The sequence below is a fragment of the Chionomys nivalis genome, chromosome 25, assembly GCF_950005125.1.
Source record: "Chionomys nivalis chromosome 25, mChiNiv1.1, whole genome shotgun sequence".
In the NCBI taxonomy this organism is placed as follows: domain Eukaryota; kingdom Metazoa; phylum Chordata; class Mammalia; order Rodentia; family Cricetidae; genus Chionomys; species Chionomys nivalis.
In genome coordinates this window covers 25,887,514-25,959,602 of record NC_080110.1, presented here as the reverse complement: position 1 = coordinate 25,959,602, position 72,089 = coordinate 25,887,514, and the positions used below count along the sequence as shown (strand labels likewise).

General features: G+C 39.7%; 1 protein-coding gene across 1 annotated transcript; it reads right to left on the bottom strand.

Annotated features, from left to right (window-relative positions):
- Positions 1-27,311: 27,311 nt before the first annotated feature.
- On the bottom strand, positions 27,312-58,156 carry Tspan8 (tetraspanin 8). Its single transcript, XM_057758034.1, has 8 exons — positions 57,764-58,156; positions 48,190-48,252; positions 42,340-42,477; positions 40,873-40,947; positions 40,632-40,739; positions 33,669-33,803; positions 31,189-31,272; positions 27,312-27,593 (listed from the first exon to the last, which is right to left on the bottom strand). The coding sequence occupies exons 1-8, from the start codon at positions 57,821-57,823 to the stop codon at positions 27,540-27,542; spliced, it is 717 nt and encodes a 238-aa protein (XP_057614017.1). The 5' UTR covers positions 57,824-58,156; the 3' UTR covers positions 27,312-27,539.
- Positions 58,157-72,089: the final 13,933 nt, after the last annotated feature.

Here is a 72,089-nt window from a genome sequence, read left to right as displayed (position 1 = left end):
ATGCTCTATTAATATACTATATTTAATGTAACTGCCATATGTTGCATTTTCTGGAATAGTCTTATCTGGGGTCAAGGGACAAAATTCCGCATACTCACATGCAGCCATACACAGATACACAGATACACACAAAGACATATGCACACACATATTGTAGTGGAAATTAAGAAGAGTGACATTCTCTCAGTGGCATTCCTCTCCTGGTCTGGCATACCCCTGAGTCTTAAGTTCTTACAGTTCTTCAGATAACAAAGTGACACTTGTTTTCCTAACTACAGAGGAAAAAACATGAAGAGGACAAAAGCTGTCTCCAGTGACCTAAAGTGAGACGACATGGGAACACCTGCAGAATGAAAAAAGAAACCAGGTAAATTCAGTGATGGATGAACACCAACCCACATCTATCTCGGTTTCAAGTTAGGTATTTATTCAATGGAGGTAGACGTGCTTCAAACCTGCGAGCTGCACAGCTCAGCTGAAAACATTTCCCTTGAGTGTTTTTCTCAAAGGCTGTGCTCTCGGTCTCTTCATTTCCGCTTCTTCAGTTTAATTCCTTGCCTTTGCTTCTCTGTATCAAATCTGGAATGTGAAATCTAAGAGTCATTCAAATACAAAACATACAGTATGGCATTTATCAATAGTCCTATCCATATAAAATAATATTCCATTTTTCCCAGTCATTTTTTTATATACAGTCATTAAACCTTTTGATCATGTCACAGGATTGGGAAGCTTATAAACTAAAAAAATTTTCTGTTGTCTTCAAAGAATAATTTTTAGGTAGTGGGGAGGTAAAATACTACCATCTTGTACATAATGATGATTTCTGTCAACAAAATTTCCAGTGTTTTATTTATCTGTTTCCAATACTTCAATTATATATATAATGAATATTTCACAATTTGGAATATATTCCCACAGGCGCAATAGTGCCACAAATGTCATGGGAGTAACCAATCATCTTCTGAATGGATTAAAGATCTGCTCGACAAGGATGGAATCTGTACCTAACACAGTTATAGGGACCAAGAACCTATGACTAAACAACTGATAGGTCCTTGGGGAGAATGGACTACTATTATTGTGTTCATATGACATTGTATTAAACTGACTCCTAGTGACTTCTCTTTATACCCATAGATGAGTATATCCCACAAACATTATCAAAGCAACTTTGTCTTATGTTGCAGATGACAATTAACTCAAAGACAAATGCCAACATTGAGAAATAAGTGACTGTAAAATACTGAGCCCTAAATGGGGCATATATATCATAATCATCCTTTCAAGACTTAGAGATTATTGTCAAAGAGAGGTAGGAAGAGGGTAAGAACTATAAGCTGTGGATGACCACAAGGAATCAGTATTTTCTGGATACAATAGAGCAGTTGTACACATGAACTCATAGAGGTAGTGCAGGACAATTGTCTATATTTTGTCAATTATGTTTTAAATAAACACTGATTGGCCAGTAGCCAGGCAGGAAGTATAGGTGGGACAACCAGGCAGGAAGTAGGGGTGGGTCAATGAGAACAGGAGAATTCTGGGAAAAGGGAAGCTCCCTCTTCAGTCCTGTCTAGACACAGAAGAAGCAAGATGTGACTACACCACTGAAAAAGGTACTAAGCCATGTACCACAGATAAGAATAATGGGCTAATATAAGTTATAAGAGTTAATTAGAAGCCTGATCCAATCAGTTTATGATTAATGTAGACCTCTGTGTGATTTCTTTGGGACTTAATGACTGTGGGAACCAGGCAGGACAGAAACCTCAGTCAACATAGAGGTTCTGACATCGTGCACACAACTATACAAGGTCAAGCCAAACATACTCCCAGCATGGAGCAGGGAGGTATTCATGAGGTTCTACACATCACTGAGGAGGTATTAATAATTGAAAGCCCTGGGAGAAAGAGTTTATTTTCTTCAATGGTCTGATTGCTGATCAGTCTAATACATGGCATTGCACTGATACACACTTGAGAGACTACAGACAACATTAATGAGATGTTATAGATTTTTTTAAATATGAGAACACAGAGTTGAGTAGATACAGGATGAGGGATGAATAAATATGGAAAGAGCTGGGGAAGGAAGGTGAAAATACAATACATAAAATCTCAATGAATTAATAAAGTATTTTTTAAAAAAATGCATGACTTGCCTTTTTCACAAAGGACAGAAAACATGAAATCAACTGAGACTCAATTTGCCACCCATGATATATAAAGAGTTCCCTTCAGTAAATTTTTCACCTACAATCTATAAAGTTCTCCTCAGTAAATGTGTCACCCAAGATATATAAAGAGTTCTCTCCAGTCAATCTATTACTCTTGATATATAAAGAGTTCTCTTCAGTAAGTCTGGAAGAAGTTAACTGTTTTGTCCTCAAAGAGAAATGAGGAAATAGACATAGTGAAGCCAGACAGTCCTAAATAAAGTTGTTGTTCAAAGTCTAAATATAAGAAGAAAAGCAAAGACAGAGTGAACCAATGATTCACACCCATTCAGAGTCAACAGAAGACTTAAAAAGTTGCAAGACACTCGAAAAATGAATCTTATGCTTGCCAATTCCTAGTGCCAGTCTGCGAAATGCATCAGGAAGATATCTTTATTCAGGCACGCCTTGAAACTAGCATCAGAATCTGAATTAACAAGAAAGAAAAGAGGAGAAAACCAAGACAGTCTCTAAAACATCTAAAGCAAAGGGTCTAATTTCAGAGATTGTCTCAAAGGAGATTATTAAAGCGTGTCAGTCCTCAACCTTGCTAATGCTGCAACCCTTTAATACAGTCTCTCTGGTTGTGGTGACCCCCAATGATAAAATTTTTCTGTCGCTGCTTCATAGCTGCAATTTTTCTGCTGTCATGAATCATAAGGAAAACATCTGATATGCAGGATATTTTCTTACATGTGACCTCCAAAGGGGTTGTGACCTACGGGTTGAGCCTCTGTTTTAGATCCTCCTCCAAGACTATTTACTTAGAAGTCTAATAGTTACATTTAGTTTACTGACACACAATAAATTTGGAAAAAAACAAAACAAAAAAAATGAAATAGACTGTTAATCACAGATAACTGATAGAAGCCATTCATTGCTAATGCCTGCCATTGGTGGTTAGAGGCAGTTATGGCTCAAATATGTCTTAGTTTAGTTTTATTATATAAAAACACATCATGTGGAGAGCAAGAACATTACATAATTTGAAGTTGTGGATACATTGTCAAGTTAAACAAAACCAGAGTACAGTTAGAATGGTCCTTTGAATTAAAACTTAGTATTGTTGTAGAAGATTTAAAAATAAGTCATTATGTATTGTTAAAGTAGTTTTGAGATAGGACTCTGGGACCTGTTCTGTCTCAGAAGTTCTGTAAGCTTGAAAGTGCTGTGATTCACTCTAGAAATACTTACTTGAGGGAAATAAATGACAGATACTAGCCTCAGAGAGGAGATCAAAACAGAAACCAGAATCCCACAGATCTGCAGGAACCTTACAGTCATGGTAGTGGAAAGGACGTTCAAGAGAACTTAGGAGTCTGAAGTAGAATGTTCTGTGGTTTGAATGTGGCTTACAAAGTTTCTTGGTTTCCAACTTAAGCTACGAAGCAACCATGGTGAGAGATGACTGTTTAGGAGGTGCTTAGTCATGAGATCTCTGACCTTGTGAGTATTAATGTTGTCATAGGACTGAGTTCATTATTGCAAGAGTGACTTATAAACTCCCCTCTCTCTTTCTCTCCCCTTCTCTCCATCCCTCTGTCTCGCTTGTTTGCTTCCTTTCTTGTACTAGGATGTACACACAAGAATGTCCATACAAATCTTCCTCCCCCAGGCATCTCAGCCTCTCCAGTTGTAGGAAAAAAGGCTCTGTCCTGCATGAACTACCCACACCAAGTATTCTTTTATAGCAACATGAAGCAGACTAAGAGATGAACTTTGCCACATAAAAATACATAGAGAATAAAAGACCACAGAGGGACTCACTGCATTATATTTGGTATCTTCTCCTAGTAGGGTCCCTTGTTTGGGCCTCCTGAGTTCCTTGCTGTTCTTTAATAAGCAGCATGTTTTCACATTGGGTCTTCCACATTCTAAGCTTCTAGTGCCTAAAATGTAGTTCTCCTTGGTATTCATATGGACAACCCCTCATGTACCTAAGTCTTTCTTAAGGAATAATCTTGCTTAGGAAGATACTGAACCAGGGGATTTTAAATCACAACCTTCCTTCCCTGGCTCTCTCTTTCTTGCTACCCTATATAATTTTTGCATATCCCTTAATACTTTCTAAATTCTAATATATTTATATGCCATTTTTATTGTTATTTGTTATAATTACATTGTTTCAGAATTCTTCCATTAGAATCGTTCTGCTATTGTAGAACGTTCAATATGTTCACATCTAAGGCCATATGAGAATGTCTAGCAAATAGTAGGTGCTTCATAAACATTGGTGATTTTGTAAGATTAGCCAATAAACAGATCCGTGGAAGAAGCAGAATTTATGAGTAGACCATGCAAGTATTACAGACCATGAGAAGAGAAAAGTACTAGCAAGGGTAAGGGTGTGAATTACAGCTGACACAATCTTCCTTAAAAGAAAGAGCTGAGATCTATTTTTAAAAAATAGACATTTAAAGACAAATTACTAAATTAACCTTATTTCATTAACTTATTTCATTAAATTCATTAACTTGTACCATCCATGGGATGTTCAAGTCACTGGTTTAAATATATATATATATATAATGTATATATATATAATGTATATAATATTTATGTATATAATAAAAGTGTTCTGGAAAGCAGAAAATTATCTAAGTGAATGAAGATACTTCCAGCTCATTTAAAAACCTGAGTTCTATTCCTAGAATTCAGATGGTAGAAGGACAGAACTAATCCCTGAAAATTATCCTCTGATCTCCAGAGATGTACTAAGGCACTTGAATGCATGCACTCATACATGTGAATAAAAACTAAGTAAATAAATATTTTTAAAAACTTAAAAATAATGTCTGGGACTATTGCCTCATAACAATGTAATTTTAGAAGACATGTTTCTGATACTCCCTCTAAATCTATTATTTGCTTTGTGAAATCCAGAACACATCATTTAAGATCATGTCTAGCAAAGGTATTTAAATTTCTGGAATCTTGAGAGTAGGTTTTTGTCATATGAGAGTTTACCTTATCTACAATACCTGGACCCAGGACAATAAAGCAGTGTTGATACAGAATCACGGGCATAATTCTACAATGAATCATAGTAGAAATGGCTCCTCTTAACTTGGAAAGGGCCAAGTCTGGCAACAGAAATGAGCATCAACACTGAAAAGGGATTCACAATCAAGCTGACTAAAATCAGGGAGACCAAGCATATACTTCACATAAAAGAAGACATGAAGTCCATGGACCCAAAATGAGAGACGGAAAAACATCACTTCTTGAAAGCTCAACACTGAAGTCTAGAGGTAAAAACTACACTCATCCATGGTTATAAACACATATTTAAAATGTAGTTTGAGATTTTGTTGGCTTAGTAAAGTGGTGCTTGTAAATTTTCTTGAATATCCATAATTATTCCTGGAGAGTTGACTAGTGCTGTTATTCCCCTACCAGGTATTATTGCCTTCTTGCTAAGTGGGTCTTGAGTTCAGCTAGAGAGCTGCCAAGGTATGTGTGCCAATACTAAACCTTTAGGGTTATTGTGCCATATTGTTGTTGTGATTCATGGGTATCACAGCTGAATAGGACAGTTGGCTGCTTCCCTCCTTTAGAAATTTATATGGCAACTTCTGGTACCATAAAAGCTAGGCCTCAGAAAGGAGCTCTCAAGTCAGTTCCAGTTGTTCAGGGGTCTGTGGACCCTGCAGATGTGGTAATTTTAGAAGAATAGCTAAGCTCACAGTTCCAGAAGTTGAGAATTTATTGGTAGGGAAGTCCCTCTGTCTATGCTTTGCTTTTATCAGTTAATGAATAAAGCTGTTTCACCAAGTGCCTTAGCAGAATAGGGCAAGGTGGGAGTTTCAAACAGATAAAGGAGAAAAGAGTAGGTGCAGTGAGGAAGATACCATGGAGTCACCAGAAGGGAAAGATGCAAGCTGCTAGCCAGAGCCTTGCTGGTAGGCCTCAAGCCTCATAGTAAAATATAAAATAATAGAAATTGGTTAATTTAAGATATACGAGTGAACTAGAAATATGCATAACCAAATAAGTCAAGCAGTATTGTAATTAATATAATTTCTGTGTGATTATTTTGGTTCTAAGCAGTTGAGAATGAATGAGTGGTCTCCCCCAAAAAATTGGCACCCATCATGGGGCTGACTAAATCCACATAAAGCCTGAGAAAGCTTGGAAAGGAATCCTAGACACAAAAGAACAGAGTTAAGCATGGCTCCTTGGTAGCAGCATTTTCTCATTGGGCTCCATTTACTAGAAGCAAGCAGAGGCATAATTCCTTTAAGAGAAGTCTTCCTGATTCAGCAGTAGCAAAAAAATGTGCAGTTTCAGAATGAAAGCTTTCTGAGCCATGCTGCCAGCACAAACTTTGGCTTTTTCAGGAGGCCAAGCATTTAAATGGGGTTAGTGAGCAGAGTGCTACAACTTGCTTAATGGCAACATTGACCCACTGTGTTCCTGAAAATGGGGCTTTGAGCATGACTCACACTGAACAGACCTCTGCCATGTTGATCTAGGCAGAGACAAAAGGCAAAGCAGCCTTAGTGTTAGTAGCATCACTAGCATTTTAAGATACGCTCCTAGACAGAAAAGGATTTCAGATACACAACAGGACAGATTCAGACATAAAAGACCTCTAAATGAGGCACAGTGTGTTTAAAAAAATGTACATAGGCTTGGGAGAGAGAAGAAAAAGAGTAAAGAGACAATAAATGTAATATAAAAAAGTACAGACAGTAATAGATTAAAGAAGTAAAGATAATAAAATAAATATTAAACTTGTATAAAAAGTAATAGAGTAAGAAAAATAAGCCACTAAAGATGGAATATACACAAAGAGTCTGGATGATGTATATTTTTGTGTTCTCTTTGAATTTTTTGGCTGTGAAGGAGACAAATGGCAGAGAGACATTTCATTGTACAGGCTGTTAAGCTAAATCAACATATCTACTTTAAAGTTATCTTGTCTTCAAAATTTGTGTCAAAGATTTGTTGCTTTGGAAAAGGGTGGTTTTTCTTCTTTTCTACAGAAGATAAAAACCTATGGATTTCTTCCAGAAATTGATGGGTCAAGAACCCCTGAAAGGTCACCATGAATCACCAAGCAAAAGGCAGGAAGTGGTTTGAAGAGAACTATGTCCAAATTCCATAAATGATTGTTTATAAATGTTTGTTATATATAAAGGGGGATATGATATAGAGATGGATACTTTGTATTGGTATGGACCTTGGTATATTGATACAAATTTAAGATCAATATATTTATAATACATATATTTCTGTTCTTGAATAAGGTATTGTGTTTGTGCATCTCATTTAAAAATAGGTTAATAGATAATCATCTAAAATAGTCAAACTTCTAGTCATGTTAGGTTTTCTAAATACATAGAGATATATTTTAGTTAGATAGGTATTCTTCAAATCTTTCAGAGACCTTCAGAATACGGCATTTAAAATGTTTTAAGAACTTAGGACTTTTCATGACATGAGACACATCTGCTTATGGCATCACCAATTACTTCAAAAAGATGATAGTCATCAAAAAGCCTCCTCGTGGAGTTTGTTAGTCATTTGGGCAAGAAACTGTTCTTGCCTGGACTGCTTGATGTTATGTTGTATGAACTTGACATGCAAGACCCATAGAAAAATGACTGCTGAAGTTACCTTTAAAAAGTGAGATAGTCCTTCAGGGTCCCTACTTCATGAAAGGCCAAACATTCTTCAGGACACAGAAGAAAGTGACTGATAAACTGCCAATATAGGTGAAACTGTATTTGAAATTTCTTGTTTCATTGAAAAGTCTGCCAGATACTATGGGCCTGTGGGCTGAAGATTGGATGCTCGAATGTTACACAGCATTATGTGTTTGTGTGGCTTTAGCTTGTTGCAGCTGTTTTTATAATAGGCCTGCATCATGCTGAAAATAAACCTCATGGTTTTCAGACATATAAATTTCCGAACTCCAAATAGGCAAAATCAAAGTAATCAACTTCTTTTTTTCTTCAACTTGACCACTTCACAGGGAAGGAACTTATAAATCTAGTCCAAATAAATCTGTTCCATATCAGCTCAGAATAATTACCCAAGTCCAGCTCGAACCCCATCCAACAGACCCCAATTCACCAATTCTTTTATCTCTGTGTTGTTTACATAAATCTTATCTTAATCATCACTCAGAGTTTGGCTTGGGAGCTGCAAAAAAAAAAAATAACAACTTTAAAAGAACAAATACATGTTAAACTCACTTTTACTAGTTGCGTATTGAAAACCACAACTAGATGGCATTATTTTCTGCTTGTGTATTAAGAATCAAATCATATGCAAAAGCCTTCCTATTTTCCCTTTTCCGAGATCATTTTCCTGAAGATAGTCAAAGCTACTGCCTATCTCAGATATAACCGAAAGAGTTGATCTTGCACCCGCAGACCACCATCTATGGGGAGGATTTAAAATTTTATTATTCTTACATGTGTGTCTGTGTGCATACGTGTATGTAGAGTGCATACATATGTGCATGTGTGTTTGCTTGTGTATATATACACGTGTGAATATCATGGAGATTTCCAAAGTTTACCATCAGGTTCTTCCTTGTTCGTACTCTACTTCATGGAAGCAGGCCCTCTTGCTGAACCCACAGTTGCCTGAGTTCAGCCAGGCTGTCCTACCGTGTTGCCCCAGAGTACTCTGTCTCTGCCCCTCCAGTGCTGGGATTAAAGGGGGAGCATCACTCCTATCCAGTTTTTGTGTAGTTTCTGGGGATCTGAACTGCAGTCCTCAGACTGGTGTGGCAAAAGCTTTAGCCCATGAGTCATCTTCATAACCTCTTGAGGAGTTCTGAATGCATGTGAATTAACAAGTTTGAGGAGGCCTATTCCCAATCTGAGAAAGATGCAACTGGAATTCAAATTTTTTCAGGTTTTTTTGACAGGTAGTGGGTTCATGAGTTGAGTAGAACATAACACCCCCAACAAAGCCTGAGGAAGTAACCCATCAGATACATGATTATAGTTCCAGAGAAACATGCATATTCACCACTAGAGAGAGAGAAATATAAAGCTTATCAAAAGCTCCTATTGATCCAGGACAAGTTTTTCCTTCAAATAAACTATGCGGAAACAATCATCTTCAAGAGCTTTTTGGATTTTGGAGTTATGGTTAACGCATAATGGCCCTAGAGAGAACTAGTTCTCAAGTCTAAGAAGGAAACAGGGAAGGAAGTCTACTTCATTGAATACAACACCATCAAGAAGAGAAGCTGTTTCTCCATTGCCAACAGTTAAAAAAAAAACTCTTCTGAGACTTGATGGGCTCTAATTGAGACGTCAACATCCCATCTTCAAAAGGACTTTCCTGGTCCACCAGCACATGGATGTGCTTCCTCTGTAGGCTGCACAGTAATTTATTGCTTCCAAATTGCAACTATTTTCTTTTATAATGTTCACAGATTTAGATGACAATCATACGACAGAAATGACAGCCCATCTGGCACCAATTAACCCACTTTCAAACTAAGGACAATGCAACCCAAAACCTTTATCTCCAGGCCTTAAACAGCTCACACAGACCCATTAGGAAATTTATTGTCGTCTTTAAAAGACTTGTCTTTTTTCATTCAGTGTACCCCTCTACAAAACCCAGCCGAGTACCTGGCGACCATCTGGTCTCTGCACACACATACCAGGCCAAAAGTTCCAGATTTTTCTCTTCGGAATTTCCTTTGTAAGGACGAATCCGATTAGGTGAAAACCAGTTCTGGAAGAGTTACACGTTATTATTTTGAACACAAATGACATTTTCTTTAATAAGTGTTCCCAGACTAAATAAGCTTTGAACTTCAGATCTGCCTGAGTGCCCGGCTTTGTTTGCAGTGGTCACATAGCCAACATGACGATACCTTTGGCCGTGACCCAGGTATTTTTAATCAGCAAAGCACAGTGTACAAAACAGACTCAAACGGCCCTTGTACCCTGTGTTTTAAATATCTGGGAATCACTTTGGTGTTTACTAACACAAAAGAAACAAAATTCAATAAGGTTTTTCTGTTGCCCTAACTGCCAGTACCCAACAAAAAAGTCCCGAACGGAAGAGTGACTTTTTGAGAAGCCATCAGTGGTATTCTAGGGACAGCTCATGATTCTGAGGCCTGTGAGGTGCCATGTCTCTTTGGATAGTGAATTCACAATTGTCTTATCCTCTAAGTTACAGCATCTCAACCGTGTTTGCACTTCAGAAACAGCCAAGGGGAGGCCAGGGCAATGTCACTGTAGCCAAAACTAAAACAGTAACTCCACAGATGTGTTTCAAGTGCTTATACCTTGAAGCTCGCTACATGATTTCCAATGTGCAGGCAGGTTTGCTAACAGTTATTCCGAGACAGTCACTTCATCATTTAACACTGAGTACAAAGGACGTACTTGGATTTCTCTGCCAGATAATCAGAAAAAAATAGCCGGAGTGGCTGGAAAACAAGTATTAAGGTCATACAGACTAGGAGTGAGTCCCACGTGCAGAATTGTAAAGAACTTTGGATTATTTATTTACTTGCTTATTGATATATTGGGATCAAACACGGGGCCTTATATCCGTGAAGCAAGTACTCTACCACTGAGAAGTATGTCCAGCCCCTCTTCAGATTTTACTACAATTAAAATGGAAAGTCATGGGGTAAGGGTTCAATTAGGCGTGCCATAATCTGATTTTACAAGGACGTTTTTGCTGCTCTTGAGAGAATTAAATGAACACAATGGATATCACAGACCAGAAGTTTGGGATACGACAGTGGAAACTATTGGAAACTTGTTCTACCACCGCCCTTGTCTGGGATCAAGGCTGTGATGTACTTGATGATTGAAAAAGTCAGGATTCCTCAAGGCCTTGCTTGGTTGTATTTCTCAAGTATCAGACAATTGACTGACGCCCTGATGTTTGGAAGGGATGTGTCTATTTTCCTCTGACTCTGGAGTCCAGCTATTTTCAAAGCCTGGTACACATTCCTCAATTTAATCAGGCATGAACTGACTGCTTCCTACCTGAGACAGTCACTTAAAAATGCAATAAAAAGAATCTAGGCAGATCTCTTCTCAGACAAGACACACATGACTGTGTAGACATACTTACTGCTCTGTGCTGTCAAAGGGGTGGTAATATCCACAGGCAGAGAAAAAACTGTGGTCTCTAGCACAAGTCTTGTCGAGGTGATAACTAAAATAATACCTTATGTTTTCATCCTAAATTGTAAAGCAAGCATTTTTCCTGAAGTTTAGATTCATGTGCGAGTCCTAAGGCTATAGGATAAGCTGTTATGGATGAGCTAATGGCCTCACGGGGTGCTGTATTGGTAGCCAGAACTCAGCTGAGAGTGAGAAATAGCAGACACATAGCAGGGGAGAAGCAAGAAGAACAAAATAAGACAGCATACACCCTGCTTTGCCTGCACCTTCTATTTTCTATTGCACGATTTTCCACCATAAAGGCTGCTCTGAAAAGCGCCACTAGACATGGTGCAATCAAAGCCACGAGTGTGAGAGAACAGTTTCTAGGCACAACCAGACAGAATGCATGCAGTGTAGCGTTTGAGAGAGAGCAATCTCTGTGGAGCGACCAGACAGAATGCATGCAGTGCAGCATTTGAGAGAGAGCAGTCTCTGTGGAGCGACCAGACAGAATGCATGCAGTGCAGCATTTGAGAGACAGCAGTCTCTGTGGAGCGACCAGACAGAATGCATGCAGTGAAGCATTTGAGAGAGAACAGTCTCTGAGGAGTGACCAGACAGAATGCATGCAGTGCAGCATTTGAGAGAGAACAGACTCTGAGGAGTGACCAGACAGAATGCAGGCAGTGCATATGAGAGACAACAGTCTCAGCAGTATGACCAGACAAAATGCAGATAGTGCAACATTTGCTTTCGGCTTCTCTTTATTTGGATCAACCAATTCATTAACTTTAGCTAAATTTACTTAAACAAAACTTTCTATAACATAACACTACTAAACTACAGGTGCAATATCAATTTAATCATTATAATTAGGAAATACAATAGCTGCTAAGCTCCCTTTTCTGCGGAAAATTTTGTTCCTGTGATGTTTTTTTGCCAGAACAGCTTTTAGTGAAGCAACTAATTTCCTATTGCAAAGAAAGGAAAAATGAAAAATCATTTGGGTTGAGGCAAACCCTGTTACAAAATTCTATTAAATTCCATCATTTTTTTTTCAGAAAATTTATACACTCTCCTCCACTGACATTATTGTTAACTAATTTACTTGTGTTTAAAACAATAACCCGCCGGGCAGTGGTGGCGCACGCCTTTAATCCCAGCACCCGGGAGGCAGAGGCAGGCGGATCTCTGTGAGTTCGAGACCAGCCTGGTCTACAAGAGCTAGTTCCAGGACAGGCTCCAAAACCACAGAGAAACCCTGTCTCGAAAAACAAAACAAAAAAAACAAACAAACAAACAAAAAAATAAAACAATAACCCTAGCCACTAAATTATTCAATAACGATTCACTGTGTACCTATGTTGTGCTCTGGGATTTATAGTGAGTGACACTGCCTTTGCTTATTTCCAGTTGTTCAGCTGTGTCAGCCGGCCTTAATTTCTGTCCTTTCCCCTCATCCCATGATGCTTGTCAATGCCCAGAATTATGCACTTATTTGAGTATAGTTGATTTTCTCTATGAGATTCAAAGAGAAACTGACTTGCCAGGAGGTGGTGGCACATGTCTTTAATCCCAGCACTCAGGAGGCAGAAGCAGGCGGATCCCTGTGAGTTCGAGGCCAGCCTGGTCTACAGAGTAGTTCCAGGACAGGAACCAAAAAGCTACAGAGAAACCCTGTCTCGAAAATCAAAAGAGAGAGCGAGAGCGAGAGCGAGAGCGAGAGCGAGAGAGAGAGAGAGAGAGAGAGAGAGAGAGAGAGAGAGGGAAACTGACTTATGTAATGCCCCTCCTTCAGCACCGAACGGTGCCAGCCTCATCTACTGCCCTACACAAACTGGTGCCCAAATTGGTGAGTAAATACACCCAAGGCTACGGAAGACATACACATTTAAAAGTTCAATTAGGCATTAGTTTTGTTTCATCTGATGTTTTTATTTGTTCCTTCTCTGAATAAATTTGTCAAACTGACGTACAATGTGGGAATGTCCTTATTTCATGCTTGAATATTCCATGTATGAAAATTAACCTTCGGTTAAATTTTTTAAGATCCAAATACTTTAAGAATTTTTATTTTAAAGATGTGAAGTGGCCTTTTAAGCTTATTTCTAGGAACCAGTCGGCAGATTTCTGATTCAAAATAGACAAACATAAAAATATGCTTATTATATTTTTACTATATATATATTAATATGGTTTCCAACAAAACTGTCAGTTCAGTTAACCAAATTTATCTGCATTTTTTGCTGGAATAAACATTTGGGGGGAAATTTAAAATCAAGCACACTGTAACTCATTCTAAGAGGGGATTTTAAAAATCTAATGATACCTTGTTCACTGTGAAAAGGAAGCCTGTCACCTGTCTTCCAGTCTTCAAGAAAGATGCTTTTTCATCAACCTTGTTATTAAAGCAACACTTGCTGCTGTCCACATAGTTACAATTGTCAACCTTTCACAAGGTCTAAAGCATCTGAACCTGTCCTGTCTTATGTGAAGAAACTCAGCTCTAACTTGTTGATGGGAGCAAAGTGGCTCATTTCATCAAGAAGCCAGAATTTTGACGTACAAGGCAGAAGCTACACCGAAGAAAATAGCATGTTTTCGCCCTTGAAGTTCCATCTTCCGTTGGGAATCCTGCCTTTCCTTTTTAGCACTGACTGAGAAATGACGCCCTGCTTTCAGCCAATCACAGAAGTAGACACAGAGTCCCGCCCCTAATCGAGAAGCTATTTATAATTTATACCTGATGCCTACAGGGTTTAAACGGTCAGAAGGATTCTCTTTGTACTCTGCCGGGAAGTCAGTCCTGGACAGGGAGGATGGTCAGGGGCTTGGAACCCAAAGAGTTACTAACTCATTTTCTCCGTCTCATGCCTTATACTGAGCTTCTCTGACAAGGACCAGGAAGTGTTTATTTCTATCATTTAAAACAAACGGCCTGTGTCCTAGCCACTCAGCTCTGCCACTGGGCAAAAGCAGCGCAAGAGGATTGATTCATAAGTGTAAGTGTGCCAATTCATGGTGGAGTGTTCCAATAAGACTTTCCACATGGACACTGAAATGTGAATTTCATACAATGTCATGTGTCACAAACAGTAGTTTTTCTTTGTTCTTTGAACAGTCATGTAAAACATAGCATTTTACCTCACAGGTCACATAAGGACAGGATGACGCTGGGCCAGATCCAAACAACAGACCACTTAGACTACAACTCCTTCTCCATAATTCCTACGAAAATCAACTGTGCTCCCACGTGCATCAGAGACAAGCGTGTGTTATGCACCGATTCTGCACTCATGGCCTGTTGCTCTCCCTTTGCCAACTTTTAATCAAATTATAATTTTTAAAACCACAATCCCACTTGTTTGTACATTTGGAAATGGAGTTAAATATTCACTTTATTATGACATATAAATTAAAAATTAAAGTAATTAAAATTTTATGTATTTTTACAAATAAATTCAAAATGTAGTCTATTGCGATTATAAAACCAAGGTTTCAGCCATTCTTTTACTCATAATCGAATTCATCATGTTTTATTATAATAAACAAGATGTTCTTAAAATCTAATTACAGTTGCCTGTGCAGGGACTATGCATGTTTTTATATTTATCTGCCGTGTCTATTAGTCATCATGTTACGCTTTTTCTTCTGAGTAAGAAGGTATGAGACTAATGTGGTTTAACAATATGGAAAAGGCTTCCTTCCCCCAAATACATTCCTCTACCCTACTACGGTGCAAGAAATAGAAATCCTTTTGTTTAAATCTTGTCTCAATTACTTTCCTATTGCCATGACTAAACACCATGACTAAGGCAACTTATTGAAAAAAAATGTTTAATTTAGGGTTCTTGGTTCAGGTCCAGTGTGTCCATAGAAAAGTCCATAAGAACCACGACAGAGCATGGCAGCAGGTAGACAGGCATGTTACTGGAACAGTAGTTGAGAGCCTATATGTACAACCAAGAGAGAGAGAGAGCTAACTGGGAATGGCATGGACTTTCGAAACCTCAAAGACCATCCTCAGGGACACACCTCCTCCAGCAAGGCCACACCTCCTTATCCTTCCCAAATAGTTAGGGAGCAAGTATTCAAATATGTGAGCCTATGGTGGCATTCTCATTCAAACAACTACGGATCTCAACTAACCAAGTATTCATTTCTCTTTCTAGGGCTCTCTGCTTCACTTTTCTATCCTTGGTTAAAAAAAAATAGTAATCAACTGAAAGCAAAAAGACTCCCAAGAGCCCAGGTAGTTTGGATGCTCACCTTAATAGACCTGGATGGAGGTGGGTGGTCCTTGGACCTCCCACAGGGCAGAGAAACCTGCTTACTCTTTGGGCTGAGGAGGAAGGAAGACTTGATTGGGGGAGGGGGAGGGAATGGGAGGTGGTGGCTGGGAAGAGGCAGAAATCTTTAATAATTAAATTAATTAATTAATAAAAAAAATCAGCAAGAAAAAAAAATAAATTAGAAAGGAGCCAGGATGGATCTCACCTGTGTGCTTTGAGAACTTTAGTTTTACCCAGCTAACTTTAAAGATTAATTTCTAATTTATAAAAAAAAATGGGCTGCACTTAAAAATAATAAGAATTATTTTGGTGCACAGAAAAAAAAAAAAAAAAAAAAGACTCCCAAGATGGAGACACTATTTAGGGTTCAGCTGTGCATCTCCAGGGTAGGAAGTCTGTGGGGGTGGGGAAGCAGTGAGGCAGAGGGCATCAGGAACATAGTCCTGAAAGGGAAGATAAGACACACAAAGGAAAGACATTTCTGAGTACGCTTGCAATGATTTCCTTGTGTGAGTCTCAGCACGATGTTTCAATTCTTAACAATATTAGCCTTCCTTTCATCTGACGCCACCCATTGATAAGATTACTAAGGGACTAGATGGAGTTACTTGTATTTCCTGAGCCTTTTATCCCCTTTCAAAGAGTCAAGTTTCTGCACAATGGTAATAAATGAACCGTGGTGGGGCAGTTTGTGGAAAGTTTTAGCTGACCTGTAGCCTAGCTTTATAAATAATTCTAGACAGTCATAAAGTCACTATGCTCGAAAGATAAAGTCACTCACTATGCTCATGGAGGTAGCATGTAAACTCTGTGTAGGAAACAGAGCAAGAACATGATACCCACAAAGAAAGCTCTCCTTTAAGATTAGACCTTCTGAGTCTAACTTAAATGCACAATTTTACTTATTTATTTATTTATTTATTGGTTCACTTCCAAAGAAAACCTTCTATATTATACATAGCTGTCATTGTGTTGTGTTCTTATTCACCCCTATTCTCCCTTTCCTTCCTGTTCGTCTCCCCTATCAAAAACCACTTCCTCTGTCTTCATAACTCTTGTTTCTCATTACCCTCCCTTGTTCCCACTCCTCTCTCCCTTTAGGCTTCTCCTTCCCAACTCATAGTTAGTCACCTTTCTGTTTCCATGCCTCATGTGTGTGTGTGTGTGTTAGGCACATCGTTTCATGTATAAATTTTCATATATTAGAATAATTTTACAACTATAAAGTTGAGAAAGCAATTATTTTATACACTTAAAAAGAAAGAAAAATTCCTTAGTGTTACAGGACTTTTAGATTTATCTTTCGTTAGGGCAATGGAGAGAAAGCATAAGAAAGAAATAAGGTCAGAAATCACATGATTAATGAAAATCAGGAGGACAAACTGCAAAGAAGGAAAAGATAAAGACCGCAGCACCAGAGTGGCTGAAGACTACTTTGGTGTGTGTTAGCCAAACGGAGCAGTAAAAGCTATGGGACACTAAAGCAGATCAAGCATTTCTGCCCCAACCTCTGCCCCTGGTTTCCAGTGAGATGGCCTCTCTTGTGTCTGTATTCTATTCATGTACTTCAAAAACCATTATTGACAGCTCCTGCACCTAAGAATTGTAGGACATTGAGTTGGGATGGAAAGACTGTAAGAGGCAAGGGTTTGGGGGATTTGCTTTAAGAGTGTGTTCCCTATAATGTGTAGTAGTGTACGAGAGCTGCCTACTTTTCACAACAGCTCAGAAGCCTTCGATCATTATTTCCCCTTCTTCCAACAACAGTTATATATTCAAATTTATGAAATCAGCTTCCGTAAGTATCAGTTTTCTAATTTGGCTAATTTCACTTAACTTAGGTTTTTACAGTGCTTATCTTAAAAACATAATCACTTCCCTCATAGTCCCATTTTCTACTTAGTGGTTTTTTTTTTCTAATAGTGTGTCATCAGTATTTTGTAAAGATATATTTGTCCTTATATTATATTATATTATATTATATTATATATGGCATATATATGACATAAGATTGTATGTATCGTGTCTTTTAACTTCTTAATGTATGCTTTATTCTTTTTCACTTATTGTCCTCATGTTCTTGGGCTTCTTTATGTCTGCAGATTGTTGTTCAACCATCATTTGACACTTCTGAGTTCAGTTTTAGCAAGAGTATGGGAATATTTTCCTTCTGTGAACATCTTCGTGTATTTCAGTCATGGCTATTCTCCATGAGTAGTATTAGCTGAGAACAAATTCTCACATTAACGTTGAGATTTTTATGCTTTCAAGATATTCTGATGATAAAAGTTTCAAACAAGAGCATTCCTTTCTGAGTGCAATCCCAAAATCTCAAGGGAGGTTTTATGCTTTTACACACACACACACACACACACACGTACATATATACATATGTATATATTTCTTTGTGTGTGGGTGTACCTGATGTCAAAGTCAGAAAACTACTTATATTTGTCACTTCTCCCTTTTCTAACATGTGGATTCTAGTGATTAAACTTAGGCCACCAAGTCCCCAAGCCCAGTAATAAATGACTTTACCTGTTGAACCATCTCACTGACCTTTTCTGCTGTATATCTAGATGAATGAATTTTTCACACTGTATATCTCAAAAAAATTGTCACACTTGCCTAGAATCTAGAGTTGGCAACAGCAACAAAGAGACAATCCCATCCCTCCAAAAAACAACAAGAGACCCGATATTGACACCAAGAAACATTTTAAGGATCTTAGCTCCAAATGCCTAGATCCCAGCACACAACACAAACTTGAAGAGCCAAATCCATATGTCTCCCCGAGAAACCAGAAACCCTCTTGCAATAAGCCCCAGGAAATGCAATTTAGATTAAACACAAGGCAAAGAGTTCAATATTACAATTATGAATATGTTCAGGGCACTTAAAGAGGATATAAATGAATAGCTTAATGAAGACTTAAAAAGAACAGTTGAATGAAATAATGAAGACATTTCTGCTGTAGGAATTCCTACCGCCAGTAGCCTCTAAGTTACCCACCCCCTTGGGCATGACCTCTTACACTATATGTGCCAATGTAAAGTATGCATACAGCTCTTTACAAGATTCATATGGCTTCATGCATAAGTTGGGTTCTTCTTGACTCAAGGGTTCAGAGCAGTGGTCTTCAATTTGTGAGCACATGTCTTTGAGCAATCTCAATAGCTTTTTTTGTGAATTCTGTTTTTGAAAAGGGTTTTGTGAATTATGTTTTTAAGAAGTTTCTCATTTTTAAATTATGCCCTCTGTTTTTAATGATTTGAAGGACTTCTTTATATACACCAAACTTAAGTTTTTGAGATTCAATAGAATTGTCTATTGAATCAAAGACCAGCAGTATCCATGTCATAAACTATCTATAGATGAGCAACTTTTTTAAATCTCTTATTTTGTCCTGCTTATAATTAAATCGCTTTTCTCCTTCCATAACTTATATGTATTTAAAACATGTTTTCCTGAGCTATCACCTGTCTTTTCACACTTTTAATAGTTAGCCAGCTGTTTCTTACAAGCTAATGCTGTTCTGGCTACATAAGGAATTTTATTCCAGGGTGTTAAATATTTCCCTATCTTTTCAAAGTTTAATTTCTTACATCTAGGTAATCTTGAATTGGTTTTTATATACGATTTGAAATAGTGGTTAAAGGTCATTTTAACACCTTGAAAAAGGTTTTGCCATTTGTTGCAAACTATCTATGTCCATACTGAGTTACTGCTTTTCAGCTCCAAACCCCAACCCACCTCAAGCCCCAACTACCTGCTGCTTTGTTGGGGGATTTCAATCTACTTTTCTACTGTTTTGTCGGTCTTACTCTTAGATTCTACTAAAAAGGGTGACTAGAAAGAGATTGCTGGTGACAACAGGCGTGCTTCTCCATGGTTATGTTTTTGAACCCCTCCCCCTCCCCTGGGTTTTCCATGACTGATGATCTCTGTGAGTGGCACTTGAGTAGTTTTCTTCCTGGGGCTATAGGACCCGGTGCCACAGGCCTTCTCTTCCAAGACCATAACTGCAAGCCCCAACTCAATGTTGGCCCCAGAAGCTTTTCTCTCTCACTTTCCCAGCTTTCCCCTTTGATCCTTCAGCCAGAGGGGTAGTAACTGGTTCCTGCACTTGCTACATGCTACAGTTTTCTGCTTTCTCTTTTAGTACCTAATGATATTTTACTCGGTGCACAGTGATTTATATTAAATTTTCTGTTTACTTTACAGTGTGGTTTCCATCTCCCGACACCATCTGTTCACCCGCTGAGCTGTGATTGGAAGAGCCCTATAAACAAGGTGACTTCGTATGAACGGGTATGTTTCTGGCCTCTATTCTATGCCATGGGGCTGTGTGTCTATTCTCATTCCAGTACATTCTGTCTTAATTATGTTCTTATTGCAGTACGTTTTGGTATGTATGAATCAAAGGCTCACAGCTTCTTTTACCATAAAGCATTGTTACAGCTCTTGGAGACATGGAAATGTTATCAAAATTATAAAATTTACTCACTGGTTTTCATTACAAACTATGCTGAGTCTTTAACTGGTTTGCCGTGAATCTACAAAACGATTTGAAATGAAGGATTTGGGAAAATGAGGAATGAGACTATCATATCTCTTGGGTTATTTGTTGCATGGTAAGATCTGGCTGATATGTTTTGAATATTGAGAAATAAACAGAATTTGTCAGCCAAAGATTGCCACAGATTTCAGACTAGATTCATGTACCAGGATTTCTTTTGGGTCACCAATCAGCTTACAAATTATTACCTGGAGACTTCTTGTTTGTTATGAATGCTTGTCCTTATCTTATGCGTGTCCCACTACTTTTTATAACCTAACCTGTTCTTCATCTACGATTTGTCTTGGGTCTATTTACTTTTCTTTCCTTCTTACTTTCACTGCTTCTCACATTCAGCTGGCTGGTGACTGCCTGGTTTCTGGTCCAGGATATGTCCCTCTTTTTCTCCCTCATTCTCTACTCCTTCTTCTCTCTAGAGTCTAGATTTCCCTTCCTACTTATTCTCTCTGTCTGCCAGCTCTGCCTATCCCTCACCTGCTATTGGCTGTTCATCTTTTTATTAGACCAATCAGGTGCCTTAGGCAGACAAGGTGAGACCAAAGCAACACATCTTTACACAATTAGACAAAGGCGGCAAAAACTAATGCCACACACCTCCAGACAGTTAAAGTAATAGTCCACAACAGATTCATTTCACATGGACTTGAATGTACAGGCATGATTCCTTTGTTGGTTGCTAAAATCGTATACTATGTCGGGAGGGTTTCTACCACTACCAAAAATCCTACACTTGACTTGACAGGTGAATGCTGTTTATGGCCATTTTTATCCACAGACAAGAGAACGTTTTGTGGAAGCAAGCCTATAGTGATAGTCGTGTGTTGACCTTTTAGTACTGTAACAGAACACTTAAAATAATCTGCTTACAAAAGTAGAAAGATTTATGTTTGCTCAAGAGTTTTGAAGGTTGGGTTCACGGTCAAGCTTTATTGGCAAGATCATCATGGTAGGACTGTGTGACTGTGGAGATATGATTACTTTGTGGTAAAGAATTAGAGAGAAAGACATTGGGAGATTATGGTCCCCTTTGACAATGTGTTACTAATGATCAAAAGATCTCCCATGAAGCACCACTTCTTAAGGATTCTCCTCCCACAGTCTGGAGACCAAATCTTTAACACATGGACCATGGGAGAAGAGGTATCCAAACCATAGCAGGTGGCATTATACAACTGTCTTTGGATTTTGTGGGCTTCAAATGGTATGAGGAAGGACTGGGAATGAATGGTGAAGGGATGTAGTTCTAACCTCAGGAAAGATGAGTACCACTTTACCATCCTAAAAGAAATAATGGAGACTTTATAAAGTAGGGCTGCTTCATTTTCTTCCACAGGCACAATTGAGGCAAAGACTCAAGTTGGAGACAGAAGATGATCATATCAAATGAGACAAAACAATGACAGGTAGACCCGTGCAAGACTACCGTCCTGGAAAATGACAGATTTATATTATTAGAGCCTGCGTAGCAAAATAATAATAATCAGCTGCCTCAAATTCCACTCTGAAGTTAGGGCAGGGAGGAAGCCATGGAATCTGTGAGGTTTTGAACAGGTTCAAGAGTAAGAAAGCACGTAAGAACGAATGGGTATGTTTCGAGTTCATTGGGCGGTTGCAGGTGAAATCTGGGTACTTCACAGATATAACTCTGGAAGTATGTATGGAATTCAGCCACAAAAGGGAGCAGATATCTAAAGAACAGAAACCACTCAACAGTTTCCATGGATATCCTCAAGTGAGCAGTTCCCAGCACATCTTCATTCTGTCACCAGGAGTTATTTCAAACTCTGCAGAGACAGGACCCAGACATTGGTACTGAGCTATTTCCTCTAGAAAAACTAGGCTTGAGACTGACCAAAAACCGATATCTACTATAGAAATGTCCTATTTTGTTCCCATCCTGTCTCCTGGGCATTTCGTTCTCTTATAATATTAAATAAGTAATACAAGGAATTTTGTTTGTTTGTTTTAGTTTTGGTCTTCGAAACAGGATTTCTCTATGTAATAGCCCCGACTGTCCTGGAAATCACTTTGTAGACCAGGCTGCCCTTGAACTCACAGAGTTCCACCTGCCTCTGACTCCAGATTGCTGGGATTAAAGGGTTGCACCACCACTCCTGGCTGTACAAGGAATTTTGATTGTCTTCCCAATATTTTAATCCAACAACAAGCAATCCAATATTAAGTATAATCTATGAACCTGAGGGAGGAAAAATATCAACAGCCATTTTCTTTTGCTTACTCACTCGTCTTTTAATCAGCCATATCTTTCTTTTGTTTCTCGTCTCCCAACTAGATATAATATTTCCTCATCTTTAACCAGCAACATCAGTACCATTTGACCATAAAGACAATTGTATGTGATATATATATATATATTAGGACATACATGTAGTAGAAGGATGAAGAAAGGGGAAGACTCTCCATTGAATTCATGGCACTCTGTCACTATAACCGGATGTTCACATACTATCCCTAGCAATTTGACTTCTCTGGAAAGAATCTAAAACTCAAATTCTAATCAAATTAGCTTTTCCCCAAGATGTGTATTGGGGCTTAATAATGTAATATGGAACCAGGATACCTGAGTTTGTATCTTGGCTGTAGCAAATTCAAATGACTTGCTTAACTTCCCCGTATTACAATTTCCTCCTCTGAACTCTAAGAAAACTTTAGTAAGAGAATTGTTCTGAGACTCAAATGAGCTTGAATTCTAAATGAGCTTGAATTCTTTTGAGGACTATTTTATATATATATATATATAATAAATTATATATAATAAGTAACATGGAGGATATATAAGATCAATATAACTATATAAAATACATACTATACAAATATAATTACTATAATGAAAATATAATATTATATAGTAACATAATATTAACTATAATATATGTGTTAGCTTGTATACTAGTTGTATATATGTGTGTATATATGTACACATATATGTGATTGTAAGTAAAGGCTGGTCTTCAATGAACAGTCTTTAAGGACAGCAGGGCTATTGTCTTTCAAATGAAGCAGGTGATAATAATTATATATACTGACTGAACTGTTAATATATCCTAGTTACCATGCTAGGATCTGATCCTGAGAGTCATCAAAAATCTAATAATTAAACACAGATGAAAAATAACTAAGACATATGAGGACGTGCATATTTAAATGGAAAACCGAACAGTCCTGATTGGGCCCAGAATGGTGCCATACAGAAGGTGAGGCTCCAGCTAGACCTAAATGATATGATGGTCATTGAAAGTGTGGGAACCAGGCAAAGATGAGAAGGCTTGGGGGTTATGCACGGAACAAAGCCTAGAGAGGAGCAGGGAAACAGACACAGCTCTGATGAAGCGCATCATAAGCCACAGGAGACTACAAACCTATCTTAGAACCAGAGCACATAATATGACATAGAATACAAATGACACTTCTATTCTAGACAGACGGCTCCAGTGCCACCAAAGGCAATGGATTTGAAGGAAGTAGAACGTGTGTGGAAAAAGCCTATTGAGAGGTTATTGCAATGAGACTGGAGAGGTGGCTCAGCAGTTAAGAGTGCTTACTAGGCTTAGAGAGGACCAGAGTTCAGTTTCCCACACTCAAATCAAGTAGATCGTGACTCCCTGGAACTCCAGCTCCAGGGAACCCAATGCCCATGTTTGTCCTCCATGGGCATGGCACATCTGAACAGGTGTACATACATGCACATACATGAATAATACATAAGTATTTTAAGAGGTGGTTATTATAATGACTTTGCTTCAGGAGAGATCATGAAAATAAGATGACAGAAGAGAAACAGAGAAGAGAGTAGATCTGAGAAACATGCCCAAGTGTTCACTTGAGTTTCATATATCTAAATTAGCACCATGGGTAATCTTAAACATAACGAAAAATAATACCTACATGTCACTGAATTAGAGAAACATTTTCATTCTCATTGGATTAACAGGTTAGTGGGAAAAAATCTTTTCATTTTGTTCTTGCTAGGATTTTTAAGTGACTAAAATAATTTTACATATTTTGTAATATTCTGGTTTGATCTTGGAGCCAAGAAGTAAAAGATGAATTTATTTTTAAATCAGAATTTAACATTACTCAGGAAAGTAAAACCTTCCTTTATAATCGCATCCAGAGTGGGAAAAAAAAAAAAGAAAATAAAGGAAAGAAAAACAACAAATTTAGAAAGCAAGCAAATTATCAAAAGAAAATAAACATTTTGAAACAGCCAAAGCAGAAGCCTGGATGCATTTCAGCCGCTGATCTTTACAGGGTGACGTCTGGAAATGTTAATGTCTTCCTGATAAAAGTTCTCCCTTGAAGAAGAGGAATTTCAAGTGACTTGTGAAGGTCGCACACTAAGGAGTTGTCAAAGCTCTTACCCCCTCTAGTCTCCTTCGAGACCTGCAGGAGGAGACTCTCCCCAGGTTGGGCTCTCTCGCGTGCTCTGATGCTCACACGTGGCTCTCTAGTTAGGCTCTCTCCATCCTGCACAGCGCAGCTGACATTCTGAACTGGACAGTTTTAGCCGCTGGACAAGCTCGCGTGCACCGTAGAGTGTGACAGGATTCCTTGCCTCTGTTCACCAGATGCCAGTAACACCCTCCTCCACTCACAGCGCTGATAACCAAAACTGTCTCCAGACACTGACAAATAACCCCTCAGGGTAAAACGGGCCCCATTCAGAGCAATTGCTCTCTCAAGTCTTCTCTGTCCTTGAAATACCTACCATCAACTTTAGCCAAGAGTGGGAAAAAAATGTGAGAAACTACACAATTTCTCATACAGATTCTAAAATCTTTTCATTATTTATTTTTACCACGTGTATGTCCTTTTCTCAGAAAGTTAAGCACCCGTGTGCCTGTTCTCAAAGGCTGACTTTGTTGTGATGATCCTTGCTGTTTCTGCCCTTCCCTTCCCTCTATGTTTTGCCTCAGTGGGAGCTGAACTCCCAGCTCTCCTGTCTGGTGGATTCAGCTGGTGGAGGGATGGCAAAGGAATGGGGTTGGTGCTGCTGTGAGATTTCCACGGCTCTTAATCCTTCCTCTGTGGTCCCTCTCTTGGTTCCATCTTCTTCCCCACAACCCTGGATCCCAGCATGGTCTCTGCCCTTTGCTCCTACATACATCCGCAATGTCTTCCTGCTGCTGCTAATCTTTGGTTTACCTCACTTGTCCACCTGCCTCTGTCTACTTTCCCCCACCATCTATGTAAGTCATTGATGGAGAATGAGTTATTTCCCCCTAAATGTCATATTTTAAAGCCCTAACTCCCATTGTGGAAGTATATGAATGAGGAAGTAATCTATGTCAAATACTGTCATGGGGTAGAACTCTGAACTGGTAGTATTGTTCTCTAGGAAATACATACCAGAACACATGCTCTCCACCCATTTTTATCCTGCGTTCCAGCATGAGAACACAGCAAGAAGGGGGCTGTCTGCAAGGCAGAAAAGAGTCCTCAGTAGGAACTGAATCCACCAGCATCTTGGTCTTAAAATTCTCAGCTTCCAGAAATCTGGGAAATTCTGCCTTTTTAAGCACTTAATCTATTTTCTTATGGCAGGACATAGCACCTAATATGTCAGTTTCTTGCTCTATGCCCTTATTGTTTGAAGGGATTAGAGGGCTTCTGTTTTCCTACTAAGACTAACTGATAAAAAAAAAAAGCCCTTATATTACCAAGATAACATATTATTTACCGAGCTCCTATTATGTGCCCAAAGTTATGCAAAAGAAATGTTAATATTCATTTTCATAACTGTTTTTCTTCAATATAAAAATTGTAAGGATTTTTGTAAGTAACTGCCTTCCTTGGTTTCCTTCGTGCTCAGAAGAGGGGAATACGCCTACCATACATATATCGTATGAGAATAAATTATCACAGCTACTTTAGATGCTACCACACAAAAAGCACATGTTGAGTCATGTGGAACCAGTCATGATTCCTTCACTTACCACCTATGTGCCCTAAATTAGTCTCTCTAGGAAAGGCTTTCCCTGTATCAAAATAGGTCTAGTACTAGCAAGAACATAAGAGGGTTGCTCTGTGCAAAGTGAGTAGAATATATTCAGAGACTGAGTGAATGCTCAGAAAATCTATAACTTCAGTTATAGTGCTAGCTCAGTGCTAACCACTGTGTAATAGAGATACAAGCACACATAAGAAGCAATGTCTTCAAAGAGTTTCAGTGTAGGACAGACACACACACAAAAAAAACAGCTATTATAAAAATCTAACAAATTTATAGATAGTATGTTATCAGAAAGCCAACACATAACATCATCTGGGAGGTTACAGTCAAGGCTTGAATCTCATCTCTGCCCATTGCTTATCATTTCTGTCATGTATTGAGAGAGGCTGCTTGTTCATTTCCCGGTCACCTAGTCTGGAAATAATCATTCAGAAACTATATTATTTAGATCACCACTTGGCCAATCACTTAAGCATATTGCTAGATAGCTCTTATATGATAAATTAACCCATTTCTATTAATCTGTGGCTGTGGCTTAGCAGGCAAAGTTCCTGTGTCTATTTCTTCTGACAGCTACATGGCTTCTCCTTAACTCCGCCTACTCTCTCCTTCTCTACCTGCTTGGAGCTCCTGCCTTGCCCTATTCTGTGCTGCAATAGGCCCAAGCAGCTTCTTTATTAACCAATGCTATTCACAGCATACAGAGGGAATCCACATCAGTTGTGGGCAAGTTACTTAACTTCTGTAAATTTTCACTGTCTCAGCTGAAAAATGGGGGTCATTATGAGGGCCTATTTCACAGGGGTGTGTGGAGAGACATGAGGTGATAATATTGTGCTTGGCAGATGATACATCGCCACAGAAGAACCATTGAATGGGAGAGAAGAGAATAGAGATGTCCAATCCAGCAGAGATACCCCAAGTTTTCTACTCCTTTGCTGTCACTTCGAGCAACTTAACAATAATTGCCTTCTGTGGTCTTTCTCCTGCACAGAGGAGGAAGCCAGTTTCTGCATATATGTGCATGTGTGTGCATTTCTCTTGTTGAGAAATGAAGTTGTTCCCCTGGGTAGGTCCTGATGAACATCCCCAGAACCACGAGCCACCTGAACACAATGACCAGACACCAGAAAAGCATCAACGTAAACACTTTTTATTTTGCGAAAAAAAAAATACACATTCATTTTTTTTCTGTCCCTCACATTTAAATATGCTGAGTATGTGTGAAAATATCTGTAGTGAGCCTAGGCAAGACATTTTAATAAGACATTTGCTCCTGGTATTTACAGTATTCGCTTATATAAAGTTACAAAGCCAAAGCAAAAACTTAAACGGTGCTTAAGATTACTTGGTAAATCTGCAGATTCATTTGCTCCCAATCTGGCAGTACAGCACCATAGAAAACACCAAACCAAGAATCTAGAAATAAAAAAAAAAAACAGAATTAACGTGGAATTTAAATAATAACAGGGAGAAAACAGAAACTGTCGATTGAATCTCTCATGAGATTTTAGACTCCTGAGGAAGAGAACCAGGAGAACAATATCAAAAAGTGAGTACAGATCTCTCTCTCTCTCTCTCTCTCTCTCTCTCTCTCTCTCTCTCTCTCTGTGTGTGTGTGTGTGTGTGTGTGCCCCTGCTTCATTGTGATAGTAGTATCAGCTGCTACTAAAGGATGCTCTCTCCTTGTGGTACACATACATCTTTCTATAAAGCATTTCCCTCTGAGCTCTGGGTAACACCAGGCTGTGGAAGCTAAATATACTTATTGATTCCCTGGAAAGACCATGGTCATCTGGTTTGGATCATCTGCAGAGAAATCAAGGAGTCTAGAATTTCTCTTACTGAAGTTTTAGCCAATGCTTAGAAGTGAAAGAATTATATACATTTTTAAAGAAGAAAAAAAAATCACTCAAAACTATGGGGGCTAGCTTAACTCAGGAATTTTCTTTTGAAGTAACAAAACACAATTGAAAATCTAGGGTGTGAATTCCATCTCATTAGTTCTTCCAAAAGAAAAAAAAAAAACCTCTCTCTAATGGACTCCACAATTGGTGACTTGAATGCTTTGGTTCTAATGTAGAAGTGATAGAGTATGATCGTTTAAGATGACTCGGCAAATGGCAGCTTCCTCTGCCACAGTTCCCTTGAAAAGGAGACGTGGAGTTTGGGGAGGAGGGTGGTGACTTCCATTTATACTGCACACAGGTTGAAGAACTTAATGAAATACTTTCAAAGAATAGTTTTATATCAGTATTTTATCACTAATATCACACTTCTTTCATTTCTTTATATGTTAAGAATATTTGTGTTCAGAAACACAGAAAAGAGATTCAACGTTTTATGATATGTGAACAAAGACTCAAAACAGACTTGTTGCTAAGTGTTTATGCACTTAAGACTCCCATATGCTGGAGCTGTTTTTAAAAATGTGGTAAAACGGCCAATTCTCAGAATTGCTTTGTTCTTAGGACCTCCTGTGAGGTTAACTTTTGTCCTATTAAAAGATAAATATTCCATGCCATTTGATAATTTTTTGCTTAGTGAAAGTAAAACCACAAAATGCCGACCACCTTTTAATAATAATCTGCTTATTTAAGTCTAGATAAGGATTCCAAACATTTACAGATGAATTTTTTCACAGAATTAAGTATTTTGTATGAGTTTCTAGTATTCAAGCTGAAAGGAGCCCCAAAGGAATAGAGTATTAACAAAGCCTCCACCTAAAGTCTAAATACAGATTATGATGTGTTTTTTTTTCTGAGAAGATTGTCTACATATACTCTCTGCATTAGCTTTGCAGAGAGATGCTTCTATTTCTTTATAAAGGTTTATGATAAGAGATTTTCTCTCTGTGCATCTTTGTGTTCCCTTGAATTTGGAAGTCAAAAAGATTGAAGTGCTGAGAGACCCATTGAATGACTCTAAGACTAGAGTCTATTTGGAGGCAGGTACATTTCTACTGACTGGATAATGGGGGCCATTTGCAAAGCTCTCTTTTGGATAAAGTAAGGCATCAAATACTTGTTTTACATCAAACTCCAGGCAGAAGACAGGCTTTAGCTTGAGAAATCAAAGAAAAGTATCCAACAATTCTGTCAATCAATTGTTAACTATATCTACATATAGTCTAGGCATCCCAATGTCACTGGGCTCACTCACATCATGACAGTACCACACAAACTCCATAGTGGTAAACTATTGTACATAGGGTTTATTCAAGTACTTCCCTGGAAAGTCAGGTATGAGAATTAATAACGTCCCTAAATGTGTAACAAGTACATGGAATTTATCAAATTCATAAAATATTGATATGCGTGCTATCTATCCCTCTTGCAATCTTCCTTTCCTCTAGATCTGTTTAGATTCTTGGCAGTAAGTTTGGCTATGATATGGAAGACACCAATCTTTTGAATCAATCATGTCCTTATTACTTTTGGCTCAGCTTCAACAAACCTCTTAAAAGCATGTGTGAGCTATATTCAGTCATAGTCAACTCAAGTTTGAGTCTAAAATGAAATTTAATATGTAACCTCATTTAAAACCTGCGTTCCCAATCTTAATTAGTTAGTGATTAAACCCAGGTCTCTGGGCACATTAACCTCATGCTCTATGACCAAGCCATATCCTCAGCTGTGACTGTTCCTTTAAAATCAACTCTATCAAAGCATACTAAGTGCATGTGTGCCACGTGTTCATGTGACAATAATATATATGTGATTCTTCACTTGCCTTTGTGGACATTGTCTATTATTTCTAAATTAGCATGAAGCCAGAATACAAAGGACACAGAATAAATGGCACAATCAAGAGAAACAGACCTAATGCAAAGTAGCATTTGACTTTGACTCATTTGGGTGACAAGATACATATATGTTGTGTGTGTATTCAATACTAGTAGTACCTGGCTTTTATTCTGATACATGACTAAGAAATTCCACCAGTAACAACTGAGGACAATAAATTACTTTAATCTCAAGCAAAATTCTGACTAAGTAGTTGTGCAGCAAGAGGCTCCAAAGCGACTTAAGAGCCTAAAGGGACACTACCCAGCATTCCATGAGAATGATGTAAATGTCATTCTGCTGCAATCACCTGGGAAGTACCACACAGTGTTTGAGTTCTTGCTCTCATATTTACATGTGGTCATGAGTGGTTCTGACACTTTTCATGCCTATGTTTCTCGTGATCTGAGATAATACCATAAATGCTGCTTTGAAAATGTTTTATTTCATATTCTTTGTAAATATTTGGAGACCATACGAAAGTTACCTTTCCGGATATAAAATGAAATGACAAGAAAATCCATCAAGATAGAAATCCAATGGAAAATCTATTTTTCAACATCAATAATTAAATTGATGGAAGGATTCACAAGCTTCACTGAGAGCTTTTCCTGAAAATATCTCCAAGATCATAGTATCTAAGATGAGAAAATCCAAGGTAACTGCTTTTGCTGTTTAGAAGTTCTTAAATTTCTCTAGAATGAATTGGAGGCAAAACATTTCTCCACTCCTTTGAGTTCGGCTTCTATGTTCTGTTGCAAGATAATGGCTAGAAATTGCCAGTTGGGACAGCTGGATCTCTTTTTTTTTCTTTTTTTATTTCCTTCATTCTACCTCACTTCAGAAAATTTGAACTAGTTTTGATATTAAAGGGATACCTACAAATAAGAATTGTACAGATATTATTTTTTTCCCTCAAGAAAACAATACCTAGTATATATTACTCTTTTTCTGTGACATCTGTGTTCAGGTAAATCATCTGTGTGTAGAAAAATATATGGCCTATATATTACTGGTACATTGCAAGAAGACATTTAGAAACAGCAGCCTCGGCCCTTCTTGGTTTACAGGACTATAATCCTACCTGTTCCAGACTAAAGGCTGACTCAGAGAGATGCTGTGCCCTGGGCAGTGTGTACCCAGTGCTCTCTCAGCACTCGCATTTGGCATTTGTTACAATCAATGAGGAGTGGAATGAACGCAGAGGCAATGACAATGTAATACTGTACCTCAATAACTGCCAGTCCGAAAGCAACTCCAATGACTATGATAATGTTCTTTTCAACCAGATCTTTTATCAGAGAAAGACAGGTCTAGTGAAATAAACAAACAAACAACAATGCTTTTAGTGAAATTTTGATCTCATACTTATTCATCTGGTTGACTTGTCATATTGTTACCAAGGTCAGCAAAAAGGAATTAAACAATTTCTTCCATATCTAGCTTCATCTTATTCTCGGTGTTAAAGAGAAATTGAGACTAATATTTTTTTTCTTTTTGCTTTAGCTACATAGCTCCTGAATGTTGGGGTTGATAATCAATAGAATAATAACAGCTTATCAACTACATAGGACAGGCCTTATGTTCACAAGTAGTTAGCTGACCAATAAATAGTTGACTCCACAGTTGTGTGCGTGTGTGTGTGTGTGTGCATGTGCGTGTTCGTGTGCTTTCATTTGGTTACAGCTTGGTAGAGTTTTTTTGAGCGGGTGTATTTTGTTTAAATTTACTGGTTTTTTTTTAAACTTAAAATTGGGAGGTTGGGAGGGGGAGAGGCTCTGGAAAGACTTGGGGAAAGGGAAGAATATGATCAAAAAGATTTAAATTTAAAAACTGTCTTAATAAAATGTAATAAAATAAAATAAAGAAAATGAAAAACTAAAACTGTTTTCTGAAAATTTAAAAATGAATTCATACCAATATAGTCCCAAACTATAATTTTTATAATCAAAAGATTATAAATAATTGAATCTTCTCTTTGGACTGCTCGTTTAAGAACTGGTGTTCTCCTAACTATGGATTATGTGGGCTTGTGAGCTGCAGCAGGGAAACCTACTATTGAGGCTGCAACTAGACATAGTAAGATGTTCCTCTTACAACCAAAACATTTCAAATACTTCAATAATAAATATGAGTGCTACTTTTATCTTCAAAAATTATGTTTACTTTTATGCTATTACTTTAAGTAAGAGAGAGAATTTAAAAAGTTACTTCTCTGATACATTATTTGGAATGCATTCAAACTATCCTGGAAACCAATTTTAAAATATTTCGGGCAAATTCTAAACATTCCAGTAACTGAAAATTGCAAGGGTAACTCTTGAAAATGTAGAAACACTGCACAACACAATTCATATTGTCATGAACTCTGTCATCCTTATGACACTCATTTATATAAAGACTGACCAATCATGCTATTAGCTAGAAAGAGTGAAAGATCTCCGTAAGGCTGGACAGTCTTTCCCCCAGTCCATTCCTTAATGTAATGGACTTCTCCTATCATTTCTAATCCAAAACAGAAAACAACCGGGATTATCAAGTCAGTTAGGGTCAAGAGGGAGATGAATGACCACATCTATTGGTTTGCATTCATTATGTCTGCCTCCTGCTGCACCCAAGAAAATAAAATGATCTTGGCAAAAGAGAGGGAAGAAAATAAAAGTAAACCAGAATAATGGTCATTGCAGATTTCCTATTTTTCCAGACTTGCAAATGACACACGGCAGATGGAAGTATTCAACAAATTTATGACCTTCCTTTTATGGTAGTAGGACAATTGTTGGCTTATACTCAACTGAATTATGTGTGAACTTTCAGGAAATATCTTTTTATGAGGGCTTTTCAGAATGTATCGTAGGGAAAAACATCTTTCTACCAAGTCTTTTATAGGAAATAAGCATCCGTGTCAACAGAATCTATGAATTCCTCCTCATCCTAAGTGGTAACCACACTAATCTGTACCAGACATTCTACCTTGGAAACAGTATGTGGCTAAGTTTAAGTAGGCAGGAGAGAATCAGATATAAAGGTAAGAATACAAAAATTTAATTGTGATTAGTTTTGACAATGAAATGGTTCAGTAATATTGCAATCTGGCAACTTCCTTTCCCATGAATCACTATAAATATGGGCTGTCCCAACGCTGCTTCAGGGCAGAGTCTCATCAACTCCAGAGATAAAGGTCAGTAGTCCAGAGGGGAGAATTGTTTCCCTACAATTATTATCATTATTTCATTTATTAATGACATCAATATTGGTAAACAAAAATGTAACTAGATGGAAAATAACTTTGGGTATCATAGACACTAATCTGTTGTGGTTTGTCATAGTATTTGTGGGTCTCTCATGGCCAGATAATTGTTTAAAGGATGTTGGAGCCTTTTTGACATTACAGTGGTATCACTGATATAGAGGAGTCTCCAAAAAGAATAGCAGTAAAAAAAAAAAATTAAACGTTAATGCCAATTGTCATGTGTCATGTGTGTACTAAGCCTTTCCAGGCAGAATGAACAGCTTAGTAAAAATTTTGTGGTAAGGGGTACATGTCTTTTATATTTACTAAAGATTAGTTTTACATTTGGGTAATTGCTGTCTTTTCATATCAGAGTTTCCCAATGCTTGCTGTATTTTAAGTTTTTACAGAGACTGTCATTGTGGGAAAAAAAAATAGCAGAACTAGTTAATGTGCCAAAATGGATCTCATTCTCACCTGTTTGTTAACCTTAATTCCATTATAATAAGAGCACTGAGATTCTGACGTATTTGTACATTTACATGACTCTCGGATGCCTTCATAATTATTTCCCCAATCTTCAGCTCCCTCAACCAAGCCACAGCATTTAAACTGTGAAAAGAGAAGCAGAAGGAAAAGCAGTCATTAGCATAACCAGAAACATTGTCATACACTGAACTGTTCTTCTAAACATCATCATAAAGATTCCTCTTTTGCTAAAGTATAGATTTGATTTGATTTACGTGTTGTGTGTTGTGTGTGTGTGTGTTGTGTGTGTGTGTGTGCAAAAACATGCCAGTCACATGCTCTGGGAAGCCAGAAGGGGGCATAGGATCTGTTGGAACTGTATTAAGAGAGTTATGGCCAGCTGTGAGCCAGCTGACATGGACCATGAGAACGGAACTCCGAGTTGAGCTGGCACTCTAAAAGAGTAGCGAGTGCTCTTAACCACTGAGCCAGCCCTGCAGTACTACTTGTGCTGAGATATGACATATCACCTTACCCACACAGAGCACACATACACATAATTAAAATAAAAATAAAATCTGTTTATAGAATGGAAAGAATGTTTCAGTTTTGTCTGAAGAGCAACACAAAGAACAATGACCAAGATAGTAAAAGTCTGAAGAAATTAGAAATAAGTTTATTTAAAAAAAAAAAAAAACAGGTTCTCAACTTTTAGTTTTAATGACAAGAGAAAGGGTAGACTCTGAGCTATGCATCCCAGCTTCACAGAAAGAAGTCAAGTTCTCAATTTAAATATATATGCATATATTTCAAATTTTTTGAGTAATTATCAAAATAAAATTTCTATCCCAGGATCTCTGGAGCAGAGACATTTCAAAGACTGAAGAATTTCAGAACTTCCCTGGGACTGAATTTTTATAGAGATCTTTAAAATAGGAACATGAGCACAAATCAAGGATCAGCCTTTCAGGAAACTGTCATAGAGATGAAAGCCTAGACTACACTCACTAAAGCAAGAGAGGTCATGCTCCAGGGAGGCAAAGAAGCAAGCCTGACTCGGAACGGAACATTATTGGTGAAGAAGGGAAAGCAATTCTCTCCACTCTCTCCTCACTCATCTGCTAGAAAGAACACGCTGGGAAAAATCAGTAAACAACAACAGCAAATACTGATTGATCTTTCAGGTGTGAATTTAATCCCAGTACTCAGGAAGTAGGATCAGGCTGGTGTCTGTGAGTTCATGGCCGATCTGATTTACATGGCCAGCTCGAGGACAGTGGAGAAGACATTATGAGACACGGACTCATAAACAAACAAACAAATGAAACAAAATGCCTGACCACATGCCTTTAATCTCACAGTCGGGAGGCAGAATTTGAGGCCAGCCTGGTCTACAGAGTGAGTTCCAGGACAGCCAGGGCTACATGGAGAAATTCTGTGTTGAAAAAACAACCAATGTCTGGTTTAACTTGAGTCCTACACCAGGAGAGGGAGCCCAAGACTTCCTTACACTGCCTGGACCAGGGTGGCCAGGAACCTGAGACTGAATAGCCCAGGAACCTAGGGTAGAACCAAATAGAAATAACAACCAAAAAACAAACAAACAAAAAGAAATAATTCCTAGTGATAGTCTGCTATACTCATAGACCTGTGCCTTGTCCAGTCATCATCAGAGAGGCTTCCTTGGGCAGAAAATGGGAGCAGATACCCATAACTAGATATCATGCTGAGAGAGAGTCTAAATTGGAGGTCTCCATCAGGTCTGTCTCCTCAGAAACTGGAGAACCCCTCAGAAGAGTGGGAGGAAAGATCGTAGAAGTCAGAGAGCTTTTATAAATGAACCTAGTGTAGACCCACATAGACCCATGTAGGCCCTGTGCTTGTGGTTTGAGTTTTTATGAGCTCGAAAGTGTGTTGTTTAGTTAGTTTAGAGGGCCTTGTCCTCCATTTCCTCTGACTCTTAACGATCTTTCTGCCTCCTCTTCTGTGGGATTTCCTGGGCTCTAAGGGAAGGGAACTTAGACTCTTTCTTTGGGATGTATTGTATGAGAGAAAAATCTATTTTTAATTAGAAAAAAAGAAAAGAGAAAAACAAACAAACAAAATCTCAAAAAAAAAATAAGGTGGCGGTTTCTCAGAAAATTAGGAAATAACCTTCCTCAAGACCCAGTAATACCACTTTTGGGTATATATCCAAAGGATGCTCAATCATGCCACAAGGACATGTGCTCAACTATGTTCATAGCAGCTTTGTTTGTCATAACCAGAACCTGGGAACAACCTAAATGCCCCTTGACCAAAGAATGGATAAGGAAAATGTGGTACATTTACACAATGGAGTACTACACAGCAGAAAAAAATTAAGGACATCTTGAATTTTTCAGGAAAATAGATGGAGCTAGAAACATTATTTTGAATGACGTAACACAGACACAGAAAGACAATTATCACATGTACTCACTCATAGGTGGTTTGAAAACGCAAAGCAAAGAAAACCAGACTACAGACAACAATCCCAGAGAACTTAGAGAACAATGAGGACACTAAGAGAGACTTACATAGATCTAATCTACGTGGGAAATAGAAAGTATAAAAAGACAAGATCTCCTGAGTAAAATTGGGAGCATGGAGACCTTGGGGGAGGGTTGAAGGGGGAAGGGAGAAGCAGGGAGGGGAGCAGAGAAAAATGTAGAGCTCAGTAAATATCAATAAAAAATGAAAAATAAAAAATAGGAAATAAACTTTCATTCAGTGGCTGTAGTTGGGTGGCCATAGTGTTCATAATTAAAGTCCATGCTGCCAAAGGTTCAGGTGCTGCTCATGGCACCTAATCACCAGATTGGTTGCAAAGATAAAAATGAGAAAATCCATACGAAGTAATAGCCTCAGTGCTCAGCATATAGAATCTGTTTTTTAAAGTGCATTAGCTACCATAATTTTGTTTTCACTGTCTGTGATTGCCTCTGCTGTGCTCTCAAGGGAACAGTATCATCATCGATAATTTAGAGAGACATGGGGAAAGCAAGTGTGAAGTTGCAGAGAAAGTTCAAATGATGAGTTTAAACTAACACGTTCAGTTGAGGCAAATATAAGGACTTGGGCTTTTGGTTCAAAGACTGAGTAGTACAAACACATGACTCGATATTCTTATGAGCTGAAATTGAGTTTCAAGCTCAATATTAACAAGGAGGGCTTTTTTCAAACAACCTCCTTCATGTTCCTATGACAGAGATGATGAATGACTTATTCTTTTCAATTCTGTAATTTTGACTAGTAATAATCAGTGGGGACTTGATGTATAAAGTAGAATAGGAATCCCATGTGTCTCTGATCACCCCATACGCACCTAATGATAAGAGGCATAGAAACATCAAGGAGAAGGGGAGGAGACAGAAAGGCTAAAGCTGGCCATGGCATCTACCCTCTGACCTGCAATGGGGGAGCTAAGGAGAAAGCTTTGTCAGAACAAACTCTAAGTTGACAGCTGGATGTAAAAGACCAGAGCTGATGATGACACATCACCCTTACGTAGATAAGAATCCTAGAGGGACATGCTCTATCGTATCTCTCGTATCTAGAGAGAGCTTGCATGGGAATTCCCTGAACCCCACAGAAAACCACGCAGCATCTACAACTTCTGTCCACATGTAGTGTGTGTACAGGTGCAGCAGAGTTTAGAATAGGACCCTTCCCCCCCAAGGAAATGTCATTAAAACAAAGAAAGCCAAATGGATATACAGATAAAGTAGGTTCAGGATGGACAATGAAGCAATATGGCTCTAAGAGCCCAGGGACTTCTAGGCATAGGATTTCTGTACAAAAGGAGAGCATCCAAAACAGACAACACGCAGCACATTTAATAAGCCACCGTTGGCAAAGAGGCCTCAAGTCCCTGGAAATGGGCAGTGCATGTGGCTCAGCACCTGTCCCAGAATCCCGTTGGATCTCTATGATCTTTTGTCCCAGGCAGGTTCCTAGAAAGGACTAAGATTGCCCTGTATGCCCCACGAGAGGGCTGAGGCTGCCCGTATTCCTCCTGTCGTCAGCTTGAAGTAATTTGTGCTCTAGAAGGGAAATCATGTAGGAGGGATGTGGGCAAGCGAAGGATACAGCCACGGGAAGTTAGGAAAAACAGCACCTCACACAGGAATTTAGACGGAGGCTGGCTCAAAACAGATTTCTGTTCTTGCAAACAATGCTGTAAGGAGAAGTTTTGTAAGCTGGAACCTGTCCAATTAGAGACTGGTAAGCAATCAGGGGAAACAATGCCATCTGATAAATAGTTTAAGAAATCAAGGGTGTTTGGGCTTGAAAAGCAAAGTTTGGAACTCAAACATCAGCTATTTTCAAAGAAAAAGCCACCGTGTTTACAGGCATCCATAGACTCTCTTTCCTAGGAGATCCAGAGATATTTAAGCATAAATAATATGAATCTTAGGGAGATAGTTGCTGGGTTTTTTTCAAACTGAAAAAGAACACACTGATTATCAGACTAGCAGAAGTGCGATGAGCAAAAATGGGTAGATATTCAGTTCAATATTTAAATGACCGAAGGTAAATGTAATATATTTCAACCATTGAAAAAATCAGGATAAATAACCTATAAAATCCAGCCCTACCACAGCCTTCTAAGAATGTCTATGTCAAGCCACACCTATGGTGAATACTACATGAAGATAATATGATGAGATTTCTAAAATCTAAAGATGTGGCTAAGAAGCCTTGGACAAAATAAAATTCATCATGATTGAAAGCACATGCATTCACAAAGGGGAAGAAATGCAGAAAGCGCCCTCGACGGATGTGGACGATATAATGTCAGGAAGAGAGAGGTTCTCAACAGCCTTGACCACACAAACCTGGTCTGACACAGCTTCCTTCAGAAGTAATACTCAGTAAAGACTGGGAAGGAACCAGATAGTCAAAGAGCCTTAATGTTTCCATTGAATTTTACCTTAGATATGAGAGAGAGAGAGAGAGAGAGAGAGAGAGAGAGAGAGAGAGAGAGAGAGAGAGAGAGAGAGAGAGAGAGAACAGGGAACAGGGAACAGGGAACAGGGAACAGGGAAAAGGGCTAGTAGCCTCAATAAGAGACGAGGTCCTGTAGATCTGGACTCAAATTCCACCCCCTTCATTTGTCACTTGCCAGCCTCCTCTCGACAACAGCATGCATGGACATGATGTCCCCATCTGTTTTGGTTTCACGCTCTGCAATCTTGTGTTGCGGCATTAGAGAACCTTTCCAAGGTGGGAACTGGGCAAAAGGCATCACTCTTCTGAACCAGTCGCTGCTGGCTGTGAAGAGTGGGTGGGTGGGTTTGTGGATGGAGTTAATTCCTAGGAGCACAGGTTTCCATGAGAGGGGAAAGAGGTTTTAAGGAAGGGTGGGGAGGGTGATAGGTGCCTGTGGTGTGAACCTGGAGAGGGACTACTAGGGCCTGAAGGGAGGAAGTGGTGGGCGTGGGGAAGAGGGGAGGACAGGAATCAAGTAAAACAAAGCGTGTACGAAAATGACACACTGAAAGCCACCGTAAATACTGTGCAACTTTGTATGTTAATTATAAAGCAAACTTTCAAAAGAAATTTTAAGAATCTATGTGCCGTGCTCTTTAACCTCCAGAGCTGGGAGCAAAATGAACCTCTTTTCTACCTGGTGTGGTGGCACACACCTTTATTCCCAGCACTGGGGGTGGGGAAGTAGCAGAAGCAGGGGGATCTTTGTGAGTTCCAGGCCAGGCTCATCTCCTTAGTGAGTTCTAGGACAGACAAGACTACATAGTGAGACCCTGTCTAAAATCAACAACCAGACAAACAAACAAATAAAACCCTCAATAAACAAGCAAATAAAAATCTTTTATGTCTAAAATACTTAGTCTCAGGCATTTAGTTATACCAAAACAAAAACTAAAACACTGTTTTACAGGACTGTAAGGAGCATGGAGTGTTAGCTTCATGTAGAGGGAGGAAGAGAAGGAGGTAGACGCCTTAACACGCTACTCTTTTAGATCGCAAATATTAAAGTAATTATCGGTTTCTCCCATAAAAGCTTTATTTGTTGCAGACCTATCTTCTTAACCTATCGTCTAAAATACATCAAATCCTAAGGGACTGGAAACTGTTACAGATACTTTTTTTCTTATTACATTGTGAAATACTAATCAATCAGTCAGAACCTGCAAAATGGAGAATCTATCGTCACAGAATCCAATATTTTAAAAAATTAAATAGTGTACTGAAGAGATCAAGAACACTGGGTGCTCTTTCTAGAGGCCCTGGGTTTTATTCCCAGTGACCACCAGGCAGCTCACCACCACCCATAACTCCAGTTCCAGGGGATCCAATGCCCTCTTCTGGCCTCTGCATGCACCAAGAATGCATGTGGTGCTCAGACATACCTGCAGCAAAACACTGCACATATATCATTTAAAAATTGATAGTAATAGCAACTTTTTGTTGAGTACCAAACCCTGGGACAAATGTCTGAGGTGATTATTTAGCATATCTAAACAGACCTGGCCAACAGTTTCTCCCAGCATCCCTCGGTCCCTACCTGTAACAGGGAATGGCTGGAATACCCTGTCTTCTGCTCTGAACTCTCCCAACCAGAGCCTGGGGTGCCTTCTCCCAGAGGCTTTTCCCTATATAAGCCAGACATTTTGGTCACTAGCCCCTTTTGTACTTTTGCCCTTTTGGCTGCTACCCCTGGTCCCCCTCTCCCTTTTCCTTCGCCCTCTCCCATATGGCTCAGCTCAGCCTGGTCAGGTCCACTCTGTATCTCCCAGATGTTCCCGTCTGTGCCTACAGTCTCCCGTATATCTACAACAAACTTTCTCCTCCACCATGCCTGGGAGCAGTCAAGGTCTTTCCTTTCCTTCTTATTTCTTTGTGGATTTGCCATTTTATTTTAAATTTTAAAGTTAAACATTGAGGAATTATAATCAAATTTCCAAGTGGCCAAGAAATGCTAATTACCTCTGCTTGAAATGAAATCATGGCCTCCTGGAATTTTTTTGCCTCCTCGGTTGACTGAGTCAAAAGTTTTACATTTTCATGGAGCGTTTCATTCAGAAGGCGGCTAGACTGAAAATTGAAAATAAAAAAAAACATATATATAATATATATATTATATATATATAAATTATTCTTGCCACAGTGCAGAATTTCAATGTTGTAGGCCTTTCCAACGGGTGTCAAAGATCATCTGTGAACTTACCTCAGATTTGAAAGTAGCTCCCAGGATACCTGCTGCCACTTGCAAAAACAGAATCAGGAGCAAGCCAATAAAAAACTGAAAGACAAGACAGGGATGCGTTATTCTCAAAGGAGCCAGTAACTACCAACAGCATGGCGGTGTCACATGACCCCGACAGCCAGAAGTATCAGCCTTAGTCTCCCTTTGTGCACCATTGTTTTGGAATGGAACTACAAATATACTCTATTGCTACCAAGAAACAACTGCCTCAACAACAACAAAAAAGAAAGATCAAGGAAAGTGATTGCAGTTAAATCTCATTGGAAAGACCATTGTCAGTTCTTTCATATTAAAGGGAAGCAGGTTTGAAATCTCAGTACTGTTTCTCCATTCCTGTTTAAGTCGAGGTGAACACACACACACACACACACATAGAGGCGTGCTCCAAGCTGCCCTCCAAACAGTATCTTTACTGTGGGAACCATATGGAACCTTGTTTCCTGTGTAAATCCTGAACTCTTCCTGGAGGATGGAAGCCAGATACCAGTCTGCTTTTAAAACAAGTTTCTCGCGTAATTAAATTTCCCAAATGGCAAAGAAGGCCTCAGTACACAAAATGTTCTCACAGGAGATGTTCCTGAGTCCTGTTAAATATGTGTCTGCCTTCCCTCAGAGCAAACAGCTAAACACCATTATTACTCTCAGACATGCATACATTTTTGAAACAAGTTTAGGTTCATTCTAATTGGAACCCGACAAACACTCCATTTTCTAATAGCTTGACAAGATCTGTTCATTACTCTCTAGTGTATAAATTAAAAAGTGAATGCTTATGTGCTATCCCTGTCCAGTGCACCCTGCTGGAAAATCCTAGGTCACAGATCTGAGTATCTCCATCGCAATTTCCTTAGCACATTGTGGACTTTACAGCCCACACAAATATCTCCTATCATTACTGGGAACAGTCTCCACTCCCTCCAGCCACACCCAGGACACTCCCATTCCTTACTCCCAGCAGCCCTGGATCCCAGGCTCTCTTCCAGGTGACCACAGCAACCCTCACAGAGGCAGATGGACTCTTCACTTCTATCTCTGGTTTGAAAGCTCCCTTCCCCATCACCACCCTTCTCCTCTGTGGCCCCTCCCACTGTAATACACTTTCACTTACTATTCCTCCCACAATGGGTTCCGTACCCCCTTAGCACAGTGTCTGACACACAGAAACATGCTCACGTTGCTTGGATAAAATGACCGAATGAGTGGAGGCATGACTGATTATAAGATGTATCTTCTTTTCGACTCTAAATCTTGAAGTCCCCTCAAATTTAAACCGAGGTGATCCAAAACCTAAACCATAGTATCTACCATATTCAAATTCTCTAGAATAAATTAGGGTTTCATCAAGCTTGTCAAGTCTTTTGACCGATCCCGGTTACAGACAACCCCGGGGTTCTGGAGGGTGGATGTTGCGATTGGTCTGGAACCCACCAAGAGAAGCATGCAGCGGCTTTCTTTCACAGCGCCACAACATCCCAGGAAGCCCAGGACCATGATGATGGCCCCCACCGCGATCAAGATATTTGCAGCAATGAAGGGGTTCGTGCCATAATCTCCAGAAGCGACGATCTAGAAACAGAAGAGAATCGGGGTGTGAATTCCTAGCATTGACATTTATTTTTCTCGTTTTCCAAATATCCCTTGAGTACCCACCAGGTGCCAGGCCCTGTTCTGAGACCCTGGGAAACTTCTATGGTCTAACCTATGGAAGGTCTCTGCCCTGGCAGCCCTCACATTCTGCTGAAATGCCACCTTCCTGAGTCGTGTTAAATCTAGGATAATTCTAGAACAAAGCAGTTGATGTTGAATGGAGGAACGGTAATGGCCCCTTTAAAGTTGTTTCTAAAAGCTGAAAACAAAAAGTGCTTTTAGTCTTTAGAGGGGCTCTTTGGTTCATACATTGTTTATTGGACACGTAGAGTAGCATGGCAAAGGCTTTATTTTATGACAATCTAATTATTGCTTACAGCGTGAGTAAGCATCAGAATCTTGTTAGCTGAAGAAGCGATGCATGATAGAGCAAATGCTGCAAGAACTATCTCATGGAGGTAAAGCACAGGCAAAGCTGCGGTGATAACGATTAAAGCAGAATAGGCAAGAAGGCAGGAACTGGCTGAAAAGGCGTGCCAGGAAAGGGTTCAGGGTTAAGGAACACGCTCTTGCATCTTAGTAAGAATACAGTAAGCTCAGTTCCTGGTAGTCCATATCAACTCTTATCTTCTCATTCCCAGAAGGACTAAACCCAGAGACTTGAATTTTACCAGATTGTCAAATTGTTGTGGGATGTTGAGGAAAATGCCTTAGGTCTCTTTACAGTGGTTGAGTTTCCCATCTGCATAGTTCAGTTCTTCCTTCTGCAGCCCAAGTATCCACTTGTCCATCAATCTCATAGTACCCCAAACACAGAGACCACTCATGCGCAGGAGTTAATTATAGCTAAAGATGGAGATCTTGCCCCAGTGTTACACATGCATGCTGCATACTGCCCCCCCCCCCATGTCACCTGGAACCTCTAGGTGCTGGGCTGTCTCCAACGACAGATAAAGACTCTGAATTCTGTCATCCCCCAGACTACCCAGAGGTCACCTCCTTTACCAAATCAATGCAAAAGTAGCATGCCACTAGTGATCCTTCTGTTTTGAAGTCTTTTGAAATGCATAACCTTTGGGAAGTGTTTATCCAATAGTCAATATGAAGGCATGTATTGAAATTATAAAAACCTAAATACGAAGAACCATAATCTACTTGGGGTCCCGATATATAGCAAGCGTGTAACTGCAGGACAGTAAGCTAACCTCAGCCTGTGGGCCCATTCGCAGTTTGTGAAAGGTGAAAAGGCTGGCTCTGTGGTTCTCAAAGCCTCCTTTGTCTGTAAAACATTTGCTTACTTGTAATGTTTAGATTTACAAGTTTAAAGCCTTCTTATGCTATAAATATTTTTTCATGAATTTTGGGGAAAGATTTTTGTTTGTGTGTGTGTGTGTGTGTTTGTTTGTTTGTTTTGTTGTTGAGATTGGAGCCAGATTTCTTCAAAGGGATAATTACTTTTCTTGAAGGTTGTAGGTACTAGTGGATGGACTGCTCTGCTCTGGTGGAAGACCCCACATCCTTGAGTATATGGGCAGCCTAAATTGGGTCTGGTGGGTTATTACAATAACAACAAAATTAAAGACACAAATTTTGGAAGGGGTAGACTGGGTGGATCTGGGATCAGGAGAGGAGTGGGGGATGAATATAATCAAAATACCTTGTACAAATGTATGAAATCCACAAAGAATTGATAAAAAAATATACCTTAAAAGAATTACAAAATTCTTATTTTATTTTATTTATTTTGATATTTTGAGGCAGGGTTTCTCTGTATAACAGCTCTGGCTGTCCTAGAACTTGTTCTGTAGACCAGGCTGGTCTTGAACTCACAGATCGGCCTTCCTCTGTCTCTCAAATTCTGGGATTAAAGGCATGCACCACCACCATGCCCGGTTGGATTAGAGAATTATTAAAATCAGAAAAATCTTGTTGTTAACAAGTAGGTACAAGGTCAGGTACAAAATAGATATGTCAAGAACACAGCTTTGGGAAGATAGCTCCGCCTGGTCACCTGGACATGCTATGACATCTAAACAGGTAGCAAGGTTACTAGAACTCAGGACGGACATAGAGATAATGAATAGATGGATGGTTTACACAGGGAACTTCAGTAGTGCAAGCTGACATCCACACAGGCAGTAATTAAGGGCTCTGGTGAAGCCACCCACTGCCAGGGACCAGGCAGAAAGAAAGCTGTATGTCGACCCACTACCAGTCAATGTCGCAAGCTCAGCCCAACAAATGCCTATTCTTACTGAAGAACAAACTAGAAATCTGAGCCGGATGTTTTTTCTAGCAGGGACCCAGCAAGGTTTCTAAAGCTGTCCCACATAAACAGAGTCCGTGTGTTTCTTAAGAAAAGGGGAGAAATTCTAAAGAAGGGTTGGCGAGTCTGAAAGAGGAGGCTGCGGAGATCTTTAGATTAGAAGAGACGTCCTCAACAAGGGTGGTGCCCGTGCTTTTTGTATTGGAAACTGTTGAAGTTTGTCCTCAGAACGTACCCTTCCAAGGCACGTTAGCGTAAAGAGATGGCACCTTCCTGCCATTCTTTTCTGTGTTTGTTCTCATGTTGGCCCTTCTAAAACTACTAGTTCTATTTTTCCAGGAATAAAATGCAGCTTGCCACTCGGCCTTGATTCTTTACCACTAACTGCAGTTAAACACACAGCAAGCTAACTTCGCGTCACTGAGGCTGGTTGCCCTGGTACTGACTTTTGTTCTGGGTAGGAGGCTGAAGGCACCAGGCTCTGAATGTGACTAACAGCGCTGTTGGGTCCTTGCAGTCCATTTCGTTCCCAGATGTGAAGTCAGAATCATTCTCTCAAGGACAACGACTCTCTTTTAATGTGTTCAATATGTGTCGTTTCTTAACAGACTAAACACCAAATTTGCTTAACAGAAACACTGGGAGTAAGAAAACATCGACCAGAAATCGAATAAGAGGGTAAAATTTAGGCTGTGCACACATCTTCAGAAGTCCAAAGTAGCCCGCAAAGTGATGGTTGGTAGTCCCTTTTCTTTTCCTTTTTATTTATTTTTTTTAAATTATGAGCCTCAAAGTCAGACAGATTACGTGCCTCGTCAAAACCCACTTCCTCTTCTTCCGGAACACCAGATAGTGGGGCCATCAGGAATTTAGAGTCACATTTATCAGAATAAATAATGAATAGAATTCTAATGAGCTGGGAGGCAAGCTGACATGCTCCACCCAGCCTCTCCCAGTTTAATCAGCTGGTGAAGTACAGAATTGAGGAAGTAGCTCATGCCTCAGGGATTCTCTGGACTCCCTTGGGATAGAAAAAAGTCATGGGGTGGGGGGGGGTTGGACAAGATCTCCTGAGTAAATTGGGAGAGTGGAGGACAGGGAGTGGGAGAATGGAAGGGGAGAGGGGAGGAAAATGTATAGCACATTCCCATCCAAACAATCAAAATGAGAAGGATTTTTAAAAAATAGGGAGGGAGGGGAGCTAGAAAGAGGGAAAGAGGGATGAGAAGGAAGAAGAGAGAGAGGGAAGAAGGGAAGGATGGAGGGAGGAAGAGAGGGAAAGAGGGAGGGAGAGGGAGAGAGTGAAGGGGGAATGAATCTTTCTGGAAAAGCTGTCTATATTAGAAAACGAAATAAACCAGCTGCCAGTTTCCTTTTAATCCTTCTTTCCACTAAGCCATGCCCTAAGGCAGTTAGTTGCACCGTGATATAACAATAATTTAAATGATTTCAGAGCATTGTCTTCACTGCTGGCTTAATATTATCTTTATAACATTCAATGGGCATCGGAATTCTTCTTAAAGGAGGAAAATTATTGGTGGAGAACCTTTGACAAGGCCCTAGCAATAGGTGTGACCCGTGCCAAGAGCCCGACACCTGCCGTCACAACCAAGGGTGAGCAAACTGCTCTGTAGGCGCTAAGAACAGTAAAGCCAGGGGAGAGGGTGGGGGTTCCGCTCTTTGAATTGAGAGGGAAGAAGAGAATGGAAATCAGGGAGCCGAGAAATGGAGCCAGCGTGGAGTTATTTTTGATAAATCTGAAACAATAACCGACTTACACGCTTCCCCTTTCCCCATTTTTTGCACATTTGTAACACTTTAGCTTGGAAAAGAAATAGCATGTGTTGAATCCAATGGCTGGGACTGGAATTGTGCCTACAAACTAAACTTCCAGACCTGGGGACATGTTGATAAGGAGAGCCTTGTCCCTGGGATGAAAAGGTACACAGTGTGAGGAAGTTGGCTTTAACTGTGTGATCAAGAAGCTGAACTCCACCTGAGCCACACTAGCCTGGCAGCCGCAGGTTGAAGCGGTTGCCTCTAATTCTGGTTGTAAAAGGTAAACAGCAGCTATCCTTGTACTGGGCTGCCCTTGAAATCTAGAGGCACTTTCGTCTCCAAGGAAACGTTTCATTGTATTTCATACTGGACCAACCAGCTTGGGATCAGCTACATCATAATCAGAATGTACTATAGAAGTTGTTCTAAAAAAAAAAAAAAAAGAAGAAGTTGTTCTAGGTGGGGAAGAAAGATGTTCTATGTCTCCAAGCAGCTCATTAGCCTGGCCTTCAGTGATGAAGGATGCAAGATTCTACTCTGACCCCTTCCCGCATCTCCTTGTGCTGAAGTCTTTCTAGTGTGAAAATAATGTTACTGGAATTTAGGGGATTGTCCCAATTGGGGTGACACATGTTATCAGGGAAATTGGGATCACCTCTCAGGATTCTCAATCTCATTGATAAAATAATTTAAGAATGGGTACAGAAAAAAGCTCAAAGATAATTTTATCTGAGCTTAAATTTAAAAAAAAAAAAAAACCCTAGGCAGATGAGCTATAAATCTTGGCGGCTTCCTGGAGGAGGAAGACAGCTAAGAGAAAGAGAGGAAGCAATGGCATTTGAGTTCAGTTGACATGGTCAGCCATGGAGGTTAGACCCATGTGCCAAAAGCAGCCTGGGGATGGCAGTGTCGTGAGCATCATGCCAAACGCTTGTTCTCCCCTATCAACTACAGAATGCTGGGACTCAGGGAAGGAAAAATATGTTATCTCATTTAAGGATATAATTCCTCCTGCATTTTTATTTTTGGTTCTTTTTTCCCCCATACGAAAACATTAAAGCTGTTTATTTTCCCTTTTTAATCACCTCTTATTTGCTTTGGTTCTTTTGAGATTGGGTTTATCTGTAGCTTTGGAGCATGCCCTGGAACTTGCTCTGCAGACCAGGCTGGCCTCAAACTCACAGAGATCCACCTGCCTCTGCCTCCCGAGTGCTGTGATTAAAGGCGTGCGCCACCACCACCTAACTCATCCTGTATTTTAACATGACTTATGGTAAATCAGCCTTCTTGAGAGCTTGGCCTTAGGATTGAACAAGTGATTGACCAACCCAATTGGATTGACTAACTCTTAACATTTTGGGGTAGTTTGGAATGACAGCTCTCTCCCCATGCCAGAGAAACAGCTTTTCCTTCATGAAAATGAATGCTTCTCCAGCAGTAACACCCCCTCTCAGCTCTCCAGGAGGACTGTTCCATGCAAGACATATAACAAGCCATTTTCATGACTTAAACTGTAAAGCCATAAAACATCACGAATGGCAAGTGAGACATTTAAGAAAACTGGTACAGAACATTTCCTACTTGTCATTAGTGTTGCCATTGCTCTTCATTATGGAGATAGAGTTGTGTCGTGTGTCTGTATTTACCTCTTTGCCATCCTTGCTGACTCTCACCCATATCGCTAGTGCCAGGATCAATGTACCACATATCTGCAGAAACGAGGAGGAAAAAAAGGAATGTTAGCGTAAAAAGATAAAATGTAATTCCATAAACTCCATTTATCTGGCTATAATAGTTTATTGATAACCAGACAATTTCAGTCTTAGTCTTTAGACAAGATGCCACCTCTGCTAGGGGAAAAAATATATTTCACATGATTTAATTCCAATCATGTGTCTTTTTCCATTATGGTTTAAAGATAAGATACCCCTAAAATACTCCTGGATTTGACTCTTGAACTCTATTTTGGACCAAGAAAGAAAGGTATAACTAATCATCAAATATATATTCAGGATTTCTGAGGAAGATGGAAGTTTGCAAAGATAAACAACAGCAGAACATTTGACAAAATGTGAAATTTAGCAATGATAGTATATATTAATCAATATTTTTAAACTCTAACCTTGTAAAAGTAGGTAGTAAAGCTTACCCAGAGGAAAAAAAACAATGTTGAACAGTATTCAAAGTCTTAAATTCCTTTAATGACTTTACCAGATTATTTAATTTGGACCATAGCCAACACATAAAATGTAAAACACATTTTACTTTAGTGTAGGGAAAACTCTTGTCTCTCAAGATTAAAATAGAAAGACATACTCATAGAGGCCTCAAAAAATCAAAGATGTGTCATTATATCAATATGCTGAGGGCAGCCCTGATAACATACCAGACAAAGTTGGCCTTGGAAGACTTTTCTAGATATTTCTGACCTTTTCATACACTAACAAAGAAATGTCTGGGTTCTCCAAAACCCAGTGACCTTGAAGTGTCATTGCTTTTCTGCATGCATGGTTGAGCCACAGGTCTGCAACCTGTAGCAGAATTTTTAGTACTACTCATTAAGTTTGCAGTGGAAATAAGGTCAAGGGGCTTGTTAAAGGAATCAGGAGTACACTGAGCAGTTGAGCAGGAGACATGCAATCTCTGCTGCCTAAAAGACCACAAAAGCCATCTCAGTCCAAACTGTTAAGATAGAGTTACTGATTCCTGATAGATTGCGGTCACAAGGTTGAAATCCAGGCCAGCTCCTCACCAGTCTGCTCTTCTTACATGCTTTGACTCCTGTAAAAATTATTCTAATGCAATTTTTAAAAAAGAATAAAATTCTTTGTTCAGTAGACAATAACCTATGCAATTGACTGTCTTAAATGCAGGCATATATATAGACACTATATAGCCTCTATTAATAAAAGTTTAGAGTTACAAGCCTCATTACTCTTCTTCCCAATCAAGCTAATATTTACCAATGAAGACAAGGACCCACATTAGCAGGTGCTAGTCAGCAAGTCAGAGAGCAAGAACTAGAGTCCACCGATGACTAAGGAAGCCTTCTGATGGTGATTTTATAATCATTGCATTTTCCTTGTTTCTTAATTGACTCCCTTACTGGTATTTCCCGTCCCTTTATTCTCCCTTTACAAGTACATTTATACCGACCATCATTTTTAATTTATTCTTGGAGAATTTCATACAGTGTATTTTTTACCATATTCATTTCTATCCCCTACTCCCAGGCCATCCTGCCTCCCTTCATATCTCATTTCATGTTCTTTTTTTAAGAAGAAGAAGAAGAAGAAGAAGAAGGAGAAGGAGAAGGAGAAGGAGAAGGAGAAGAAGAAGAGAAAATTCCACTAAAAAGCATGGAGTCTGATTTGTGTTGGACAAGTGCCTGTGAGCATGGATTCTGCCTGGAAAGTTGTTGATACACCCGGGATCACTCCATTAAAGAAAACCGATTTTCCTTTTGCCAGTTGCTATCATTTGTGAACAGCTTCTGGCTATGGCTAGGAGTCTGTACCCACCTCCCCTCCTTTGTGCCAGGATTTTGTCCTTCTCGAGCATGTCTCATGCATGCTTTCATTGTCTCTGTGAATTCATACAGGTATCTGCCCTTTTGCATCTGTCTCCTTAAAACCATTATCATGTCTGACCCTTACACTCTCTCTACCCCCTCTTCTGCATAGATCCCTGAACCTATTGGGGAGAAATGTGGCAAAAACAAAACAAACAAGCCAACAAACAAAAACATTCTATTCAGAGCTGAACACTCTACATAATATTCAGTTGTGTGTCTCTGTGCTAATTAACATTTACTTGAAGAAGAAGCTTCTCTGATGAGGGCTGAGGGATGTGCTCATCGCTGGGTAGAATAATATGTCAGAAGTCATTGTCTGGAGGTGTTCATTTAGCAGAATAATAGTGTTTAGTCTTCCTTTGGGGACCATGATGTATCTAGTCTCGGGCTCTTGACTTCATTAACAGTACAGGACTAGGTTCCGTCTCATGAAATCCAATCCGAAAAAGCGGTTGATTTCTCCTCTAACATTCATGCATCCTTGCACCGGCAGGCATATTTTAGAGGCAGGTTGTTATTACAATTCTCAGGGGTCACAACTGAAGGAATCTGACAAGGATGACCTCTAGTGCAGTACTTAACCAGTAGGGATGAAGCTTTCGTTTGAGTACCAGCCACGGTTCTCCATCTTTGATAACAGAAGCCTGTGGTGGGTTAAGCAGTAAGACTGTAAAGGGTAGCTAATAGCATCCGCAATAGCCTGTAATGTTTGGGGGAGTCTATGGGAACTTTTTGACCAATAACTAAAAAAGATATAACCCATTTTTGGTACTGATAGTTTCATTTCATAGCATATAATATCTAGTTGGGATATTGTCTTTCTCCTTGCATGTTAAGTCCATTTAAATTCTTTTTTTATATGTATAGAGTTTAAGAAATTTCTTTTTTTTTTTTTTTTTTTTTTTTGGATTTTTCGAGACAGGGTTTCTCCGTAGCTTTTGGTTCCTGTCCTGGAACTAGCTCTTGTAGACCAGGCTGGCCTCGAACTCACAGAGAACCACCTGCCTCTGCCTCCCGAGTGCTGGGATTAAAGGCGTGCGCCACCACCACCCGGCTAAGAAATTTCTACAATAATAGGTTTTCACAGGGCTTTTCCAGAGGTCTTTAGTGCTGCTTACCCCTCTCCATATTGCCTTGTCTACCCTGGTCTTAGATTTCCCACACCCTTATTCTGATCATCTTAATAGTTACTCTAGTATTTAACTTTAACTAAAAGTAATGTTAATTATCCTAGTAACTATTGTTTATCTGGAATTTATTATACTACAAGAGAGAAAACTTTTAGACAACTATGAAATGTTGAGAGCTGGAGAAATAGTCTTCCCCAGACTTCCCCAGAGCGCACCAATTGGTTTTCCAATAGCCAATAGTCAGTCCTGAAAATTTTTAAGTACAATACTTACAGATAATATTTACATAGGTCTACAACAATAATCAATGAAAAAGAGGCCATGAGTTCGAATAAAAACACAAAAGGGCATATGGCAGGGTTTGGAGGGAGGAAATGGAAATGATGTAACTATATTATGATCTCAAAAGATAAGGCAATAATAATAGCTCTTATAGTAAGAATCTGATAGTCTTTAAACCTTTATCTACTATTTCTATTGCAACTTACCTCAAAGTACTTAAAAACTAAACTATACATATATATCTTATCAACCATGACCCTCAAATGATGTTAGGTTTTTCTCAGCAATTGTATATTGTCTGTAACATCAACATTGAAAAGAAAGAGTACTCGATTAACTCAAAAGTCAAGAATATTTTGTCTAATTTTAGTCTTCACAATTAGACAAAATCTTTTTACACATATAGATATTAGCTAAATACTCAGTCCCAGGCCCAACACTATTTCTCTCTTTTGTGTGTGCTTTAGTTTTAAAATGAAATAAACTGTTTAAAACTCATCTTTCTTATCTTATTGGAGAAACTCAAATGTATGGATCACAAAGTTAACACCATTAGAATCCTCAAAAATGCTCCGGGCAATCTTAAAAGTAGATGCATCTTCTATCAAATTGATTAAATACAAATCAGTTTTAAGATGGACCATCATAGTGAGCTCCTGGGGCCTTCCCCATGCCTCATCGTTGGCTCTAAGGATCTGTTAAGTTGTAAAGACATACCCAGCTCTAGATGCATTTGGTTGTAAGACTATGAAATGAAAGGCATTAATATATTGACTATAGTCCTGGCATCTAGTGGACACTGTAGAACTCACTGGCCCATCTTTATTTTGGTTTCACTTACAGGAGAATCACTGTGGTTTTTATCTTGTCCTAACTTGATGTCTTTGATTTTCACAGTGAGAATGTGGTTGGTCAGAATCAGTATTCTGAGAACGTAGGTGAATTTGATATTTGCATGGGCAAGCAATGGTCTGATTAGCATCTCCCTAGACTCATATAAAACACTGTTTCAATTATTATATTTAGAGATAGGACTTTTAGGAGATAATTAAGGCTAAGTGAGATCATCAAGGTAGAATACTAATCAGTAAGATTGTGAACCTTACAAGAGAGATTGTCTCTCTCCCTCCACTAACTAAACCCTAGGAAGGACCATGTGAGAACAGAGGGAAAAGGCAAGAGAAGAACCCTCACCAGACACCCAGATGGTCATCCCCTCATGCCCTCACTCTTCAATCTCCCAACTTTCAGAGCCATACGAAATGAATTTCTGTTGTTTGAACTACCAGTCCACAGCAATATCTTATGGAGGCCCAAGCAGACTAAGACAGACAATGCACTAACATCAACAAAATGCTAGAAAGAGAATGGGAAGACATTCTGAACTAAATTCTGATTGGAATTCTGCAGGGCTTAACGGGAATTCGTGTGGGTTCCTGGAATCCCAGCTTACAACTGCTCCCAATGGTCATTAGTGGAGGAGAATTTGTGTTAGCCAGAGCAACGGGCTCGACGTCACTTGGGTGGGGATCTTTGGGGCCTCATCTATCTAGAGCAGAGGTCAGCATCATTGGGGTATATACCCTTCATTCTCACAGATTACTTGCCTTGTGTCTAGTTTAGAGAAGGGCCAAGTAGGATTAAAATTATGCTTATATTTTAAAAACTTACTATGCATAAAATATGATCATCATTTGAGAGGCTGGTTCTTATATTCCATCATTGGAATAAAAAAAAATCAATTAAACTACAGCATACCAGTCCTTGCTTATAAGTTTTTATAAAATTTCTTAATTAATCTTTGCAACTAATCTTTCTAGGTGAAAACACCACCCTCTTTTAATGCGTGTGAAAAGGAGCACAGAACAGTCAAGAAACAAAAGGTAGCACACAAAGCAGTAGGGTGTGCCCAGGATCTGAATCCGAAGTGGTGTGAATCCACATTTTTTCCCATTTCTTTAACTGCGGTGGAAGAATTCTTGCCTTATCATAATTTCTTTCTGTCTTAGTTCCTCCTCTGGTTTACAATCCAGCATAGAAAATAATTCCCCACATTATGAAATAGTTCCATATCTTTTTTCATTAAAATGCTTATAAACTGCTGATTGAAATGTTATTTTTTGAAAGCGCATATTATTATTTTGAGCCTTTTATGCACACTTACTTAATCATCACGATGATCTAAAGAGGTACATAGCACTTTGGTCATAATTTGAGGAGACAACAAACTGTAAAGTACAGAGAAGCTACTCCCTCCAAGGAAATACAACAAGTAAAGAAGCAGTATCTTATTAGACCCAAAGATCACCACAACTGGGCTCTTACATCCTCGCTGTTGCTGCAGTTCAAATGAATAGCAATAATCGTACAACGACAGTCACTGTATGTACAAACCATAGATTTCAGCCACGGTGAACCGTCTCTCACAGAGCTTTTTAATCAGTTGGCAGGATAATATTATATAATCGTGCCCTAGTATTTGCAATATACCCCATCTCAGAGATATGTCTGCAAGCTCTTGATTAAGCTGAGCCCATCCAATGTAGAAAATACAATGAACATTGAATCACTGGCTCCTGGGTTTGGTCCATGTTTAGCCTCCCTTCTAAACACTTCAAACTCCACTGTACATCGATCCCTTTGGATGCGGATACCTTTGACTTTAGGGCTTAGCCCCCTTTCCTCACTGTGCTCATTTGAAGACTGGCAATGTGTCACTGTGCTTTTGCTCATGAAATCTAATCTCTACCCGGTGCCCTGTGTCTGGCTTTTATTATCCTGTATTTTCCCATAAAGGGCCCCAGCTTACTCAGATGCCCAGGAAACCCTAGGCTTCTTTGTTATTCTCAGGCCTGTCCTATCTAAGAAGGGCATGAGAAAGTTTGGGCATTTCCTGTGTTTGACATATGACTCAGGGAAACAGGTTTGGTATCTATAGCTTTTCTATTGCTCATAGCACCTCCAATTCTGTCATTGGCATGATTGGGAATGATTTTTAATTCACATTTTTTCTTTGATCAGTAATTCTATCAACTGTAAAGCACCACATATTTGTGTGGCACATCGAGGTCTCCCTGAAGAGAAGCCACTAGGTTTAGATCAAATGACCATATGCATATCTCGAAGATATTTCAACATCTGGTCCCGCTTTACTAAAGCCAAGTTTCACAAGTTAGAACCAGAAAGAATGCATTTGAAAACACAAGGCCACGGACATCTACAAGAAAACCACATCAATGGGAACATTAAAATTTTTGCTCATGTAAACATTAAGAATGTGACAAATTGCTAACTTCCTATAAAGGATCATAACTTTCCAACTGAGAACTCTGGGCTTAGGAGAGACACAAGAGGAGAAACAGGAATGTTCCCCGGCCTCAGAAACAGCTCCAGATGCCTACGTTTTGATTTAAAGTGCTGATGTCACATGTGGCTAAGAAGTTATCATTAGACTTTCCAGTTATTTTCCTTACTGAGGGTAGCTATCCCTAACAGAGAGGTTGCAGGTCACCACCACACATGGGGAGGAGAAAAATCTGTAAAGGAAGTTAGACTATCTAACTGAAATCTATACTATCAGTAAGATTTCATGTGTGACCACAGAGAATGAACAGATTGTAACCATAAAGTAATCAGAGTTCCCCCAGGAAAGCTGTGACTATGTCTGGAGTACAACTTCACGGAGACAGGAGAGCTGCAATTGACCTTGAATCTCTGACTTTAAATCCATTATGTATCCCTTTCCGGGATTATCCTTATATATATAATGTTTCGGTTCAAAATTTGCATCTATTTCAAAATCATATTTGTGAATTAGACAATGAGTTCACAACTTCCATCAGGACTTATAATTCTCTGTTTATAAAATGATACATTTTAACTTTTCCCTAATCTGCAGATAGCTGTAGTTCTATAAAAAGTAAAGACTTCTTAAAGAAATAGATAGTTCTAATGAGCCTGGAATATTTGTCCCAGTTAATAATAAAGAAGCTATAAAGATTATTATAATCATATCAAAAAGACTCAGAAACCAACTTGAAGAGCCTTTTATTAAAAAAAAAAGTCAGAATTAATTGTACATCAATTAGGATAAGAACTGTATTGAACTATATTTTCATCTCATAAGGAAAATATTATCTTACTGTTGAATGGTATGAGAAAGCCCATTTTGCAATCTGGTTTAAAAAAAAAGGTATTTATATTACATTTGTGTATGCATTTATAATATATAAAATATGTGATATACATAATATGTGTTCTCTCTCACCCGCGTGTGTGCACATGCACACACATAGACACACACACTCACACTTTGTGGGCCTTTCCTGGATCCCAGTTCAAATAGCAGCATTGAAGCGATTAGAAATTGAAACCTTGATAAAGAAATCTTATAACATTTTTGAAGTATGAGAATGGTACTGTAGATACATAAGTAAATGTAATTTCCTTGCAATACACATGTTCATGTATTGATAGATGAATGATAACCCTAACCATTGCTTCATAATTGTCTGGGCAGGTGAATGAAAATATGGGTATACAGATTGACCGTGGTCTCGTGGTTTGAGAGCCCCGGTAATGGAGTTAATTTTCCAGATTTGTCTTCATTTGTGAATGTTGGAAAGCTTGAAAGAAAGCCAAAGTATGCATTTATTCTCTACCCTCAGCGACTTTAATAATTCAAGAGATAGCAAGCTATCAAATGAATTTTTAAAATTTGTCATAAATTCTTGAGTTTCAAAACATTTTTCTCGTTTCTAGTTTTTCAAAGCAGCCCACTTTTTTTTTTCTAGGAAAAAGACAAAGTATAAAGAACAAAATGTTTTTACTCTGTTATTTATATAAATAAACATTTAATTAATTTAATTCACCAATATGTCACCTGTACGAGGGCTACTGGTATTGAATGGAAAGTCATTTCATACAATAAAATTATATTAGTTTCTTTAAATTAACTATTATTTAGTTTATGAGATTGGAACTTTCCCTTTCCCCCTACTGCTGCTCTGTCCAACCCTCTTTAATCCCTTTTCCCAAAGTTAAGAAAGAAAAGAGAAGAATTTTATTGTGCTGAACCAGCCATCCCTCTGTTATAGGCCAAACAGTTCAGATACAAAGCCAGAACTCCTTATTCTTAATAATACATAAGCCACTTTACAATCCAGAATATAAAATGATTTTTTTTTCTATTTGAGCACTGTGGGATATTCCTATTGCTTTACCTGTGAACGGGTTTTACTTATAGCATATATGTAACACAAAAAGGTTGTTTTTCCTACAGCCCACCCCCTTTACTACTTGGTATTTATTTCTCAATGTTAAATACTACTTCCAATGTACTTGTCTTAGCTCCATGAGGGGTTCTCAACCCGTGGGTCATAACCCCATTAGGGTGGAACTACCCTTTCACAGAGGTCCCATATCAGATAGCTTGCATGTCAGATATTTACATTACAATTCATAGCAGAAGCAAAATTACAGTTAATGAAGTATCCCCAATAATAATCTCATGGTTGGGGGTCACCACAGCATGAGGAACTGTATTAAAGGGTCACAGGATGAGGAAGGTTGAGACCCACCGGTCTACATCAACAGACTTTCAAACGCAACATACTCTGCTAGATACAAACCCTGCTGTTTGAAAGGGTGTGTTGATGACATATCAAAATGCTTCAAAATACCCATGCATAGTCACTGGCTTAGCTGAAGCTTATAATTAAATACTCTTGCTGCTTCTCCTAGAGTGTTTCAAGGCCCCTTATTTTTTTTTCCTGGGGGCTCTGAAAATGATCCTTGCATGTATTTATCGCCCTATCACCCACTAGTTAGTCACCTGCTTTAAACCCAGATGTCAAGGGAGGGAACCAGAAGCCAGACTGAAGCAAACTGTTTTCCTTGGAGTCCTTAAACCAGAGATTGCTGATTGACATATAACTAAGAGCAATCGTCCTTTAATTAAGGGATATTTCCCCCTGTGTTTAGTCTTGCAACAATATGAAAACATTTGGGACATGTTTATCTTCAGAGAACTTGAGTACCCTTTTTTTTTAGCGTCATTGGCTTATTTTCAGTTCCCGAAACAACCAAAGAAAGACAAACAAATCCAAACAGTTAAATGGAAAATGTCTCTTCCTCCTCATCCTCCAGCTCTCTCTAAGTCTGTTCTTGGTTATGGTATTTATCTCAGGTTCCTCTTTCTTGTACAAAACTGATAATTAAAAGAAAAATACTTACCCAGAACAAGAAGTTGAAGAAAAACATGGAATATTTTAAGCAGCCACTCACACCTGCCATTTCGGAGAAGGAACAGCCACCCAGGTACTGTGCAAAATGAAGCAGTCCTTAGTTATCCGGCAGTAGGCTCTGGCCGATTTTGCCTGCAGAGTATCCTTGTATCTGCAGCTTCGGGGCAGAAATAAAGAGCAAAGAAATAGGAAGTAGTCTGAAGAAAAAAAAATATATATCCAGTTATTAGCGTGGATAAAAATTTAACCCACACATTTAAATATCCCAAACGTTATCTTCCTGCGAGTATGTTCTTTTCCTTGTTATGGCTGCTAGGGCATTGGGCCAAGATATTTATGATCTCTTCTCAAAGCCCGCTCCCTCTCGAGTAAACAGATATCAAGTTAAGGGAGTGTGACTGGAGCAGGGGTGGGGTGTGGCACAGCCAGATAGCAGGTAGGAGGTGGGCAGGCTCCCGAAGGCACAGCCTGGCATTGCTGACCTTTCTTTTAACCACTGGGGTAGAGGTTGTTGGGCTCCCAAGTAAATGAACCTGTATTTCATTTCGTTTTGCATTGCGTTTTGATAAGAGCACCGGAGTTTCTTTCAGAGGCAGCGACTGGTATTTGGAAACCTGCAAAACCTGCAGGTTTGGTCACAGCAGCCTTTCTTAACTTCAAATGAACAGTGAAACAACCCTTAGTCGGTGCCTTCTTTCCATTGCTGCCTGTCCTTGGTTAGTTAGCTGTTAGTTCCTTACTTAGTTAGCTTGTTGTTTTCCTTCAAAACAAATCCTAAGGAGGAACACTCCCTTAAATACCTGTCACTTTCAAGAACTGAAGGGGAAGTGGCCTTGGTATTAGGGTAAGACCATGGGGGTGAAGGGTAGCTTTACCTCTTTGAGTGAAAAAAGGAAAAAAAGCAGTGTGGCGGTGTGTGTGTGTGTGTGCGTGTGTGTGTGTGTGTGTGTGTGGAATCTCAGGAGCTGCTCTTGACTGCCCTTATTGTGTTTAGTCTATGACACAGTCGCCAGGTTTAATGGCCTGGTTTGTTTTTAAGGTGAATTCTGTAGTTTCATTCTTCTGAGAAATGGTCTAGAACAACAATTCCAGTCTAACTCAGTTTCTGGGTTCTGGGCAGTTGAGAAAGAAAATCCCGGGGGGACCATGCTTGTGAACCCGTGAAAGCAGATCATTCAGCTGGTGCTAATGGGATGTAGCCTGCCCCAGGTATTAAAGACAGGGTTCTGTGATCTGTTTAGGCAGGTCGCTTTGCGGCGACAATGCGGGTCTTGGGTCTTTCCATGTCCTGCCTCTCAGAGGAAGCCCCTTGGCCCCTAAATAAAAATAACCCCACACTTCAAAAGGTTATTAAGAAAATAACCCTAAAAAATAAAAATAAAAAAAAATAAAGTCTCGAATAAATCCAATGTAACAAGTGACTGGGGTCTTGTACCACAAAAGTATCTCTTTAATTTTTACTAATGTGTGACTTTTCTCTGTAACTATAAAAAATAATTTTGGTACATGGCTAGCAGGAATACTTAGTGTAGTAGATCATATTTAGTATTAGTTCCCCAAGGAATACTGAACCCAAAGCTCACTGATTAGTAGGACAACGTGCTTTGTGATCTGTGTCTGCCCATCCTCATGCGGGAGCTACAGAGATGATCTGCCTCACGATGTTTTTATTTAGGTGCTGGAGAACCAAACTCTGGTCTCCATGCTTCTGCTCCAGGGAGATTATCAGCTGAGCCACCATCTCCCCAGCCCCATAAGCGTTATGATCTGAATAAACCTCCACACCCTCTTATACTCATTTATCTGTCTTTCTCTCCTTTTGGGGCCTTTCTGCCAGAAAAGCAGAGATTCTAACCCATTCCCCTGTAGAGTCATAGCATATAATATTGGATATAAAGGGGATCCAGAACCCCCGAAAGTTCAATTAGTGACTCCTTCATTGGGTTCTCTAGGGAACTATGAGGGTGTTATCCAAAACATCAAACACATTTCTTTTTTTTTTTCTTTTTTTTTTCTTTTATTTATTTATTATACAATATTCTGTCTGCTTGTATGCCTGAAGGCCAGACGAGGGCGCCAGACCTCATTACAGATGGTTGTGAGCCACCATGTGGTTGCTGGGAATTGAACTCAGGACCTTTGGAAGAGCAGGCAATGCTCTTAACCACTGAGCCATCTCTCCAGCCCCATCAAACACATTTCTGTATTTCAAACCTTCCCAGAACCTTTAACTTTTGAATATTTATGCTTGCTAATATTCACACAGCAATGCACGAATGAGCACAGCCGTGGAATACCTTTCCAGAAGGACATCTGAAACCACTGCCACAGACGCATCAGAAATGTGGATCTACACAAAAGCTCAAATTTTATGCTTCAAGAGTGTCGCTCTGTTCACAAACCTGACGTGTGACAGAGTCCCTTGTAGAAACAAAGCCACGTAGTGATTAGTAAATCTGAATTCTATCCACCAGAGTCCATGCTAAGTTTTGAAGTTCAAGTCATTTATTCTCTTAGTTGCTGTGATTTCGTAGGAATAGGGTGGAGTGGGGTGAGGTGAGGTGGGGTCGGAAGTGTCGGTGATAAACCTTAAACATTACAAACCATCAAACCAAGAAAGACGGGTGATGCCAAGTGGGCTGTTGTAAGTCAGATGACAACTGGGAAAAAGGCAGAAAGCACAAATAACTTTAGATAACATATCCCTAGTGCTGCCATCATGCCAAAACCTGTACTCATAGAACGAACAGGGTAAATAAAGGAGGAGAGAATTGGAGTCTGACTAATCATGCAAACCCTCCGCGACACGGTCACCACTGAGTCAGGTTTGCTGACACCACGGAAATTCTGGCAGCCGAGAGAGGAAGATTCTTATGCTCAGGGTGGTAAAAAGGGTATGAGTAGGAACACTGGGTCTTATATTTAATACGGCATTTCCTCCAGCCTGCCAGATTTCCATTTGGAGACTATTGTGACTTGACTATGTCCCCAAAGATTCACATGGTGGACACCTCATCTCCAACACAACAGCGTTCAGCGGTAGAGCCCATTAGAGGTGATCGGGTTACGTATGAGGGATTCACAGTGTTCTGGTGGGAGTGGGTTCTTATCTCAAGAATGGATTATTTTTGTAAAAGCATACTTTACCTTTCCTATGCCTTTCCTGCATAGTGTACTCTCCCCAATCGCTGCTTCTCTCCTCCACCTTCTCTTCTTCCTCCTCCTCCTCCTCTTCCTTCTCTCTCTCTCTCTCTCCTCCCTCTCTCTCTCCCTCCCCCCCTCTCTCTCTCACACACACACACTCACCACATGTGTGCACACATACATATACTCCCCCGAGCTCCCACCATCTGCCATGGAGTATTGTAGCATGAAGGCATTCATCCTTAGAGACTCTTGAACTTGAATTTCCTAAGCTGCCAAACTGTAAGAGAGAAATCAAGACTTATTCATCTGGATACATTCTGTTTTAGTAGCAGAAGACACATAGAGATCAGACTTACTGAGAAAGCAGTGATAACAGTGACATCACCGTGAGAGTCATTTCTCCTTTACAGGACACACTCAAAACTCCCTTTCCCCAAACTACATAGGGTGCCCTTCTAATTTTGGAGCACAGCAGATTACAAACCAGGATTTAAAATGCATGTTTTCAAAAGATTTTAGGAAGAAGACGACTTCCTCTTTATATTTATGTTTTCAAAGTCCAGTAATCCAAAAACAATCATCGTCAGTGGAGTAGGTACGGATAAAAACAAATGACACATTTTAAGGCGAGAAAAGGATCTCTTCTCTATTGTCTTCTAAATTCTCATGCTACCTTCACTCTGATACACACATATCACATTGTGAACGGTGAACTCATTTCCTCACAGATGAATAACAGCGGCGAGAGAATGGTGCTGTAATGCTGTGGTGACTGTTCTTGGAAGTGGGTGTGTAAGGGCCTCAGGTCACCTCTCTTAAATAATTAACGGGAAAAGGAAGTTCTCGCTTCTCCTTTGGAACCTCTTCGCTTGGCCTTTGGGGAAAGCTGAAGGGTGGAGAATCCCACTTCGGGTGTTCTCTAAGCCAGTTCCTGCCTGCCTTACCAGTTCTTCAGCTCTTGCTTCCCTCTGGGTGTGTTTATACAGCCACTCAGCTCTTGCAGACCTTCCTGTATGCTCACTGGAGGTGGAAGCGTCTGATACGAGGGCAGTCCCCCTCTCTCCTTTGTAGGACATTTTAAACAGCAAGCTGTGGTTATATTAATTACAACTCGGAATTAAATGTGGCTTATAATTATGAATACCAATATTCTCTATAAATGCTTTTATTTTAAAATACTCATGGCTTGTTCCTGGACATAAGATGATTAACCATCTACACGGGCATAAGGGAAGACATGAAAGTGTGTATGCGGAAAAATAGAATCCAGATCACTAAAATCTGTTGGTAACTGATGATAACTAAAACTTGAGGCACAATGGTGCAGTGATGGGAAGTGAAACCAGAACATGTGGACTCGAGATGCTTGCAGACTCTTCCCAGGTGTCTCTACAGTGCTGCACTCTCTTTTTACGCAAGTTGAGAAGAAGGGCAGATGCTGACTGGCAGCCCTTTTAACAGCCCTTAAAGATCAGCTTTGCCAGCCTTTCCAGGAGTGAACTAATTCTTCAGGGATTTCCCAGGAGCTGCAGGACCATTTTTTTTAGTTTGTCCTGAGAAACCTACCTACCTATATAACAAGATGGTAACAGTTTAGAAAATCTTCTTCCTGTAGAAAAAAAGTACAAGACTCAAAGCACAGATGATGTTTTGGGGGTGGATTCAGTAAAGTCATCTATGTGTGTGTTGCCAAGGTTTGCTAGGCTCCTGGGCCTCGGGATCCCGAGATCCAATCAACCAGCCAGACCCTCCAGATGGGACCCTCAGTGGTCTCAGCATCCTCACCGTGAATGTTACTGCAACCTGTCAACAGCTTTTTCTTCTCAAATATGCCTTTTCTCTCTACTGTATCTAGACTTCCAGCAACCTCCAGACAAGGAAGGGGATTATTTATTAGGTTTCTGGCTGCTAGGTTGTCATTACAGCTCCATCTTCCTTCTAAGACTGTGTTTTCCCAACGTCCTCCACTCACATATCATTGGTTTATTTGTTCAGACCCAAAGACCTGATCTACCTGATCTCTTGGAATTTCATCTTGTACTTTTCCCCTTCAAACTAGCATTCATAACTGTGTTCATCAAGAGAATGAGGAATACAAACCAGGACTTTGAGATGACCAGCTCAGCTTCACTGGACAGTCCATTTTTTTTTTTTTTTTTTTTTTTTGGTACCAAATATTTGCCTGGTTGTTTGCCTCTTCATTAGAAATGTCAGCCTGGTTCTTCTGTGAGCTCTCTGAATAAGTCCTTTGTCTGAGGCATTCACAAGGGTCATATTAGCTGCTGAGCAGGGTTAGGTTCCTAGTTAATGGTGATTAAACACTAGGAAGCGAGTAAAGTTCAGCAACGAAAACTTCTCAGTGACAGTAGCAGCAGAGTTAGGCAGAGGGATTTAAGGCTTATGTCGTGTCGGACACCAGCCCACAAAATGGAGAGAGCCAATAGAATGCACATTGAACTCCACGCATGCTTGCCCCATGACTGATCATAAATAAACAGATATGTATTCGTAATACAAATTAGAAAGTCACAAGTGACTAATCCCGAGTCAGAAAGACTTGTTCAAGGGAGTAGGAATGTCATCTATGGCTCTTCTCTTCCTAGAGAACAATAAAATAATAGGCATTTATTTTATTTATTTATATGCTCGTTTATGAGGAAATCCTACAACCTTCATCTCACCCCTTCCTAGGAAGCAAAAAACCATATCCCAAGTGAACTCAGATAGGGGGAAAATACCTGCTCTGGTTTAAGTAGTTCTCAAACCACCCAGAGTCCTCTTTTAAGTTTTCCATGAGAGACCTGATTATTTACTTAGTATAAAAAGAAGACATGAGGAGAAAGATAGAGAGAAAAAAGAGAACATTCTAAGGAACCTATAGCTCAATACCTAGATCATCATTCCAAAAATAAGAGGACAATAGTCTGCCTGTGTTATCCTCACCCCATCTTGTATAAACACACCACCCTAATTCCAATCAGCTACAGGAGATGTCTTGAAGAATACTCTACGTCCATACGTTTATAGTTTTAAAGTAGTCAGCTTCACAAGGAAACAGCGCTCCTCCCAGGAACCATAGACTGTTGAACACAAAACAAACACTAGAACGGAGAACCTCCCTTTGAGTCATTGGTCAAAGGGTTCCTAAAGTCCCCTAAAACAATACAGACTACTACCATTGCTCTTGGCTTCCTACCAGAATATAGATGTAAGAGTCTCTTCCTGAAGACACCACACACTTTGGTCATAGGACTTAGATCAATCAAGTTGATACTGACCTGTAAACCCTCTTCCCTGAGAACTAGCTCTCATAGGCATTCTGCAAGCTGCCAAGGGATAAAAGTTATCAATAGTCCTACCCAGCTTGAGACCCCAGCAAGATGGAATTGGCAAGAAATCCCCAAAGGTGCAATAGTAACACTTGTATCTTGGGGGCAAGCAACATCTGTTGAATTAGGCCAAAAGCCCGCTCTTTTGGAAAAAAAATCTATACAAGGCACTGTAAACCTTGCCAAGAACTCTCGGCTGGGGAGGTCTCAGGCCTTAGGGGAGAACCTACTACCTTACTACTAAAATAATATAGTCTCCAGCCCCTCCCCTAGACTCATCTTTATACTCAGAGATAAGTGAGGCTCGGGCATCTCATCAAAGTTTCCTTTTGTAGCAGATGGAGACTGGTGTTGAGATAGACAATTGGTTAAAATGTGAAGAAGTAAGCGACCATGTGGTGCGCAGGCCCGACTGGGATGTCTGTAACATGACCTCACTCTAAGGTTGAGGGGACGCTGAGGAAAAGGGGGTGGGAGCCTTGTTAGAGCATGAGGCCCAGGACATCTGCCGTGTGGTGGTTTCTTCTGACAAGGTTAAAGTGCTGCTGCCATGAACTCTGAACACTGTGGGTCTGAAACAGACCCATGAAGACCACACCAATCAACATGCGCATAGATGAAGGGCAATTTGGCAGACCTCCATCCCTAAGTGAATAAGCTAGAAGTAGTCAACAGCTGCTTAGAGAGGAGGACCAGATCTTTTTTCTTTTTATTTACAGGGATGAGATCCCCAATCCTAAGGGGTCAGTCGTAAACTATTGGGGAAATGTAACTAGATTTAGTAGATTGAGTGTGTGTGTGTGTGTGTGTGTGTATGTGTGTGTGTATGTGTATGCATGTGTGTGTCTGTATGTGTATGCTGTATGTATGTGTGTATGTGTACAAGTATATGTGTATATGTGTCTATGTTTGTATGTGTGTATTTATATGTGTATATATGTGTGTATGTATGTGTATATATGTGTATGTATGTGTGTGTATTTATGTGTGTATGCATGTGTGTATGTGTGCATGCATGTATGTATGCATGTGTGTATATATGTGTGTGTGTGTATATATATGTGTGTATGTGTGTGTGTGTGAATGTGTGCAGTCATGAGTTTGAGAAGGTGTGGTTGGGAATATAGGAGGAGTCTGAGAAGAAAGAATGGGTAGAAAGACTACAAACACAATGAACTCATATATGAAATCCTCAAATTTAAAGCAAAACCTTACAAAAGAGACTAAACTATATGCGAACACAGTCTTTCTAGAAACCAGGAATCGAATACATGGAGTCTCTCAGACATGCTTTGATTCCCTTCCTCATTTATGCCAGATCTTCGTGTATCCTTTCCCAACCTTCTAAGTGATTCTCTTACTTATTAACATCGTGGTTGATACAGACATGTCTCTCCATGGACCAACCATGTGAGAGAGTCAAACAGTGTTTTAAAAACATTAGTCTTAGGGGTCATCCAAATGCCTGGGGTTGGGGTCAAACCAATCCCAGGGATTGTTTTGCTTTACACAGTCCGTTGACCCTACTTTTGCCTACATTAATCATTAAACCTTAAGAAAATATTCCAGAGGAAACCTTCCTGGTTTGGGCCTTTGTTTTGTTTTTTTAATGGTGGAAAGAACCCATACTATGCACGCTGTTTATAACGCGCTCTTCCTTGGAGCTTGGGCAGCCTGGAAGTGTTTGTGATTACCCAGCAGCCCTTCTTCCTCTAGCTTCGCACTTGGTCTTTGAACACATGAGTGTGAAGAGATGTTGTTTAGACAGATTGAGCTAGCCAGAGCCCTCAGAAAATGTACAAATATGGGAACACATTCCAGAATTTTCAGCTACCATCGCAGGGCCTGGTGTGTGAGAAGTACGAGCCAGGAACGTCAAGAGCCCCAGGACCTGTATTCTCAGCCAGTTCCCCCAGGAACTCCATGAACAAGAAATTGTTCCTAAAGCAAACCTCTACTACAAAAGATTATGTCGCCCCCCGCCCCCAGCTTTGAACCCTAATGGATTCCTGGCATTGTTAAAATAAAATCTAAAACCAGAGAAGCTGGGTTCCCAGCTGTCTGGCCAGCCTCTTGCCTTCCCTCCTTCTCTCTCTAAACACCTCTGCATTCTTTGCTACTTCTGAGAAGTGCCAAGTACATTCTTCATGGAGAGCTTTCCTAGCCTTTCCCCTTCAGAACAGATTTCTGGAACATTTAGATCTTTCATCTTGTTCTCCCATGGTGTTACGTATTTGTCTACCTGTTATTTTGTTTTAGAATTTCTTTCTTGAATTCAGGAAGTAAGGGGAAATTTTTTTTCTTATTTTTGAGTGACATAATCTCCAAGTGTTGGGATATTGAAAACACAGAGTAACTATTTCTTAAGTCAATGACTGAATAGCAAGCTGCCTAGATAATCTAATTGCTTCTTAATAACAATAAAGAGTGTCTGTTTTGTTCATGGTTCTGTTCCTACTGTCTGGGAAAATGTGCTGCCTAGTTCCATGTTGGCTGACAAAAGCTACGATCATTTTGGAAGAGGGAACCTCAATTGAGAAGAAGTCTTCCCACCAGATTGGCCTGTGGCACGCCTGCAATGAATTTTGGTTGCTGAGGGATGTGGAAGGATCCAGATTACTGCAGAGGTACCATCTCTAGACTCGTGGTCTAGGATATTATGAGCAAACCAGGAGAGGAAGCCAATAGGCAGTGATCCTTCATGGCTTCTGCTACAGTTCCTGTCTCTGGGTTCCTGCCCCAAGCTCCTGCCCTGGTTTCCCTCAGTGACAGACTTACAAGCTGTAAGGTGGCATACATCACTTTTCCCCAAGCAACTTTTGATTATGTTTTATGTTTTTATTACAACAATAGAAACTCTAACTAAGACACACGGTGTCTGCAGATTATAGTCAGATGCACGTGAGCTGCGATCCAGCACTGCAAATTAAAAGATGAAGCCCGTATTGCTCTAGCAGACCATACACTATACCAGTTTAGACAGCGTCCAAAACACAATCATTCGGTTAGCTACCAGGAAGGACCAGGGTACTGAGTTACAAAGGATATGAGGAAGTTGGCATTTAAACTGGGGCCTTCCAGATAAAAAAGTCACAGGCCATGCCAAGGCCTGGGGTTAGAGCATTCCAGACGGCTAAAGGTAACAATGCAAACACTCTAAAGGGAACACAGGCTTGGCATGCTAGCAAAAAAATTAAATAAATAAAAGTAAAAAGCCTTCGTCAGGTGTATGTAACATAAAGAATCATAAAGGACCTTGGGGGTAGAGGAAGGGTATAGCAGTTAAAACTCTGACTAAGGACCCAAGTTAGGTTGCGAGCACCTGTATCAGGTAGCTCACAAACACCTCCAACCCTAGTTCCAGAGGGATCTAATGCCTCCAGCTTCCAGCGGTACTCAGATATATATGTCCCTGCACAGACATCCACACATATACATAATTAAAATTAAAATAAATCTTTTTAAAAGAGGACTAGAACTATGATGAGCACTGTGTGAGATGAGCTCAGAAAGAGAGCTCCTCAGGCCCCATTCTGCAGAGAGCTGTGACTTGGGAAAATGACAGTGGCTTTTGTTTTAGTGGAGGGGGGCTGCAGAGATGTCTCGCTAATTAAGAGAGCTTGCTGGAAAATCATGAGGACCCAAGTTCAGGTCCCAGCACCCAAGTAATGAGTTGGTCTTCCAGCACACACCTGTGACCCCAGGACGGAGCCCGGTGGAGGCTTGAGAATGGGGTTTGCTGGCTTCGTGTGTAGCTAAGAAAAATGTGAGTCCTGAGTTTAGGAAGAGACACTGGATTGAAAGGAATAGGCAGAGAAGAATAGAGGTGGCCACCAGATGCCCTCTTTTGGCCTGTGAACATACACAGATGTGTAAACTCTCATACACAAATATGCATGTATAATCACACAGATAACACAATAATCAACACAGATAATCAAATTTAAAAATCTTTTTAAAAAAAAGAGTTAGCAGATGTTTAATGGGATAGAGTGATGTAACTCAGTGTTCTCCACAGGAAAAATTGATGGCTGATGAAAACTGATGAGTGTGTGTGTGCATGTGTAACATAGATTTCAAAATTGACATAATTAAGAGGAACAGATAAACCTTGAGAATCCCATGAGGTGACCCAATAGAGATGTCAAAGGGGCTGTTCAAAATATGAATGTAGGATTTAGGGAGAACTTCATGGCTGAGGGCATCCAAGTGATATGGGTGACATTTAAGAGTAAGAGACCAGGTAAAGCTACCCATGCAGAAGGAATGGATGCTGACAGAACTTTGACCTGTTACCTAGTTACAGAACAATACTCAGTACTCAAAGCAAAGAACACAAAGGACTCAAAGGCACTTAACAAGGCATTAAGAGGAAAACCAGCAATGTGGTGAAGGAAGCAAGCAGGAAGACAGAAGAAAAAAAGAAGCATCTTAAGAGAGAGAGATCTAAGCCAGGCGGTGGTAGCGCACGCCTTTAATCCCAGCACTCGCGAGGCAGAGGCAGGCGGATCTCTGTGAGTTCGAGGCCAGCCTGGGCTACAAAGGGAGTTCCAGGACAGGCTCCAAAGCTACAGAGAAACCCTGTCTCGAAAAACCAAAAAAAAAAAAAAAGAGAGAGAGAGAGAGAGATCTATTGAGGAGAGGAGGGGAGGGGAGGGGACGAGAGAAGAGAAGAGAGGAGAAGAGAAGAGGAATTTCTGCACTGCTCTGAGCAAGATGGAGGGCACTACTGTGCTTGAGAAAAAAAAAGCAAACAAACAAACCAGTTTTAGTTATATAACCGGAACCAAGTCCCAGTAGAAAGGACTGAAGGAATGATGAGAAGTATTCAAATCAAATTATGACTTACATGATCATTTTAAATGTTAGCACAAAAGGAAGCACTCAGTATACGGACATTCCACAGTCCTCGGGAAATTTCAGATGGATGTGAAAAATGCATTCTTGTATACATGTGTACAAGTAATCGTGTGTCACCTGGATTTAAACTCTTCAGTGACTCTGTAAAAGCCTATAGAAAATCTTAGATGCAGCAAACACTCAATACAATGCAACAGAGAATAGAAATACTGGGTTCCTTGGATGATACCTTCCTATATAGGCACTCAAGTAAATCTCTCTCAAATGCCACAGTAGCTAGAATTCATACTGACACTCCATGAGAGCAAAGGAAAAGAAAGAGAAAGGAACCCAGGACTGCAGAATGCTGTTGGATGAACTAGCGTGTGCAGATACAGTGTTCCGTGAGCATCCATTCTAGAATGAGGGATTTTGCTCTGGTTTCCACTTACATTTCCCCTGAGTATAAAGACTAATGGCCTACTCATGGCCTTTGCAGCTGGAGTTCCAGCTCTGTTATGTCTGCAGGGTAAACTGGCTATACTAGCCAGATACAAGCAACATTTGAATGTGGCTCACCTTGAACATCCCACTAGCTTTAATTACACTTACAAATACTGATTCTCTTGTCTCCTGTCTTTTTTTTCTTGACGTCATTTTCACCCTTGATTAGTAAATCTCCCTGCATGTCATCTAATATCTTACCATCTCTCAAAACCTCAAACTCAATACCATCAAATCAAAATGGCTTATTCCTTCAGATAAATGAGATCTTTTATATTTTCTTTGATTTAAATTAATGCACTTATGTTTTTCAATAGTTATAAATTTAGAAAGAAACTAGGCAGAAAATGAAGACTTCAACATACTCCAACCCCTAGCCCCACCCACCACAATTTCCCAGACTGTTAACATCTTGCATTGGTGTAAAATACATACATTTTAATATTGAATTGATGAGCTACTGTGGGTATGTACTGTTAAATAAAGTCTGTCAGTCATCTATTTGAGTGTGGGCAACCTATCAAGGGCCACACCTATGAGGAAAATTGACTCTCCCTTCTCCACCAGCCATCGACTGCCATAGCTCCTCCGCTGGGGATGGAGCCTTGGGAGCGCCTTCCCCATCCACACTAAAATGTTGATTTGCTTGATGCTTGATGCTGTTGAAGGTCTGATGCAGAGAACCGCAGTTCCTGTGAGCGTATGAAAGCAACAGTCCTCTCATGTCCAGAAGACACTGTTTTGTCAACTGGCTCTGATTTCTGTCTCTTAGAATCTTTCTGCTCCATTTGTGTGGCGTCTCCTAAGCCTTAGTCAGGAAGAAGCATGATGGGGAGGTCCCGTTATGGCTGAGCACTCTCCAATCTCTTATTCTCTGTGCTTTTACCAGTTGTTTAATCTCTGTATTAATCAAAGATCCACAGCAAAAAGAAACTTTTCTGATGAGGTGTGAGGGTTGCACAATTTCCGGGAATAAAAATAGGTATCTAGAAAGTAGTTTAATGTTATGTTCACCTAGCAAATGATTAGTAGTAGTTTATCCCCTTGGGCTCATGACTTCCCCAGCATAGATTCTTGGTCCAGTTAACTGGTACCAGACATGTGTTTCTTCCAAGGGAGCCTCCAATCCAATCAGAATGCTGTATAATACTCTCATAACATTCACCCCACCATTGCACCAACTGGCATCTCTTGCCACACTAGTCATTCTTGTAGATTACAGGATTGACAACTGAGTAAATCCGTTAGTTTTTCTTCCCCAGACCTTGCATCACATCTTCCAACACTATAAAGCTAGCTTCCAGACCAAGCTGGACATGATTTCCCCATGCTCAGTTACCAAAGATGCTGAGGAGTCTTCATCAACCAGGTCTTACCATCAAATTCTGGTGGACAACCAAGAGCAATAGAAATAGCCTATATGCTCAGTGGGTCTCTCAGACCCCTCTCAACAAACTGGAGCAGGTCCAGCCTCTCACGTTGGCCATGAGTGAGTTGATTTGATTGTCTTAGTCCAGCTTTTCCTCATATTGGTTGGACTTTTGAGTTGAACACACAAGTAAGTCTTACCCGAGCCAGCTTTCCCCAAGCTGGCAACAGCCCTACAGGATGATGCCTGAGGCCAGTTTGGGGCTGGAATTCTAAGTGGGGGCATCTCTACATTCATTGCTCTGGTTACCATGTTCTGTATTGCAACAAATCTGGAGCCTGATTTCTACAGTAACTTACCTGGAAGAAATATGGCAGTAAATTAGTATTGTTATCATTATCATCTCCATCATCAATTTTATTTGAGTTTTTTGTTTTGTTTTGTTTTTGAGTGTCTCTGTCCTGTTTGGTCTTCAGTCAACTTGTCCCAACCTAGAGCTACCTGGGAATAACAACCTCAATCATGAGAAAAAAATGCCATCGTCAGATTGTCTATAGACAAATCTGTGGGGCATATCATTGATGGTTAATTGATAGAAGAGAGTACAGCTCACAAGAACCTTGCCAACCCTGGGCAGACAGACCTGGGCAGTATAAGAAACCAAGCAGAGCAAGCCAGGAGGTGTAGTCCCATGAGGAGTGTTTCTCCATAATCTCTGCTTTACCTCCTGCCTCCAAATTCCAGCCTTGAGTTCCTATCCTGACTTCCCTTCATGACAGGCTACAACTGGAAGCTGAAATAAACCCTTTCCTCTCCAAGTTGTTTCTGGTCATGGTCTTTATCACAGCAATAAGAAAATAACTAAGACAATCTTGTTCTCTAGCCCGTGATGACCCATGCTTACTATGTAACCCAGACTAGTCTTGAACTTACAGCCCTCCTCCTACTGTGCATTTCCAGGTGCTGTGATCACAGGTGGGAGCTACCAAGCCTGGATCCAAGAAAAGACATTTTTAGAGGAAATGTGAGGTTGGAGAGTACAAATGATGGTCTGGGACAACGTTCTCCTGGGCTTCAAATGTGTGTGTTTCAATCCTCCTCAGTGACGTGAATTTAACCCGCCTCAG

Excerpts from the sequence above, each read along its gene's own strand:
- Tspan8 (XM_057758034.1), bottom strand. The coding sequence starts at position 57,823 with ATGGCAGGTGTGAGTGGCTGCTTAAAATATTCCATGTTTTTCTTCAAC. Across the intron at positions 42,478-48,189 it reads TCAGCAAGGATGGCAAAGAG|ATCGTCGCTTCTGGAGATTA; the intron begins GTAAATACAGAC and ends TTCTGTTTCTAG. Across the intron at positions 31,273-33,668 it reads GAATTAAGGTTAACAAACAG|ACCTGTCTTTCTCTGATAAA; the intron begins GTGAGAATGAGA and ends TTATTTCACTAG.